General features: G+C 42.4%; 2 protein-coding genes and 1 pseudogene across 2 annotated transcripts; 1 reads left to right on the top strand and 2 right to left on the bottom strand.

Moving 5' to 3' along the window:
* Nucleotides 1-3,852, bottom strand: part of LOC115567172 (growth/differentiation factor 10-like) — a 6,183-nt pseudogene extending 2,331 nt beyond the window's left edge.
* A 22,959-nt stretch (nucleotides 3,853-26,811) lies between these two features.
* On the bottom strand, nucleotides 26,812-28,373 carry LOC115567171 (uncharacterized; the record flags this gene model as incomplete). Its single annotated transcript, XM_030393489.1, has 6 exons — nucleotides 26,812-26,925; nucleotides 27,209-27,481; nucleotides 27,573-27,673; nucleotides 27,852-27,915; nucleotides 28,051-28,149; nucleotides 28,293-28,373. Coding segments are annotated over 6 exons (732 nt in total), but the record flags the coding sequence as incomplete, so codon positions are not given.
* A 15,726-nt stretch (nucleotides 28,374-44,099) lies between these two features.
* On the top strand, nucleotides 44,100-52,022 carry LOC115567687 (protein ALP1-like). The gene is made up of 5 exons (XM_030394513.1): nucleotides 44,100-44,170; nucleotides 44,441-44,578; nucleotides 48,072-48,165; nucleotides 50,439-50,790; nucleotides 51,140-52,022. The coding sequence occupies exons 4-5, from the start codon at nucleotides 50,584-50,586 to the stop codon at nucleotides 51,944-51,946; spliced, it is 1,014 nt and encodes a 337-aa protein (XP_030250373.1). The 5' UTR covers nucleotides 44,100-44,170; nucleotides 44,441-44,578; nucleotides 48,072-48,165; nucleotides 50,439-50,583; the 3' UTR covers nucleotides 51,947-52,022.
* Nucleotides 52,023-69,525: the final 17,503 nt, after the last annotated feature.

Genomic DNA, 69,525 nt, shown 5'->3' with positions numbered 1-69,525 from the left:
TTTGAAGTTCTCTCACTCTGTCAGTTGGGCCCTCTCCACTCTGCTGCACGAACATTCCGCCCACACACATCATTGAAAAACCCAGAATTTTTCCAAAATCACTCACCGTCATTCAAGGATCACAGTTCAAAAACTACACATCATAGGAAAAAAGTTCAAATACAATTTAAATACTCAGTACTTGTGCCTACATTTTAAAGCTGGAATGGTGTTTCCACGTGAACGTATGCCCGAGCAGGAGATGTTTGAAAAACATCGCAGATTTGCGACTTTTTTGACCTCGTCCCATTCATTCCTTATGGGACATTTGTCGCAGTTTTTCGCGACGTATGTCGCGAAAAATTCATATTTTCCTGAGAAAAATAATAGCATACCGAGTCAGCCCGAGCCGCACGTTTTGATGTATTTTTTGTTGGTATTCGCTCAACGGTGCGGGGCGTGAAAAGTACCAAAAAAAGGACGGTAGAAGAAAAATAACTAGACAATTCCCCGCCGGGAAATCGCGAGAGTGGGCTGTGCGCTTTGCCCCGTGATGAAAAAGCAAACATGGCATCAGCAAAGTTTCCTCACCATCAAGCGGGAAAGGCCTTAAGGAACACACACATTAAGTTTTGTGGTCCTAGTTTCAGAAATGTGGTAATAGGAGCGAGTTAAAAAAGGCCGCAGTTTTGCAAATCCTCTTCCCGATTTACATTGGAGTGAATGGAGCAGTTGAGAGCTACTCTTGTCGGTTAGAGGCAGATCAATCCAAAACCATAAATCCTACCAATAAAGTAGACACATTGGGAGAAAGAAGACACGTGTGGCTAAAACTCTGGAAAATATCACTGTTTTTCAGCCTAATTTGTGGCCAGGATCATCACGGAAAGAGAAAATGTCTGAGCAAATTTTTGAAGTTCGCTCACTCTGTCAGTTGGCCCTCTCCACTCTGCTGCACGAACATTCCGCCATACACAATCATTGAAAACCCAGAATTTTTCCAAAATCACTCACCGTCATTCAAGGATCACAGTTCAAAAACTACACATCATAGGAAAAAAGTTCAAATACAATTTAAATACTCAGTACTTGTGCCTACATTTTAAAGCTGAAATGGTGTTTCTACGTGAACGTATGCCAGAGCAGGAGATGTTTGAAAAACGTTGCAGATATGCGACTTTTTTGACCTCCCCCCATTCATTCCTTATGGGAAACTTTATCGCAGTTTTCGCGACTTATGTCGCGAAAAATTTACATTTCGTAAAGCTGAATAATAGCAACCCGAGTCCGATCGAGCCGCACATTGAATGAGCAAAAAAATAATCATTAAATGTAGTTTAAATGTTGGGAAATATACTGTGTGTGCGTTTGTGTGCCTGTGAGTGCACGCTTAAGCATTGCTGTGTGTGTGTGTGTGTGTGTGTGTGTGTGTGTGTGTACATGTCTCTCTGTCTGTCTGTCTGTCTCATGTGTGTCTCCTGTCTGTCTGTCTGTCTGTCCCATGTGTGTCTCCTGTCTGTCTGTCTGTCTGTCTGTCTGATGTGTGTCTAGTGTCTGTCTGTCTGTCTGTCTGTCTGTCTGATGTGTGTCTAGTGTCTGTCTGTCTGTCACTCTCTCTCTTGGCCCAGCTGTTTTTGGTTGCTAGGTGACCGTTGGCAAGGGCCGTAGCAACGGCCTGTGAGGGAGCTGATTTGAGAGCAATTTCTGCCTCACATCTAGGACGTCAAACTAGTGCTATTTGGTCAAAATCTTACATGATATCAACAATTTTTTTTCACGATCGAGCCAGAAAGGCCTTAAAGAACACACTCATTAAGTTTTGCGGTCATAGCTTCAGAAATGTGGAAATGGCAGCGAGTTAAAAAAGCGTGCAGTTTTGGAAATCCCTCTCCCGATTTACATTGGAGTAAATGGAGCATTTCAGAGCTACTCTTGTCGGTTAGCGGTCGATAATTTGAAAAACCGTAAATCCTACCGATAAAGTAGACACATTGGGAGAAAGAAGACAAGTGTGGCTACAACTCTGGGAAATATCACTGTTTTTGAGCCCAATTTGTGGTCAGGATCGTCACGGAAAGAGAAAATTTCGGAGCAAATTTTTGAGTCTCTCTCACTCTGTCAGTTGGCCCTCTCCACGCTGCTGCACGAACATTCCGCCATACACAATCATTGAAAACCCTGAATTTTTCCAAAATCACTCACCTCCATTCAAGGATCACAGTTCAAAAACTACACAACATAGGAAAAAAGTTCAAATACAACTTGAATACTCAGGACTTGTGCCTACATTTTAAAGCTGGAATGGTGTTTCCACGTGAAAGTATGCCCGAGCAGGAGATGTTTGAAAAATGTCGCAGATTTGCGACTTTTTAGACCTCGCCCCATTCATTCCTTATGGGAAATTTATCGCAGTTTTTCGCGACTCACGTCGCGAAAAATTCATATTTTCCTGTCCATAGTGGGCTGTGCTCCGCACAGCCCACTATGGACACCTATAGCTCTGCTATGGAGGTGTCCATAGTGGGCTGGCGAGCACAGCCCACTAACTAGACAATTCCCCACCGGGAAATCGCGAGAGTGGGCTGTGCGCTTTGCCCCGTGAAGAAAAAGCAAACATGGCATCAGCAAAGTTTCCTCACCATCAAGCGGGAAAGGCCTTAAGGAACACACACATTAAGTTTTGTGGTCCTAGTTTCAGAAATGTGGTAATAGGAGCGAGTTAAAAAAGGCGCAGTTTTGCAAATCCTCTTCCGATTTACATTGGAGTGAATGGAGCAGTTGAGCACTACTCTTGTCGGTTAGAGGCAGATCAATCCAAAACCATAAATCCTACCGATAAAGTAGACACATTGGGAGAAAGACGACAAGTGTGGCTACAACTCTGGAAAGTATCACTGTTTTTGAGCCTAATTTGTGGCCAGGATCGTCACGGAAAGAGAAAATCTCTGAGCGAATTTTTGAATCTCGCTCACTCTGTCAGTTGGTCCTCTCCACTGTGCTGCACGAACATTCCGCCATACACACTCATTGAAAACCCTGAATTTCTCCAAAATCACTCACCGCCATTCAAGGGTCACAGTTCAAAAACTACACATCGTAGGAAAAAAGTTCAAATACAACAAAAATTCTCAGGACTTGTGCCTACATTTTAAAGCTGTAATGGTGTTTCTAGCTCAATGTATGCCAGAGCTGGAGATGTTTGAAAAACGTTGCAGATTTGCGATTTTTTTGACCTCGTCCCATTCATTCCTTATGGGAAATTTGTCGCAGTTTATCGCGACTCGCGTCGCGAAAAATTCATATTTTCCTTAGAAAAATAATAGCAGGACGAGTCCGCCCGAGCCGCACGTTTTGATATATTTTTTGTTTGTATGCGCTCAACGGTGCGGGGCGTGAAAACTGCTAAATATGGGAGGAGGATGAATAATAATAAGAAGAGACACGAGCAATAACAATAGTGGGCTGTGCTCCGCACAGCCCACTATGGACACCTATAGCTCTGCTATAGAGGTGTCCATAGTGGGCTGGCGAGCACAGCCCACTAACTAGACAATTCCCCGCCGGGAAATCGCGAGAGTGGGCTGTGCGCTTCGCCCCGTGACGAAAAAACTATGAAAGCTACAAAAGAGTCCAATCCCACGTTGATAATTTGGACTTTTATCTACATTTTAAATTTTGAATGGTGTGTCTCGGTCAAAGTATGCCAGAGATGTCAACCTCTGAAAAACAAAGATTCATTTTTTTCCCCTCAGCTCCATTCATTGTCAATGGGAAATGAGGATTGCCAATGCTATGATATGATACCACTATACTACAATGCAATGCTACAATGTATTCATTTCACCACCTACCATTCATTCTCAGCGTCTTCATCTATGGTCCTTGTTACAAAGGAAAACTAAACTTGTAACATAATTAATAATTCAACAGGCATACACTGACATTTTGTAACAGAGATAAAATTTATTTTTCTCCCCCCCCAAAAAAAAGGAAAAAAAAAAGGAAAAAAGCAGAGGAGGCCTTCTTCCTGGAGGTCTTCATCCTGAGTCTGTGAGTTGTTGTTCTTCCTAAAATATTAGAGACATTCATTTAGTCAGGTAGGTTGGAAGTGTTCTCTAAGCACTTAATCAATGAAGATACAATGTTAAATGTCCCTTACTTCTCTGCTGCTGGGTTGACGTATTCAGTGTTGAGTGAGCTGCTGCAGTCCTCTGGCAGTCTTCTTCCTGGATCACTGTTGCTGAATTTAAAGAGACATGTATTAGTTTAAAATCATCGCATAAACATTTGAAGAGAAAACAATATTACTTCCCTTATTTTGCTGCAGTCCTCTGGAGGTCTTCTTCCTGGATCACTGTTGCTAGATTTAAAGGACATTAATTAGTTACAGGTTCCAAAGATTGATGTAAACATTTGACAAGAACCTTTATACATTTTACAAAAATATTACTTCCCTTGTTGTTGCTGCAGTCTTCTGGAGGTCTTCTTCCTGTAGTCTGTATAAATGTTGCCAGATTTAAAAGACATAAATTAGTTACAGAGTTCAAAGACTGATGTAAACATTTAAATTGAAAGTTGAGAATTTAATGAAATATTACTTCCCTTATTTTCTTCTGGGTTGTTGTCTTCGTTGGAGAGAGATCTGCTGCAGTCCTCTGGGGGTCCTTCTCACTGGATCATCCGAGAAAGACAATGACATCATCATTAAGTTAAATCACTCATTGCAAGTGAATCACTTCAAAAAAAAAAAAAAAAAAAGAGACATACTTACTTTGTGATGCACCTGGTTTGACATGCTGAGATGCAGACCAAGCTGCATCTCAGCTGGATGTTCAGCTTCCTCCCTGACTCTCCTACACTATATTAGCCAAGATTAGCTTAACTAATGTATTGACAACAACCCAGCAGAAAAAAAACAAAAAAACAAAAAATAAAAAGCAATCAAAAAAGATTACAAATTACATGATACAAAATAAATAGTTAAAAAAATAAAAGTACATGTTTCATTAAACATGCATCCTTAAATTACATAATTACATGTTCGGTTATGTAAGCTTAGCTTATGTAATTACTTACATTAGCTTAGCTATTACATTGCAGCTTACACATGCCATTCTCATCTAAATAGATGAGAACAACATGAGTTAAGATATTACAAACAATGTCAATAAATACATAATAAATATTTTAAAATTGTTGAAAGGTATTTACAAAATTATTAATTACGCTACATTTAACACACTGGCCCAGTCGTTCTCATCATCTCAAGAGATGATAAGAAGGACATGACAAAAGTTGCTGACCCCATTGTAAAATAAATAAATACATAGACATTTACACAATACGATTCAACTATTCCAGCCAAGACATGCCACTGCAACAACATACATATGAAAAACAATTACATAAGACTAAACACACTAAACAAGACTAAATCCTGAAATAAATTACATCAATCACTAGTGAGCACAGTGAGCAAATCTCCGAGTGCAAATGATCATCTAAGCAAGCCCCCTGGTACCTGCCTAACTCCAAACTAAACCTAACTCTCTTCTGAGACGTGCCGGGCTCGAGGCTTCTTTAAAGCAAAACTAGGCCATGGCCAAGGCCAAGGCCCTGAAATGCTCGCCCCCACCAGAGAAACATGTCTCCACCCAGGATTACCTCGAAAATAAAAAAGGCAAAATAACAAATAGTACACCGATGGAAGGACAGATTGCTCTGCCCAGCTGGCACACTCCCTAACTAAACAGGGAGATCAATCACAACCTGAAATCAGAAACACTCGGATGCTATACTCACCAGGAGAAGACCACAGCTGCAGGTGCAGGAAGAGGAGAGTAGAGACTACACGTACACTGTAAAGCATGGCACAACAGGTCTTGGACATAACAGCTGGAGATAAGTCATTAGTCAGTCAAAATACAATAAACTGGACTGTGGTAACTGTAATACGTTTGGAGAACACCTGATTGAAGACATTTATCAGGATGTGAAATATAAATGTGGTCAATTAGTGTGTTCTTTTCTGTTGTCGAATTTGCTACTAATTGAGTGTAACCTCTGGATTGAAACAAATCTTTGATACTTTTTTTTCCTTTTGAAAGGAGGTCCTCATTAAAATCGCCACAAACAATGATGGGCTGGTGATTTAACATGTCGAACGAGTCCAAGAGGTTTTTCAAGTTTTGGAGAAAGACTCCCAGTTGAAAACTTGGCGGTTTGTACACAGTTGCTATTAGCACTTTGACTGGAGCCTCAATTTTAAGGACAACAAACTCCAAATCAGTGACCTGTTGCATGTACCTGCGAGGCTCTGCTTGAACAGTGTCTCTACAGTACATGGCAACTCCACCTCCCTCTTTTTTGGCCATGTTCACACAGCTGTTGTAAGACAGCTGTCTGCTACGTGTGAACATGGCGTACCCCTCCAACTGAAAACTTTCAGCTACAGAGGACCCCGACAAATGTGTCTCTGTAAGGCAAAGCACATCTGCTTGTTGGAGCTCGTGATGTGCTTTGAGGTCCACCATGTGACATGGCAAACCCTGCGTGTTGTGATGGACAATTGTCAAAACCTTTGGAGTTTGTTGTACAGATTTTAAAAGCGTTAACAATGGTCTACAGCTCTGGAAAGATGCATGAGGCATACTTTCCAGAGTTGTCTTGATTTTGGGGATAGCGTAAATTTTTTTCTCATCAAAGTCAAGGATGGTGAGACCTTGAAGTGAGGTTGTGCGGCTGAGTGCGACGTACGCCATACCAGATTCAAAAACACGCTTCAGACACACAACCGCCGACGGCATGGTCATTCCTTGAACTTTGTGGGCCGTACAAGCAAAAGCTAATTTCATGGGGAACTGCCGGCGAACAACCCCTTTCTTGTTACTTAGGTTCTCCTCAGATCTTTCGATGTACACCGAGTTATCTGAGGGACCTAACATTTTTTTGCGGAATCTCTGTCCTGCTATAGGATTGTCCAGCAGGAGTCCAATCATCTTCACGCCTCCTGGTTCTCCAATTACAATATTAGAAATGGTTCCAAATGTACCGTTCACAAGGCCATCTTCCACATCTAAATTTCGGATCAACATAACGCGTACTCCTTGAGCAGCCATTATGTTGTCGGGCAAATCTCGCTTGTGTCCTTTAATTTCCCCAGACACAAACGTCATGCAGCCAGTTCTGGGGTCTTTTCGAAAATCACGAGCTGCAATGCCAATCGCATCCTCGTAGCAAGCAGTTACGATGTCGGCGTTGTGACGGTCTACTTCTTTGTTTGTGGCGTAGATGTGTAGAGTCTGTGCTGGACAATGCTGACTATCAGCCACTGCCTGTGTAAGCAAGAGCCTGTCTTCATCTAACAAAGGATCTTCCTTTTGCTTCACCCTGAGACGGTTCAAGAGTTCAGCAAAAGCTCGATCGTCTTTCTGTCGCATGATCTCTGTCAGGGTGACCATTTTGAAGTTATCCTTCCAGAGATCAAACTCGGTCTCCTCGTACACACACAGTGGCTTGGCTTTACCAAGGGGCGGCAGTTGATAAAAGTCACCTACAGCAAGGACAGACATGCCTCCAAATGGCTTCCGATTACCCCTGATCTGCTGAAATCGCCAATGCACGTAGGCAAATAGCTCTTTAGAGACCATGGATATCTCATCGATGATGAGAATCTCAGCGTTGGCCAGTGTTGCTCTGACTTCGTCAAGTGCATTCCCAAGACCTTGATAAGGTGGCTTCAAGGACCTTGGTAATTTGAGAATAGAGTGCAACGTGTTGCCTGATATGTTAAATGCTGCTGTACCTGTGAATGCGGTCAGCAGCACTGCGGGTTGGGACATGTCTGCGTGGTCCCGAAATCTCGGGAGCTCACGCAGAATTCTCGTTGCCTCATGGTGAATGCACTTAATCACATGCGATTTGCCACATCCAGCCCCTCCCGACAGGAAGTAATAAAATGGTTCTGGATTGTGGCCCCAGACTAGTTCAAAGCACCACTGCCGAACACTGTAGAAAACGGAAGCCTGAGTTTCGTTCAGACTTTGGTACATTTTCCTAACAAAGTCTGGACTCAACTCTGGAGCATCTATTCTAGGCATAGAGCTCCCCTTATCCTTTTTAGTGCCGAATTCTGGGACATCTTCACCGTTTTGATCTTGGTCGTGAGGTTCGCATTCAGCCAGGCACTCCAGCCGGTCCACTTCAATTTCGGGCGCAAAAGAGTTCCAAGCATTCACGAGAGGACCGCACACCTGAAGCTGTTGAAACGCAGCTTCCATGTTTTTTCCTTGGCCCTCATAACGTTTTTTGTTGTGCCCCACTATTACCTCTACTCTTGTACCCCACTTCTCGCTACACCTATAAAACTCTTCATAAGTGGGGTACGCTTCATCTCTCAGATCGGCGTCGGATCGATGTGGGAGATAAAGTTTCAGCAATCTTCTATAAAACTTCTCTGGAGTTTTTTCCTCTGAGAAGCGAGTAAATCTAATGATTGCTGGTTTTCCTACAGTTCGTTTTTGAATAAATCCTTGATCATTTAACAATAAAATGGCATTTGGGCTTTCCCTTTGCTGGCCGTAGAGTACCCTGTAATCCGACGCGAACTCGGCCAGACACATACGATCAAACTCTCGAGTGAGTGGTCTGTTGACGTACTTTTCAGGCAACCCCGACATCCATACGTCCTCTGATCCAGGTTCCATTCCTACCAATCTACTCATAGGGTGACTCATTTTTAGACCTTCCTCGTCGGTCTGAATAAACAACACGGATCGGGAGCACTTCTTAAGGCGTAAGCTGCAGGTACGGGCTACAGCCTCTTGAGCGCTGACCTCTCTGTGTTTAGAGTAGGCCTGCATAATTTGTTTCATTTCGTCGCGCTTGTTAACATCAGATTTCTTAACATCTTTGATGACGTTCTTAAGGAATTCTGTCATCTCGTGCTCCGGTTTTGCTACATATGACATCATGTACATGATGCAGCTGTAGTCGTCTATGACGTACTGGATGTCCATGTTTGCGTTCCACGCTCTAAGCAAATCAGGATTGTAGGCATTAACCAAACATTCATTTGGATGGCGCCTCAGCATAACGACATGGTTGTTTGCCAGGCGCTGCACGGCGGAGAAGTATTGCTCGTAGGTTAAGTTGCACTGGCAAAGCAAGTCTGTCAAACTGCTGAACGAAGCGCCTGGATCCATAAGCAGATCTCTAACTGGTTGGAGCGTTTGCTTAGCCAATTTTTGATTTTCTGCGAGGGCCTTTTTCTGCTCCGCTATTTGCGCTTCGAAGTCTGCATCATCTTGATCCTCTTTTTGGTGGTAATTAATAGTGGGGGGCCTGGTGATGAATGTTTTATCCATCGGTAGTTTTGGAAAGCCGAACCTGCAGGCTACATTTCCCTTCTTACAGGACTTTGAATGCTTCCTGCTGTGCACCTGAACCTCTGACACTATTTTGTGAAGTTCCGGATCTGTGTCAGGGTCGGGCATTTTGCAACTAATGTATCTATCTATAAATTCCATGATGTGACTATCGGGGTCCTCTTCAAATTTAGGTGAATCTTTTATCCAAATTAGCATGTGGATGTGTGGACTTCCCCTGGCTTGGAACTCAACGCGATAAAAATAATCTTCTACTTCACCAATAGGTCGTGCAGGAGAGAGGATGAGGTTCGTCATGAGAGCCTCGACTCTCTTTTCAAACATGCGCATTACTGTGACGGGGTTACTTCTCAAAATGTCGCATTTTGTTTTCCAATCTAAATCTGAGACCAGCCCTTGTTCACCCTGCTGAGCTTTGATGACCTCTATGAACTCAGGCCATCTCATCTCAGCAGCGGAGAACGTGGCAAAAAATGTTGGTTTTCCAATTTGACGAACCATGGCGTGCACATCTTTAAGTGTTTTGTTCCAATAGGCTGGAGTGCCTCTAAGAGGCTGCATGAACCTGGTCGCATCTTGGTTCATAATGAGCTGTTCCACCTCATCCTTATCTTGGAGCATGACATTATTAATCCTACGGCCGTCTCTGGTTTTCGACTTTCCTTTGCGCATTTGTATAGACATACTATTCGTCGCGAGGTGAGTCTCTGTAACAAACTGCGCAAAGAAAAGATAACTCTGGTCACTTGCAAAACGCGTATCTGCAGCAAAGAGCCTAGAATTAAAGTAGAGGCTCGGGGACAGGGAGACGGTTCTAGCTTCATCTAATGTGTTCTCTCCAGTCGGAAATTGTACAGGAAAAGCCATGGCCTCCAACTTAGGTATGCCAAAAAAACCAACCGGCTTGTTGCCTTGCGCGGGTGCAACACTAAATACTCCGTCGCCATACGAAAGGATTTCCTGTGCAATGTCGGGGGGCTGCATGCAAGTGTCCAGGGAGAGGCCTGGTCTCAGCTCCTCCTGTTCTTCCTCATCTGCCTCTAACGGTCCCGGCTCGTTTTGGCTTTTAAAAATTTCTTCCAAATCTACATCCCTATCTTCCTCTGGGATGCTGGGTTCCTCTTCTTCGATGGGCTCCTCTTCTTCGAGCAGACAGTCAAAAGTGGCAGTCTTATCGATAAACACGTTTTTATATTCTGAATGCGTCTCTTTCAACGTAGCAAGGCCAGCTAGCACATTCTTCATATTAACGGTGTAAAAGTGTTGGTAACCTTTGTATTTGATGTGCCTTTTCAATTTCACTTGAAGCAGCTGCGCTTCTGCTCTGGGCCGTGGGAGACTGTTGACGGTCGCTTCCACCTCTGATGGAACGCACACAACAGCTCCGTGGACTGCTCTCTGTTGGCCTTTTGGCAGAGCAACAATTTTTGCAAACGGAAGGATTTTTGCAATCAGCTGCCTCTCAAGCATATTAAGTACAGCCAATTTTGGGGGGATGGGCGCCAACTCCAAATTGTTTATGACTGCCATGGGTGGTATGCGTCCTCTGATAAGGTGGCTGTCGCAGGTGTAGCATATCCACTCATGCAGTCTCTCTTGTGGCACAGAGCAAGGGGTAGAGCAGTCACTGTCACAAAAGTGAACATAGTTTCCTGTCAAGCATGCTGCTGCCACTTTTGCGTGTTTACTATATTTCTGTCTTTTGCATTCTTTGGCCTGATTAGGAAACAGGGTTCTGTTACAAACGGTACATATGTATGTGGGTCCATGTCTAATGGACTCACGAAAGACAGCTATGGCTGCTTCCATCAGTGGATTAATCAGGGGCTGGGGGCGGTGGGGCACAATTTGTCTGTATTTTTTCTTGAGTTTAAGCGCTCTCTGCATCTTGTAAAATATGCTAAAGGCAGCATTTGTGGCCAATTTGGTTGCTCTCTGCCGGTTACAACGTTGATTAAAACGACGTCTAAATTCTGAATCATTTTGATATCCAAGATTTAAATCTTCCTTTTTTTTTTGGCTATAGCTTTGATCTGTGTTGTACCTCCGAGACATGTCAAATTTTTGTCTGCTCCGAAACACTGGATCTTCTTTGTATCTATCTGTAATGTATTTTTTTTGTCTGGTGCGGAACGTGGCGTCTTCCTTGTATTTCTCTGTGATACAAGTCTTCTGTCGTCTCCTGAAAGTAGCATCTTCCCTGTATCTTCTGACGACTTCTTCCTTCTTCTCGTCTTGAACTTTTGCATTTTCATGGTAACGTTTGAAGGATCGCTGTTTCTGATGGAGAATGTCTTGGCCATATCTTCTCCTTTGTGCTTGGAGTTTTTTTCTCCTAAATTCTGGGCAGCTGCTGTACTTTTTCATTGGATTTTGGATTTTTTTCTTTTTTTGTTCACCAGACAATGTGTGTTGTTTTTGGCTGGCTTTCTGCATCGCTTTTCTTCGCTGTTGCTTTGGCAACTTTGTGAAATATTCTTTTGCTGGTGGTGCAGGAGCCGTCTTGACGACGCGCTCTGCTGCTGGTGGTGCAGGAGCCGTCTTGACGACGCGCTCTGCTGCTGGCGGTGCAGGAGCCGTCTTGACGACGCACTCTGCTGCTGGCGGTGCAGGAGCCGTCTTGACGACGCGCTCTGCTGCTGCTAGTGCAGGAGCCGTCTTGAGGACGCACTCTGCTGCTGGTGGTGCAGGAGCCGTCTTGAGGACGCACTTTGCTGCTGGTGGTGCAGGAGCCGTCTTGAGGACGCACTCTGCTGCTGGTGGGAGAGCTGTAATGGATACACTGTGTGCCAGAGATGCCTGAGGGCGTTCTCTGGAACCAATGGCTTCGAATGACACTGGCACAAACTCATAACTGGCAAAAGGTCTGCGATTTGCAAAGAGTTTGTGCAGGTGGTTAGCCAAGTCACTGATTTCTGAGAAGGTCTTCATAATTGCAGTTCCGTGGGGGTGAGGTAAGCCCACCGCGTTTCTTGAGTGTGAATCAAACACACCATACCTGCCTGATTGGTCACGGAAAACTGCAATACATTCTGGACTTACTATGATTAAAGCCAGATTAACTTCACCTGACAGACACTCCAACTGTGTGGCAAGGGGCAGACCCCAAGCCTGGCTTCCACTGGCTTTCACAGGTCCACACCTGATTTCAGGCCAGTGGAAGTGAAACATATCTGTGTCTGTCAGGACTTGTTTGGGCAGTTCTTCCACAGTGAGATGGTCACTGTGGAATCTTTTTTCCCGGATCAGCTGTCGTTTTACACCTACATAAAGTGAATCTCCCTTTGCCAGCACTCTATCGAGGGCAGCACTGTTCAACTGACGGCCCTCGTTCTGATAAGCCAGAAAAGTCAGGGACATGCAGGTACACTGGTGGTTCCTGGAGAACTTCCTGTACCTCATGTCACTCTGACTATGACTGGCCCTAATAATAGCACTAACCGGCACCTGAAACGTAAGATAAATTATTATAATAATCATCATCATCATCATCATCATCAAGGATTACTTATTAGCATAATCATTAGCCTAGTTAACATCATTTATATTAGTTGTGGTAATCAACTGTTCAGGGTTCTCCCCAGAAATTTTTAGTGTAGCGGCGCACCGTCTGTCCGGGGGGGGCAACGCTCGTCAACGTCAATCCGGAGGGGGGGAACATGGACAGACGGTCATCAACTCCGTCAACCGGGGACGCTCATCGCCGTCAGTCGGGAGCTCCTAGCCGTCAACCGGGGGACGGACGGACGGACGCTCGTCACTGTCACGCGCGGAGTATAGCGGCGCTTACCTAGTGGTATAGTGGCGCGGCGCCGCTGTTCCACCGTCTGGGGAGAACCCTGACTGTTTCATAAACTACAGTCATAGCATAGTGACAGTTTAAGCAAATGTGACTAAAAACATTTTATCTACTGCAGCTTTAATTAAATTAATAACTATCAACTATTTAATCATACAATCATTTTCACCAAATTTTCCCGATCAATTGGACATATATAAAAGAGCTGACACTTTTACACATACAAATTATTATGCTAATCATACTTGACTTGAACACATTACTGACAGATTATTCCATATTTCAAATTTAAATGTTTTGAGACCATCATAAACCTTTGTCACCCCTTGTCATCTTATCAAAGTTTGAAGGACGCTTTAAAAAGGACCTTTAACTCTCAAACATCCCTTGTACTTGTGTCACACTGTGAACACATGAAAACATGGATAAAATCATGTCAAACTAGTTTTGTTCATAATTTTGATTACTATTATTACTTTTATTATTGAAACATAAATTGTAATAATATATTAATTATTTCTCTCCTTCATAGTTTGTTTTTTTTTGCATTTCAGTTGAAAGTATACAAAACTTTCCCTCGAACAAACACTATATTAAACCCACCATAAACCCGAATGTTAATGTCCTTACCTCTTTAGAAGGGGAATGAGAGGTGGTGAGTCCGTCTTTGATGATCCAGGGCCAGCAGGTCGATGAGGGATCTGGTGTCCGGACAGTCTGTGATAAGTCATAACACCAGTTAATATTTAGACATGAGGCAACACAACACAGCAATTTGATACAAGAAAAGTTTTCTAAATTTCAATTACTCACTGACATTTGTTAACTGCAGAGAAAGATAATGGTATCAGAGATGTTAAATGAACCAGGTTAATGTAGTTACAGCTGATTCTACAGTAAACATTGTGTGTGTGTGTGTGTCAGTTGTGGAGTAAATACCTTAGCTGGGCGAGGAGAGTGACAGGCCGCAGCTTTAAGGGTCTGGGACGGTCCAGCCGGTGAAGGGGTCTGCATCCTGGCCACCTGAGAACAAATAATAACAATTCAGTAAAATGAAGTCTTTAATGACATTATGAACTTTATTTAATAGGAATGATATTTACCTTCGCAACTGGTGAACAGCAGGGGGTCGCCGGATCACCAAAACTACAGGACAACCTGACTGGAGGGGATCCAACCAGCTGTTGACACATGAGAACAAACATGTTAAACTTCACACATCTCAGTGAACACATTGTAGGTTCTGTGTAAGATTGTGTCTGTTGGGTCAGAGAGTAACATACATACATTGGTCACTGAAGTTTGGGTGCGGGGGGGTGATCCATCCGTGGTCCTGGACCAAGGAACCGGGCTGGAGGGGGCGTCGTCCTCCAGTCTCCGTGACAGCCTGGCTGGAGGGGATCCAACCAGCTGTTGACAGATGAGAACAAATATATTAAAATTCAGACAGAGTGGACAATGTAGTTACATCTCCATGAAGACACAGTTTCAACTGTAAACACTGACTGTGCATGTCAGTTGTGTAACATACGTTGTTCACAGGAGACTGGCTGCGAGGGGGGCGTCTCTCCGTGGTCCTACGCCGCCTGGCTACCGCTGGAGAGGCCACCTGCACCGTCAAATAAAACATAGCAACAGTAACTGTAGGGAACAAGGAGAAACTTTATAATACAGCTGGGAAGAGATGTCAGACAATTTACCTTGCGTGCTGGAGGAGACGGGACGTCAGACAGCTGAGAGGGAGACACTTCCTCCATAGCACGAAGGGCCGTGCTACTGAACCACATTGGGTTCAGTGGAAGGAAGGACTCCTTCTCCTGTGAAAGACAAAAAAACAAAATAAACACGAAGACAAATGAATATTTGTCTGGTCAAATACACAAAGTTTAAATACTAACCAGTTAACTTGTTGTGAAAAAAAGAAAAATCTCTCACCTGCTGCTGAGCCACGCTGGCCTGACTAGGAACCTGCGACTGGAAAAGCACATCACACATTTGATTATATAGGTGCTTTTTAGTTACGACTGTGAACCTGTTCACAAAAGGTACACAAACACATGTAAACACACATAATATAATAAAAAAAAACTACTAACCTTGCTGCTCTGACCAACGACCTTCCACTGGAAGGGGTCAGGAGACAGAGGAGCACGTACCTCTCCCTTCACAACCAGCTTAGGAGAAAACTTCCTAAGCGGCTGTGAAGGAGTAGGAGACACCGGGGAAGGGGGAGGAGGTGTCGCGAGGAACTGCTCCGTGGAGGTCCACAGCAGCTGGGTGAGGATCCCCATCCCCTCACGGTCGCTCAGGTGAACCTGCAGACATGACAATACAAATCCATTTACAAAGTTCAACTCTAAAAAAGTAGCTTGTGTTGACTGTTTCATATCAACACACAAGAAATTATAGCAAATTAGACTTTTTCTATCACACACAGATATTCTACTTACGCCGTCTGTGCTCCACAGATCCAAGCGCGTACGGGGGAAGTACTCCTCCGCAGAGAAGTACCTCAAACCTTAAAATACAGAAAGAAAAAAATAAGTCATTACAACAATCAAACATGTATTATGACTTTATGTTCATTACTATATCTTAAGACATTTTTAAGTACATTTCTTTTTTGTGTTTTTATTTACAAGATTTTTTTTAATTTTTTTTAAACGTACCCATACGAGCCGTCACGCGATGGTACTCGTGGCGAAGGGCCTTCTGGTGCTTCTCATCCTCGTTCAGGCGGGGGGGGAAGTCCAGCACAAAGACCTGTAGAGAACAAAATTTTAGAAACCACCAATTGACAATTTCATTCAAAATCACACACACACACACACACACACACACACACCACATCACATTAAGCTGACATTAAGCTCATACAATTAGTCCTATTAAGGGGCGTTCAGACCAAACGCGATAGACGCGAATACAATCGCTTCAGACGCTTAATTCGCGCCGCGCCACACGCTCCATTCGCGCCGCGTGATCATTTTGGACTATTCGCGTCATTCGCGTCATTCGCTTCATTCGCGCTTGCCCGCTTGCCCGCTCATTTTTGAACCGGTATTTCTCAACCCGCTGTCTTTCCACGTCTATCATGGCTGATATCACCACCGTTGCTGTACTGTACCTGCTGTACAAGTCCCAGAAACGCCAGAAAACCACCCGCCGTCGTGTCTGGGTTCATGAAGTCCTCCGAAGACACACAGAGCTGGGGGAATTTCACTGTCTCCTCCAGGAGCTCCGTCTGGATGACGACCGGTTCCAGCGGTAGCTCAGGCTGACTGGAGCCCAGTTCGAGGACCTGTTAGCTCGGGTCGGTGCCAGGATCTCCCGCCTGGACACCAACTACAGGCGCTGCATCTCAGCTGTGGAGCGCCTGTCCATCTGTCTGAGGTGAGCTACAACTAGCTTCTCCTCCACCGTTGCCCTGAGCAACCGTAAACAACCGTACGTGATGGAAGTGACGTCGTCGGCTTGAACTCGTCGCTGATTGGATGTCGCGGCGCGATGCCGCTCGAAAAGTTGGATATTTTCAACTTTATTCGCGCCGCGCTAGACGCTTCATTCGCGCCGCGCCAGACGCTCCAGACGCTTCAGACGCTCCAGACGCTTCATTCGCGCCGCGCCAGACGCTCCATTCGCGCCGCCGTCGCCTGAATCGCGTGTAATCGCGCCATTTACATTGATTTTCAATGTAGAGTAGCCGCTCCATTCGCGTCTATCGCGTTCGGTCTGAACGCCCCTTTAGAGTAATCAATGTACTTCTATTGTTGTTAAACTACTAAGAATACAGGACAAGCGAGACATGAAAAAAAAGCTTACCTTCGGCCAGCGGCTCCTCACAGCAGTGAGGCGTGGGCGCGCAGGTAGTCGAGTGGTTAAAACGCATGCCACATATGCAGCAGACCCTGGCTCGAATCCTGGCCAGCGGACCTTTGCTGCATGTGACACCCCCTCTTTCCCATTTCAAAAATCTATCCACTGTATAATTAAAAAGGTGTAGATGCCTAAAAAATAAATAAATAAAAGCTTACCTTGGGCCAGCGGCTCCTCACAGCAGTGAGGAATCGGGCGTAGTCAACGGCTGCCTCGTCCACGGTCCTGCTCGCTGTCAGGTTGTTGCTAGGGGCAAGAACACAAACAGCATCAGGGGAGCGAGGAACTTCAGCATGTAGGACCTCAGTCCGCAGCTGAGCGGCATGGGCCCCAGGGGTCGACATGAAACCAAAAGAAAACTTCCCTTCTGGCATCACGACGAAACCGTCCACGATGGACCGGAGATGGGAGTCCCCGACAATCAGAACAAACTGCAACAACAAAGAAAATTTCTTTAGCATGAAAATCATTAATCCCTCTCAAGAGCAATTACTTCCTTCATAAACTGGACAATAATAGCACCTTCTTGTCAGACTCCGGTGGGATGACCAGCTTGTGGCTCCGTCCAGTCCACTCCGAAGGTGGCCACCTCGTTGCCGGATGGCGGTAACCAGTACCCCAGCCTGTTTAGTAAAGGACAAAACAGATAAAAGGTAAAACTGATGAGGGAAAGCCCGCCAGGAAATATCAACAATCACTTGTAAAAAAAGTACAGGAAAACCAGTTTAAAGAGTTTAATATTGATGATGAATTAATTTATGGATCATTTAGGGATAAAACAAGTGGATACTTACGTGCACGAACTTCGGCATCACCCGGGCTCCAGAAAGGCTTGGCTGGGGGTGAAGAGCCAAATGCCTGATGACAGATTACAAACACATTAAACCTCAGACAATGTCTCATTGTATGTGTGTGTGTGTGTGTGTGTGTTGTGTGTACACGAGGTAGGAACATACGTTGCTGACTGGAGCTCGGGAGCAGGGGGGGTGGGTCTTCCAGCGCTCCTTCGCCGCCACAGACCGCCTCGACTTCTTAGGCATCCTGCTGACAAAAGTTGACAGGGGGGAAAAAAAAAAAGAGAAGTGCTTCTCAAAGGTTAATAGGTTAACCTGTCAAACTGACCTAAACCTAAACCTTAACTACCTAACGTAAAATAAAACTTATCTAAGACAACCTAATATAATCTTATATATAAAATGAAATTTGAGAAATAGATGAAGATGTGGTGATTGTGTGTGTGTGGGTGATGTGGTGATACTGCTCTGCGATGGTTGAAGGCAATGAATCCAAGATGATGGTCACTCTCAGCTGTCAGCGCACAGGAACCCTTTAATCTTATCAAAGACAATATGCAATAATAGGATAAATGTCTCAAATGTTACGAGTTAGCGTTAGCAACATAACAGACACACTTTAAACATCTGTACTTGTCATAATGTGTGTGTTTTTGGGCACAGTATTTTTTAAATAATTATATCTTATGATTACTAATTACTATAAATGATAATTATATTAATTTCATACTACACAGTATTAAGTTTATTCCTCAAAACAGAATTACTATGACAAAATAAATATACTACACAAGTAAAAATAACATTAACTTCATCAAATGTAACGTTAAGATTTTATCAACATCTGAATGCACATTTATTACCAAAAGCAAAAATAGTCATGTATGAATACGTTTCCTTTTCTATTTAGTCAAGGCAGGTTGTAAAAGTGTATAATACATTTAAGTATGATATTTTTACACTACATAACTGCATAAAAAAACCTTTAATCACATTTTATCAGACAATCAAACAAACATGAGGAGAAATGTGTTTTTAGGTGGACAGAGGGGAGTATTAAATACTAGTCACAAACTAAACAAGTAGATAGATATGAAATACAGCTTTCAGCTTGTGTTAAACAGAAAAACAAAAAAAACAAAAAACTTTTATTTTTAAATCCCAAAATCATGAGTGTAAAGATCTTTCGGTGTTAAGGATCTATGCAGGACAGTTCAGGGGAGAAAAATGGCTGCCGTTCGCGCCGCGAGCGAACAAAGGCCAGCCAACGCTTGCAGTTAGAATCTAGCTTGGCCTAATGTTGTAGCTTTTAACTCAGAGTTCTTATATACCAACACGTCGACCATACACAATCAGTCTTCCCAAAATCGCGAGACACTTATGTCTAGCTTCAGTAATCTCACTTTTGTTAACGGTGTACAGATGTTAGCACAGTTAACGCAGTTCGAAATCTGACCCCTGTTAAGGGGTGTTCAGACCGAACGCAATAGACGCGAATGGAGCGGCTACTCTACATTGAAAATCAATGTAAATGGCGCGATTACACGCGATTCAGGCGACGGCGGCGCGAATGGAGCGTCTGGCGCGGCGCGAATGAAGCGTCTGGAGCGTCTGGCGCGGCGCGAATGAAGCGTCTGGCGCGGCGCGAATAAAGTTGAAAATATCCAACTTTTCAAGCGGCATCGCGCCGCGACATCCAATCAGCGACGAGTTCAAGCCGACGACGTCACTTCCATCACGTACGGTTGTTTACGGTTGCTCAGGGCAACGGTGGAGGAGAAGCTAGTTGTAGCTCACCTCAGACAGATGGACAGGCGCTCCACAGCTGAGATGCAGCGCCTGTAGTTGGTGTCCAGGCGGGAGATCCTGGCACCGACCCGAGCTAACAGGTCCTCGAACTGGGCTCCAGTCAGCCTGAGCTACCGCTGGAACCGGTCGTCATCCAGACGGAGCTCCTGGAGGAGACAGTGAAATTCCCCCAGCTCTGTGTGTCTTCGGAGGACTTCATGAACCCAGACACGACGGCGGGTGGTTTTCCGGCGTTTCTGGGACTTGTACAGCAGGTACAGTACAGCAACGGTGGTGATATCAGCCATGATAGACGTGGAAAGACAGCGGGTTGAGAAATACCGGTTCAAAAATGAGCGGGCAAGCGCGAATGACGCGAATGACGCGAATAGTCCAAAATGATCATGCAGCGTGAATGGAGCGTCTGGCGCGGCGCGAATTAAGCGTCTGAAGCGATTGTATTCGCGTCTATCGCGTTTGGTCTGAACGCCCCTTTAAGGATCTATGCATGACAGGACAGTTCAGGGGAGAAAAATGGCTGCCGTTCGCGCCGCGAGAGAACAAAGGCCAGAGCTTGCGCAGTTAGAATCTAGCTTGGCCTAATGGTTTAGCTTTTAAATCAGAGTTCTTATATAGTAACAGGTCGACCATAAACAGTCAGTCTTCTCAAAATCACGAGACAGTAATGTCTAGTTTCAATAATCTCCCTTTTATTAAAGGTGTTCGGATGTTAGCACAGTTAGCATTTCACTCCGGTTAATATTTCTCTATAGAAAAAGCTAAGTCACTGCTGTTGGCTTAGAGCGCGGTCTAATGTTTTATATAGCAGAGCCGAGTAGCGCTGTTAGCTCGTCTAAATAATGTTGTATTGAAACAGACTGACGGAGCCCCGTTACTGTAGCTAGACAGACATATTATATATTTATGTAGCCCTACAGCTTTGCTAGACGCTGTTGGCCCGGAGCTACTGGGCTCCGAGTAGCCAAGCTAATATAGGCCCGTTAGACGTTAGCTTGTCCGGGCTAATAGCTTACGCTAGATGTTAGCTTGGCTACTCAGTAATCCGGAGCCAAGTAACGTTACCGGATTAATATTGGTGAAACAGACCGTCTATAAACAATTACATTCATTTCTCCGAACTAATGAGTAATCGTGATCATGGGAGAGACATAAATGTCTAGCTTCAATAAAATCCACTTTTATTAATAATTTCAGTATGCTAATGTAAGATATAACTGGTACTTACCTCTGATGAGGTCAAAAGGGTATCGAGCAGAGTTGGACCAGTGGTTTACATCACGGCCAAAAAAAATACACACACAATTGTCCAATCAGAGTCCTCTTGTGTTGTCTGTCATCTGTATCCGTGGTGATTTGTCAAATAAGATGGCTGATATCTGTGCACTTGACACAGACTCCGGACGATCATACTTTGCTGCAGTTCACTATTTATATTTATTTTTATAAATGTATTAGAATGTTATAAATTAAAAAACATAAATGTTAATTAGAACACTTAATCAATAATACTAATTGATTACAATTGAATTATTATATTATATATTATTAAATAAATATGTTATATATTTATTTATGTAATTACTGTATTATGATATAATACACTAATGAACATGTTATTATGAATCAATACATATTATTAGGGCGGCTGTAGCTCAGTGGGTAGAGCTGAGGACTAGTGAGCGGAAGGTCGCTGGTTCGAATCCCTGGCTCCCCAGGGCGGGACTGAGTTACAAGCCGAAGCATCCTTGAGCAAGATGCTGAACCCCAACCCCAACACTGCTCCTGATGTGCAGTTGGCACCTTCGTGGCAGCCACTGCCATCAGTAAGGGCCCTGCGATGAGCTGGCGACTCATCCAGGGAGTACCCTGGCCTTCGCCCATAGAGTCACTGGATTTGGCCCCAGTACCCCCGCTCCACCTTGAAAAAAGGTGGTATAAAAGCGGTAACATCACCCGCAACCCGCATGGATAAAGCGGAAGAAAACGGAACGGAACGGAACATATTATTAATAATAATTAATAATATTAAGTGATTTTCAACATGAATTTAAGCCAGAATTCCAGTTTGTTTTGTTTCAACTGATGGAGTATGAAGAGATGTTACAGTGAGAATGATAAATATTCTGAATCAGACTGAGAAATTCAATTCAATCTCAATATATCGATAATTTGAAACATTTTAATATTTAATTGGAGTTCCTGGCTTGAATGAATGAAAAGATAATCGTTAAATATAGTTTAACACAGGAAATATACTGTGTGTGTGTTTGTGTGCATGTGAGTGCATGCTAAAGCAGGAGGATTAATGATGATCATAATAATAATAATAAGAAGAGGCACGAGGAATAACAGCCTATTATTGTTATTTCTCACGTCTCTTCTTATTAGTGGTGCTGTGCTCCGCAGAGCTCACTATGGACACCTCTATAGCTTTGCTATGTGTCTGCATTTGTGTGTGTGTGTGTGTGTATTAAACTGACTCATTGATAAATCTCTCACTCTCCCTTCTTATTAGTGGTGCTGTGCTCCGCACAGCCCATGATGGTCCCATATTACTTTGCTATTGAGGGGTCCCATTCCATCATCCCATTCATTCCTTATAGGAAAATGTTCGCGACTTGCGTTGCGAAAAATTGATAGGTGAGAAAATTGCGAGAGTGGGCTGTGTGCTTTGCCCCGTGACAAAAAAAACAATGAAAGCTAAAACAAAGGTTGAATCCCACGTTGAGAATTTGGACTTGTATCTACATTTTAAAGTTTGAATGGTGTGTCTCGGTCAACGTATGCCAGAGATGTCGACCTTTGAAATCTTTTTTTCGATCTTTTCGCCTGGTCTCATTCATGTCTATGAAGAAGAGTAGAAGCACATCATACGTGTGACCGAGACGCACGTTTTAATGTATATTTTGTCTGGATGCGCTCAAAGGTGAGGTAGAAAAGTGCCAAAAGTTGTATTATGGAAAAATAGAGAGAGGCTACACAGACAGAGAGACAGAGAGAGAGACAGAGACCGAGAGAGAGAGGGAGAGAGAGCTTAAATTTGTGTAGAAAAGTGCTTTTAAACACAGAGCAGGAGATGCAAGTTTTTTGACCTCATCCCATTCATCCCTTATGGGAAGTGTCTCGCAACTGTTCACGTCTTACGACGCGAAACATTAATATTCTGGAAAACTGAATAATAGCATACAGAGTCCAATCAAGCCGCACATTGAATGAGTGAAAAAATAATCATTAAATATTGTTTAAATGTTGGGAAATATACCGTGTATGTGCGTTTGTGAGTGCACGCTTAAGCATGGCTGTGTGTGTGTGTGTGTGTGTGTGTGTACATTTCTCTTTGTCTGTCTGATGTGTGTCTCCTGTCTGTCTGTCTGTCTGATGTTTTTGTTACTTCCCTTATTGTTGCTGCAGTCTTCTGGAGGTCTTCTTCCTGTAGTCTCTATGAATGTTGCCAGATTTAAGACATAAGTTACAGATTTCAAAGACTGATGTAAACATTTGAAGTTAAAGTTGAGAATGAAATATTACTTCCCTTATTGTTGCTGCAGTCCTCTGACGTCTTCTTCCTGTAGTCTGTATAAATGTTGCCAGATTTAAAAGACATAAATTAGTTACAGAGTTCAAAGACTGATGTAAACATTTAAATTGAAAGTTGAGAATTTAATGAAATATTACTTCCCTTATTTTCTACTGGGTTGTTGTCTTCATTGGAGAGAGATCAGCTGCAGTCCTCTGGAGGTCCTTCTCACTGAATCATCCGAGAAAGACAATGACATCATCATTGAGTTAAATCACTCAATGCAAGTGAATCACTTAAAAAAAAAAAGAAAAAAAAAAAGAAAAAAAAAGAGACATACTTACTTTGTGATGCACCTGGGTTTGACATGCTGAGATGCAGACCAAGCTGCATCTCAGCTGGATGTTCAGCTTCCTCCCTGACTCTCCTATATATCCTATCCTATCCTATATTAGCCAAGATTAGCTTAACTAATATATTGACAACAACCCAGCAGAAAAAAAAAAAAAAAGCAAAAAAAAGATTACATGATACAAAATAATTGAAAAAATAAAAGTACATGATTAATTAAACATGCATCCTTAAATTACATAATTACATGACAAGCTTAGCTAATGTAATTTTTTACATTAGCTTAGCTATTACATTGCAGCTTACACATGCCATTCTCATCTAAATAGATGAGAACAACATGAGTTAAGATATTACAAACAATGTCAATAAATACATGATAAATAAATTAAATAAATAAATTTAAAAATTGTTGAAAAGTATTTACAAAATGATTACACTACATGTAACACACTGGCCCAGTCGTTCTCATCATCTCAAGAGATAATAAGAAGGACATGAAAAAAGTTGCTGACCCCATTGTAAAATAAATAAATACATAGACATTTACACAATACGATTAAACTATTTCCAGCCAAGACATGCCACTGCAACAACATATATATGAAAAACAATTACATAGGACTACACACACTAAACAAGACTAAAACCTGAAATAAATTACATCAATCACTAGTGAGCACAGTGAGCAAATCTCCGAGTGCAAATGATCATCCAAGCAAGCCCACTGGTACCTGCCTAACTCCAAACTAAACCTAACTACCTTCTGAGACGTGCCGGGCTCGAGGCTTCTTTAAAGCAAAACTTCAGTAAACCTCAGCCAAGTGACCAAGGCCCTGAAATGCTCGCCCCCACCAGAGAAACATGTCTCCACCCAGGATTACCTCGAAAATAAAAAAGGCAAAATAACAAATAGTACACCGATGGAAGGACAGATTGCTCTGCCCAGCTGGCACACTCCCTAACTAACCAGGGAGATCAATCACAACCTGAAATCAGAAACACTCGGATGCTATACTCACCAGGAGAAGACCGCAGCTGCAGGTGCAGGAGGAGGAGAGTAAGGACTCAAGGTACACTGTAAAGCATGGCACAACAGGTCTTGGACATAACAGCTGGAGATTAGTCATTAGTCAGTCAAAATACAATAAACTGGACTGTGGTAACTGTAATATGTTTGGAGAACACCTGATTGAAGACATTTATCAGGATGTGAAATATAAATGTGGTCAATTAGTGTGTTCTTTTCAGTTGTCGAATTTGCTACTAATTGAGTGTAACCTCTGGACTGAAACAAATCTTTGATACTTTTTTTTCCTTTTGAAAGGAGGTCCTCATTAAAATCGCCACAAACAATGATGGGCTGGTGATTTATCATGTCCAATGAGTCCAAGAGGTTTTTCAAGTTTTGGAGAAAGATTCCCAGTTGAAAACTTGGCGGTTTGTACACAGTCGCTAATAGCACTTTGACTGGAGCCTCAATTTTAAGGACAACAAACTCCAAATCAGTGACCTGTTGCATGTACCTGCGAGGCTCTGCTTGAACAGTGTCTCTACAGTACATGGCAACTCCACCTCCCTCTTTTTTGGCCATGTTCACACAGCTGTTGTAAGACAGCTGTCTGCTACGTGTGAACATGGTGTACCCCTCCAATTGAAACATTTCAGCTACAGAGTACCCCGACAAATGTGTCTCTGTAAGGCAAAGCACATCTGCTCGTTGGAGCTCGTGATGTGCTTTGAGGTCCACCATATGACATGGCAGACCCTGCGTGTTGTGGTGGACAATTGTCAAAACCTTTGGATTTTCTTGTACAGATTTTAAAAGCGTTAATAATGGTCTACAGCTCTGGAATGATGCATCAGGCATACTTTCCAGAGCCGTCTTGATCTTGGGGTCAGCGTAAATTTTCTTCTCATCAAAGTCAAGGATGGTGAGACCTTGAAGCGAGGTTGTACGGCTGAGCGCGACGTACGCCATACCAGGTTCAAAAACACGCTTCAGACACACAACCGCCGACGGCATGGTCATTCCTTGAACTTTGTGGGCCGTACAAGCAAAAGCTAATTTCATGGGGAACTGCCGGCGAACAACCCCTTTCTTGTTACTTAGGTTCTCCTCAGATCTTTCAATGTACACCGAGTTATCTGAGGGACCTAAGATTTTTTTGCGGAATCTCTGTCCTGCTGTAGGATTGTCCAGCAGGAGTCCAATCATCTTCACGCCTCCTGGTTCTCTGATTACAATGTTAGAAATTGTTCCAAATGTACCGTTCACAAGACCATCTTCCACATCTAAATTTCGGATCAACATAACGCGTACTCCTTGAGCAGCCATTATGTTGTCGGGCAAATCTCGCTTGTGTCCTTTAATTTCCCCAGACACAAACGTCATGCAGCCAGTTCTGGGGTCTTTTCGAAAATCACGAGCTGCAATGCCAATCGCATCATTGTAGGAAGCAGTTACGATGTCGGCGTTGTGACGGTCTACTTCTTTGTTTGTGGCGTAGATGTGTAGAGTCAGTGCCGGACAATGCCGACCATCAGCCACTGCCTGTGTAAGCAAGAGCCTGTCTTCATCTAACAAAGGATCTTCCTTTTGCTTGACCCTGAGACGGTTCAACAGTTCAGCAAAAGCTCGATCGTCTTTCTGTCGCATGATCTCTGTCAGGGTGACCATTTTGAAGTTATCCTTCCAGAGATCGAACTCCTCGTACACACACAGTGGCTTGGCTTTACCGAGGGGCGGCAGTTGATAAAAGTCACCTACAGCAAGGACAGACATGCCTCCAAATGGTTTCCGATTACCCCTGATCTGCTGAAATCGCCAATGCACGTATGCAAATAGCTCTTTAGAGACCATGGATATCTCATCGATGATGTGAATCTCAGCGTTGGCCAGTGTTGCTCTGACTTCGTCAAGTGCATTCCCAAGACCTTGATAAGGTGGCTTCAAGGACCTTGGTAATTTAAGAATGGAGTGCAACGTGTTGCCTGATATGTTAAATGCTGCTGTACCTGTGAATGCGGTCAGCAGCACTGCGGGTTGGGACATGTCTGCGTGGTCCCGAAATCTCGGGAGCTCACGCAGAATTCTCGTTGCCTCGTGGTGAATGCACTTAATCACATGCGATTTGCCACATCCAGCCCCTCTCGACAGGAAGTAATAAAATGGTTCTGGATTGTGGCCCCAGACTTGTTCAAAGCACCACTGTCGAACACTGTAGAAAACGGAAGCCTGAGTTTCGTTCAGACTTTGGTACATTTTCCTAACAAAGTCTGGACTCAACTCTGGAGCTTCTATTCTAGGCATAGAGCTCCCCTTATCCTTTTTAGTGCCGAATTCAGGGACATCTTCACCGTTTTGATCTTCATCGCGAGGTTCACATTCAGCCAGGCACTCCAGCCGGTCCACTTCAATTTCGGGCGCAAAAGAGTTCCAAGCGTTTACGAGAGGACCACACACCTGAAGCTGTTGAAACGCAGCTTCCATGGTTTTTCCTTGGCCCTCATAACGTTTTTTGTTGTGCCCCACGATTAACTCTACTCTCGTACCCCAATTCTCGCTACACCTATAAAACTCTTCATAAGTGGGGTGCGCTTCATCTCTCAGATCGGCGTCGGATCGATGTGGGAGATAAAGTTTCAGCAATCTTCTATAAAACAAAAAAACAACTATAAATAAATAAAAGCTTACCTTCGGCCAGCGGCTCCTCACAGCAGTGAGAAATCGGGCGTAGTCGACGGCTGCCTCATCCACGGTCCTGCTCGCCGTCAGGTTGTTGCTAGGGGCAAGAACACAAACAGCATCAGGGGAGCGAGGAACTTTAGCATGCAGGACCTCAGTCCGCAGCTGAGCGGCATGGGCCCCGGGGGTCGACATGAAACCAAAAGAAAACTTCCCTTCTGGCATCACGACGAAACCGTCCACGATGGACCGGAGATGGGAGTCCCCGACAATCAGAACAAACTGCAACAACAAAGAAAGTTTCTTTAGCATGAAAATCATTAATCCTTCTCAAGATTGATTACTTCCTTCATAAACTGGACAATAATAGCACCTTCTTGTCAGACTCCGGTGGGATGACCAGCTTGTGGCTCCGTCCAGTCCACTCCGAAGGTGGCCAGCTCGTCGCCGGATGGCGGTAACCGGTACCGCAGCCTGTTTAGTAAAGGACAAAACAGATAAAAGGTAAAACTGATGAGGGAAAGCCTACCAGGAAATATCAACAATCACTTGTAAAAAAAAAAAAAAGCACAGGAAAACCAGTTTAAAAAGTTTAATATTGATGATGAATTAATTTCTGGATCATTTAGGGATAAAACAGGTGAATACTTACGTGCACGAACTTCAGCATCAGCCAGGCTCCAGAAAGGCTTGGCAGGGGGTGAAGATCCAAATGCCTGATGACAGATTACAAACACATTAAACCTCAGACAATGTCCCATTGAGAGAGGGGGTGAGAGAGAGAGAGAGAGAGAGAGAGAGAGAGAGAGAGAGTGTGAGTGAGTGTGTGAGTGTGTGAGGTCGGAACATACGTTGCCGACTGGAGCTCGGGAGCAGGGGGGGCGGGTCTCCCTGGTCCTCTTGGTCCTTGACCCTCTGGAAGGCTCCTCTCCAGCCAGGGGGGACACCGTCTGATGACACATTAACATCAAAGACATGGCAGACATACAGAAATCAGCAGTTAATGAGAAAGCAATAGATGTAACATTTCTACAGCCATTTGCATGCAGATAGCTGTCACTGCGACACAGAAGCTTATTTACTGTGCAAGTACCTCCGGGGGGGGCGGGGGGGACCTCAGCTCCTCCAGGTCGAGCTTCCTCCACTCCGACTCCCAGCGCTTCCTCGCCGACACAGACCGTCTCGACTTCCTTGGCTTCCTGCTGACAGAAGTTGAAGACAGAAAAAAAACCAGAAATGCCTCTCAAAAGGTTAATAGGCTAACTTGTCAAACTGACCTAAACCTAAACTACCTAATGTAAAGTAATCTAATCTATGACAACCTAATGTAATATCTTATACATAAAATGAAATTTGAATTGATGAGGTTTGTGTGTGTGTGTGATGTGGTGATACTGCTCTGCGAAGGTTGAGGGCGATGAATCAACAATGATGGTCACTCTCAGCTGTCGAAGCACAGGAGCCCTTTAATCTTATCAAAGACATTATGCAATAAAAAGTTAAATGTCTCGCAAATGTTACGAGTCACTGTAAATTGTGTCAATTCTATATTATACTTGCTTTAAATGATAAATATAATACTATATTAATTTTATACTACACAGTATTATATTATAATAGTTTATTCTTCAAATCAAAGAATTACTATGACAAAATAAATATACAACACAAGTAACAAGTAAAAATGACATTAACTTCATCAAATGTACAGGATTTTATCAACATCTGAATGCACTTTATTATCAAAAGCAAATATAGCCATGTTTTAAAATGCTTCCTTTTCCATTTAATCAAGGCAGGTTGTAAAAGTGTATAATACATTTAAGTATGATATTTTTACACTACATAAAAAAAAACATTTAATCACATATTATCAGACAATCTAACAAACAAAAGGAGAAATGTGTTTTTAGGTGGACAGAAGGTAGTATTAAATACTAGTCACAAACGAAACAAGCAGATAGATAAATTTTAAATCCCCAAATCATGGAGTGTAAAAATCTGGATCTATGCAAGACAGTTCACAGAGAGAAAAATGGCTGCCGTTCGCGCCGCGAGAGAACAAAGGCCAACGCTTGCGCAGTTAGAATCTAGCTTGACCTAATGTTATAGCTTTTAACTCAGAGTTCTTATCTTGTAACAGGTCGACCATAAACAATCAGTCTTCCGAAAATCGCGAGACACTTATGTCTAGCTTCAGTAATCTCACTTTTGTTAACGGTGTACAGATGTTAGCACAGTTAACGCAGTTAGAAATCTGACCCCTGTTAAGGATCTATGCATGACGGGACAGTTCAGGGGAGAGAAAAATGGCTACCGTTCGCGCCGCGAGAGAACAAAGGCCAAGATTTGCGCAGTTAGCATCTATGTTGGCCTAATGTTTTAGCTTATAGCTCAGAGTTCTTATATAGCAACAGGCGGACCATAAACAATCAGTCTTCCCAAAATCACGAGACAGTAATGTCTATCTTCAATAATCTCACTTTTGTTGAAGGTGTACGGATGTTAGCACAGTTAGCTTTTCGCTGCGGTTAATATTTCCCTATAGAAAAAGCTAAGTCACCGCTGTTGGCTTAGAGCGCGGCCTAATGTTTTATATAGCAGAGCCGAGTAGCGCTGTTAGCTCGTCTAAATAATGTTGTATTGAAACAGACTGACGGAGCCCCGTTACTGTTAGCTAGACAGACATATTATATATTTATGGAGCCCTACAGCTTTGCTAGACGCTGTTGGCCCGGAGCTACTGGGCTCCGAGTAGCCGAGCTAATGTAGGCCCGTTAGACGTTAGCTTGTCCGGGCTAATAGCTAACGCTAGCTGTTAGCTTGGCTACTCGGGAATCCGGCGCCAAGTACCGGATTAATATCGCTGAAACAGACCGACCATAAACTATTACATTCATTTTTCCGAAATCATGAGTAATCGTGATCATGGGAGGGACAGAAATATCTAGCTTCAATAAAATCCACTTTTATTAATGATTTCAGTATGCTAATGTAAGATATAACAGGTACTTACCTCTGATGAGGTCAAAGGGTATCGTGCAGAGTAGTGATGGCTCGGTCGCGAACGAATCAGTTCGAACGAACGAGTCTTTAACGCGAACGAACTGACCTGATTCCCCGTTTCACTTCTCTCTCGTTCGTTCGTTCATTCTCACAGACCAGTCACTGTGTTGTTCACTGTTCAGTTATCAGAGTGGTGAGGAGGACTGAGAGCCAGCCAATCGTATGCTGGGTCTAGGACACTGTCGTCGAATTTTAGCCAATGAGAACCGTTTACATAAAAAAAACCCCATTTCATTTCGTTCGTAGCTCTCGTTGTCGTTCGGTTATGATTCCTCTCCTGTCATTCTCGTTCAGTTAGTCACTCGTTGTTGGCTAGCTGGCTTTAGCTGTTAGCTGCTAACTGTCGTGTTGTCCAAAAGTACACATAATCATTTAGTTGCAGCTATGTATTTGCCATGAACAGCTTGTTATGTTGACCGTTAGCATGATCGTTTGAGAACGAGGAGCTGAGAACTGTGCATTACAATCACTGCCGTTGTACCGGAAGTGCGACTGAACGAACGAACGAACGAACTACATGAACGAGTCATCCTGCCGAACTGACCGACGGGAACTGAATCTCGACATCGAACGATGAAATCCACCTCTAGTGCAGAGCCGGACCAGTGGTTTATATCAAGGCCAAAAAAAAAAATGCACACACAGCTGTCCAATCAGAGTCGTCTTGGGATGTCTGTCATCTGTATCCGAGGTGATTTGTCAAATGAGATGGCTGATATCTGTGCACTTGACACAGACTCCGGACGATCATACTTTGCTGCAGTTCACTATTTATATTTATTTTTATGAATGTATTAGAATGTTATACATTAAAAAACATCAGTGTTAATTAGAACACTTGATTAAATATATATAAAATAAAATATTAATTGATAACAATTTAATTATGATATATTATGAAATACAAATCGTATATATTTAATCATTTTTATATTTAATTAATGTATTATGATATAATACACTGATGAAAATGTTATTATGAATCAATAAATATTATTAATAATATTAAGTAATTTTCAATAAAAATTTAAGCCAGCATTCCAGTTTGTTTTGTTTCAGCTGATGGAGTATGAAGAGATGTTACAGTGAGAATGAGTCAAATATTTTGAGAGAAATTCAATTCAATCTCAATATATCGATGAGCTGAAACATTTACATATTTGACTGGAGTTCCTGGCTTGAATGAATGAAAAGATAATCGTTAAATATAGTTTTTATAATAACGTTGGGAAATATACTGTGTGTGTGTTTGTGTGCATGTGAGTGCATGCTAAAGCAGGAGGATGAATGATAATAATTAGTGATGGCTCAGTCGCGAACGAATCAGTTCGAACGAACGAGTCTTTAACGCGAACGAACTGACCTGATTCCCCGTTTCACTTCTCTCTCGTTCGTTCGTTCATTCTCACAGACCAGTCACTGTGTTGTTCACTGTTCAGTTATCAGAGTGGTGAGGAGGACTGAGAGCCAGCCAATCGTATGCTGGGTCTAGGACACTGTCGTCGAATTTTAGCCAATGAGAACCGTTTACATAAAAAAAACCCCCCATTTCATTTCGTTCGTAGCTCTCGTTCTCGTTCGGTTATGATTCCTCTCCTGTCATTCTCGTTCAGTTAGTCACTCGTTCTTGGCTAGCTGGCTTTAGCTGTTAGCTGCTAACTGTCGTGTTGTCCAAAAGTACACATAATCATGTAGTTGCAGCTATGTATTTGCCATTAACAGCTTGTTATGTTGACCGTTAGCATGATCGTTTGAGAACGAGGAGCTGAGAACTGTGCATTACAATCACCGCCGTTGTACCGGAAGTGCGACTGAACGAATGAACGAACGAACTACATGAACGAGTCATCCTGCCGAACTGACCGACGGAAACTGAATCTCGACATCGAACGATGAAATCCACCTCTAATAATAATAATAAGAAGAGGCACGAGGAATAACAGCCTATTATTGTTATTCCTCGCGTCTCTTCTTATTAGTGGTGCTGTGCTCTGCTCTCTGTGTGTATTAAACTGACTCATTGATAAATCTGGCACTCTCTCTTCCTGTGCTCTGCACAGCCCCCAATGGGCCCCGATTGCTTTGCCATTGAGGGGTCCCATTCCGTCATCCCATTAATTCCTTAGAAGAAAATTGTCGAGGTTTTTCGCGACTTGCGATATTTCCTAACAAATATAGTTTGTTAGGAAATATCCTCTGTGTGTGTCTATCTGTCTGTCTCATGTGTGTCTCCTGTCTGTCTGTCTATCTGTCTTTCGCTCTCTTTACATTGGAGTGAATGGAGCAGTTGAGAGCTACTCTTGTTGGTTTGAGGCAGGTAAATCCAAAACCATAAATCCTACCGATAAAGTAGACACATTGGGATAACGAAGACACGTGTGGCTACAACTCTAGAAAATGTCACTGTTTTTGAGTAAAGTTTGTGGCTCGGAGCGTCACTGAAAGAGAACATTTCTGAGAGTTTTTTAAAGTCTCTCACCTTTCAAAAATGATACATCTTAGGAAAAAAGTTTAAATGCAGCTCAAATACACAGGACTTCTGCCTACATTTTAAAGTTTGAATGGTGTTTCTAGGTGAATGCATGCCAGAGCAGGAGATGTTTGAAAAGCATCGCAGATTTGCGAGTTTTTTGACCTCATCCCATTCATTCCTTATGGGAAGTGTCTTGCAGCTGTTCGCGTCTTACGCCGTGAAACATTAATATTCTAGAAAACTGAATAATAGCATACAGAGTCCGATCAAGCCGCACATTGAATGAGTGAAAAAATAATCGTTTAATGTAGTTTAAATGTTGGGAAATATACTGTGTGTGCGTCTGTGTTTATGGGAGCCATGCTTTAGCATGGCTGTGTGTGTGTGTGTACATTTCTCTCTGTCTGTCTGTCTGTCTGTCTGATGTGTGTCTCCTGTCTGTCTGTCTGTCTGTCTGATGTGTGTCTCCTGTCTGTCTGTCTGTCTGTCTGATGTGTGTCTCCTGTCTGTCTGTCTGTCTGTCCGTCACTCTCTGTCTTGGCCCAGCTGTTTTTGGTCGCTAGGTGACCGTTGGCAAGGGCCGTAGCAACGGACTGTGAGGGAGCTGATTTGAGAGCAATTTCTGCCTCACATCTACGACGTCAAACTAGTGCTATTTGGTCAAAATCATACATGATATCGACAATTTTTTTTCACGATCGAGCCAGAAAGGCCTTAAAGAACACACTCATTAAGTTTTGTGGTCCTAGCTTCAGAAATGTGGAAATGGCAGCGAGTTAAAAAAGGGTGCATTTTTGGAAATCCTTCTCCCGATTTACATTGGAGTAAATGGAGCATTTCAGAGCTACTCTTGTCGGTTAGCGGTCGATAATTCAAAAACCGTGAATCCTACCGATAAAGTAGACACATTGGGAGAAAGAAGACAAGTGTGGCTACAACTCTGGGAAATATCACTGTTTTTGAGCCTAATTTGTGGCCAGGATCGTCATGGAAAGAGAAAATTCCTGAGTGAATTTTTGAGTCTCTCTCACTCTGTCAGTTGGCCCTCTCCACTCTGCTGCACGAACATTCCGCCATACACAATCATTGAAAACCCTGAATTTTTCCAAAATCACTCACCGTAATTCAAGGGTCACAGTTCAAAAACTACACATCATAGGAAAAAAGTTCAAATACAACAAAAATACTCAGGAATTGTGCCTACATTTTAAAGCTGGGATGGTGTTTCTAGCTGAATGTATGCCAGAGCAGGAGATGTTTGAAAAACGTCGCAGATTTGCTACTTTTTTGACCTTGCCCCATTCATTGCTTATGGGAAATTTATCGCAGTTTTTCGCGACTTATGTCCGATCGAGCCGCACATTGAATGAGCGAAAAAATAATCATTTATGTAGTTTAAATGTTGGGAAATATACTGTGTGTGTGCGTTTGCATGTATGTGAGTGCAAGCTTAAGCATGGCTGTGTGTGTGTGTGTGTACATGTCTCTCTGTCTGTCTGTCTGTCTCATGTGTGTCTCCTGTCTGTCTGTCTGTCCGATGTGTGTCTCCTGTCTGTCTGTCTGTCTCATGTGTGTCTCCTGTCTGTCTGTCTGTCCGATGTGTGTCTCCTGTCTGTCTGTCTGTCTCATGTGTGTCTCCTGTCTGTCTGTCTGTCCAATGTGTGTCTCCTATCTGTCTGTCTGTCTGTCTGATGTGTGTCTCCTGTCTGTATGTCTGTCACTCTCTCTCTTTGCCCAGCTGATTTTGGTTGCTAGGTGACAGTTGGCAGGGGCCGTAGCAACGGACTGTGAGGGAGTCAGTTGGCCCTCTCCACTCTGCTGCACGAACATTCCCCCATACACAATCATTGAAAACCCTGAATTTCTCCAAAATCACTCACCATCGTTCAAGGATCACAGTTCAAAAACTACACATCATAGGAAAAAAGTTCAAATACAACAAAAATACTCAAGACCTGTGCCTACATTTTAAAGCTGGAATGGTGTTTCTAGCTGAATGTATGCCAGAGCAGGAGATGTTTGAAAAACATTGCAGATTTGCGAGTTTTTTGACCTCATCCCATTCATTCCCTATGGGAAGTGTCTCGCAGCTGTTCGCGTCTTACGACGCGAAAGATTAATTTTCTAGAAAACTGAATTATAGCATACAGAGTCCGATCAAGCCGCACATTGAATGAGTGAAAAAATGATCGTTTAATGTAGTTTAAATGTTGGGAAATATACTGTGTGTGTGCGTCTGTGTGTATGTGAGAGCACGCTTAAGCAGCTCTGTGTGTGTGTGTCTACATGTCGCTCTGTCTGTCTGTCCATCTGTCTGTCTGATGTGTGTCTCCTGTCTGTCTGTCTGTCTGTCTGTCTGATGTGTGTCTCCTGTGTGTCTGTCTGTCTGTCTGTCTGATGTGTGTCTAGTGTCTGTCTGTCTGTCACTCTCTCTCTTGGCCCAGCTGTTTTTGGTTGCTAGGTGACCGTTGGCAAGGGCCGTAGCAACGGCCTGTGAGGGAGCTGATTTGAGAGCAATTTCTGCCTCACATCTAGGACGTCAAACTAGTGCTATTTGGTCAAAATCTTACATGATATCAACAATTTTTTTTCACGATCGAGCCAGAAAGGCCTTAAAGAACACACTCATTAAGTTTTGTGGTCCTAGCTTCAGAAATGTGGAAATGGCAGCGAGTTAAAAAAGCGTGCAGTTTTGGAAATCTTTCTCCCGATTTACATTGGAGTAAATGGAGCATTTCAGAGCTACTCTTGTTGGTTAGCGGTCGATAATTTAAAAACCGTAAATCCTACCGATAAAGTAGACACATTGGGAGAAAGAAGACAAGTGTGGCTACAACTCTGGGAAATATAACTGTTTTTGAGCCCAATTTGTGGTCAGGATCGTCACGGAAAGAGAAAATTTCGGAGCAAATTTTTGAGTCTCTCTCACTCTGTCAGTTGGCCCTCTCAACTCTGCTGCACGAACATTCCGCCATACACAATCATTGAAAACCCTGAATTTTTCAAAAATCACTCACCTTCATTCCAGGATCACAGTTCAAAAACTACACAACATAGGAAAAAAGTTCAAATACAACTTGAATACTCAGGACTTGTGCCTACATTTTAAAGCTGGAATGGTGTTTCCACGTGAACGTATGCCCGAGCAGGAGATGTTTGAAAAATGTCGCAGATTTGCGACTTTTTTGACCTCGTCCCATTCATTCCTTATGGGAAATTTGTCACAGTTTTTCGCGACATACGTCGCGAAAAATTAGTATTTTCGTGAGAAAAATAATAGCATACCGAGTCCGCTCGAGCCGCACGTTTTGATATATTTTTTGTTTGTATTCGCTCAACGGTGCGGGGCGAGTTAGAAACCGAAAAATGGTGGGAGGAAGAATAATAAGAAGAAGAGGCACGGTGAATAACAACAGCCCACTATGGACACCTATAGCTCTGCTATAGAGGTGTCCATAGTGGGCTGGCGAGCACAGCCCACTAATAAACGAGAAGAACAATAGTGTGAATGCTTGCAGCATTCACACTAATAATAAACTCCAGAAGAACAATAGTGTGAATGCTTGCAGCATTCACACTAATAAAAAGAGGCGCGAGCAATAACAATAGTTCACACTATTGTTCTTCTCGTTTATTAGTGGGCTGTGCTCGCCAGCCCACTATGGACACCTCTATAGCAGAGCTATAGGTGTCCATAGTGGGCTGTGCTCGCCAGCCCACTATGGACACCTATAGCTATGTGTCCCACTATGGACACCTATAGCTCTGCTATAGAGGTGTCCATAGTGGGCTGGCGAGCACAGCCCACTAATAAACGAGAAGAACAATAGTGTGAATGCTGCAAGCATTCACACTAATAAAAAGAGGCGCGAGCAATAACAATAGTGGGCTGTGCTCCGCACAGCCCACTATGGACACCTATAGCTCTGCTATAGAGGTGTCCATAGTGGGCTGGCGAGCACAGCCCACTAATAAACTTCGGAATAACAATAGTGTGAATGCTGCAAGCATTCACACTAATAACATTATGTGGGTTCAATAACAGGTTTACCTCTCCACGGTCCTCTCAGCCGGAGATAAACCAGAGCTGCTTCTCCTCTTCCTCCACAAGCAGGAGGATTAAAAAGGAAATCAGGAATTCCTGAAGCGCAAACAGATTTGACAGTCAAACTTTACTGTCACTTTCATGGACCTGGGCTGCAAAAATAGTGACGTAGGCTACGGGTAGGGGCGGGAACATCTGGTGACGCAACCAGGAAATGCTCCGAAGGGTAGACTTTCCCATTTAACAACAGGCTGAAGCTGCCTGCAGGGCGCACCGAAGTACACTCCTTCGGTGAGACCGCAAAGGGCGGGTCCTTGAAGTGTGCAGACCCTGAATTAGGACACAGCTACAGCCTATATAGCAGTCTGATTCCACCATGGCGCGCTCTCTCCTTTTGCTGTTGCGCTCGTCCTCGATAGTGGCTGTGGCCTGGCCAAGTTGATGTTGGCGTGGTGAAGCTCAGGTGGTGTGGCTCTGCTGGCATTCGAGCGTTGTTGGCGTGTCCGCCACAGAAACACGTTATCTCTTGCAGCGCACAGTGTGGTAGACCGCGGGTGCCGTGAGGCTGGATTGTCCCACTGGAAGCCCTTCTGGGTGTTGTAGTGATGTCTCCACATGAACATTCCTTCTGGCTCTCAATGATGCTATGCCGGTGAGGTCCAAAAACACTGAAGCCATCACCTCCTGGACCCACTGCTGTTTTGGCTCACTGGAGCTTTGTGGCTCCTCGGCTCTTTGGAGCTGCGTCAGAGCGGTCGTTTGACCTCACAGGCTCGTCGCGGAGCTGGCATCAGGGCTTAGATTGCTGCCCCGGGAATGTCGTTCAATAATTCATTTTTTTTCTTGTTACTGTGAATGGGACTTTTTTGTGTTAATTTAGTTAATTTCATTTAACCATTTACTTTGTGTGTGTGTGTGTTAAAACGGCTGTTACAGTGAGGCCTCTTTTATAGCCTACTTTCTCTTCTTTGTGGACAGGTGCCGTGGGCCAAGACGGCGATCCAATCCTTAGTGGTGGTCCTTTTCTTCACGAGTGTGTGTGTATGCGGTGCCACAAGTGCTTCTGTTACTGCTCCCTTGATTTGAGTTCGGCCGCCGTTGTTGCCTCCCTGTTCACCCTTTAATTCTGGCCCCAGTCTAAGCACCATATGAGTGGGCCAAAGATGATTTTATGTATTTCATTAATTAATTGTAAAATAAAATGAATTTTTCGAAAAACTAAAGTTTTTTCGAAAGTTCTGCAGCAACTGGCAGAGGAGCTGAGGCCAGAATACATGGAGGGGAAAAGGGCCGCGGCAGTGGGCACAGGGTGGGCAGCAGCGGAGCAACCAGAAGCAGACACGGAGCCAGTGCCGGTCCGAATGATGCAAACGGAACAAAACGTCGGACACTTAAATGCCACAAGCCCGAGTGTGGTAACTGTGAGGAGAGCGGAGGTAATCTGAGTACTTTTTCGATTATTGTTTTATCATATAATTTTTTTTTTTTATTATATAAAACAATAATGTTGGTGTTAAAATAAAATGTTTCATAATCAAATAAGTTACTTCTAATTGTTAATTTTCTTGTTCCGAGTTTTCTCTATTAAAATCTTATGTACTTATATGCAATAATTACGGTTTACTATGTGCGACGATATGAATATTGATAAATGTATAATTAAACTTGTTAAAGTACATTTTGGTGTTTCTCTTTTTCTTTCTTTTCTTTTTTTTTTTTTTTTAATATCATGACACAATCATGTCACTTTGACCGCCGTAAGCGGTCACTTTGACCGCCGCGGTCAAAGTGACCACTTACGGCGGTTTTAGAATTCCGGCTCTTCTGGAGTCCAACTGACACTTTGGTCCAATCAGAAACAACTAATTTGACGTAATCTAACTCTAACTGTTATGCCTTAACCAAGATATCGATTGTTAAGATTAACTGGATCAGAGCTGACTGGAATGAACCCACCACAGTGGATGGTAAACTGATTCACTTCACACGCATTAGTGAATTAGTGCTAATTTCACTCTCTCTCTCACAGTTACTCTTTTAGTAGTTCTTGGTGCTTCAGCAATATTGCTGTGGCATTCATGCCAATAAAGCGAATTTGAATGAATTAATAAACCTTTAGATTCTTGCCTGTAGACTGATAAGTGTTGTGTTTACAAATGAACAATAAATACAGATTTCTTCAGATTTTTATTGCTAATGGGAATTTAAATGTCAAGCGATGTTTTCCACACGATTTTTCTTTTTTTTTTTTTCAAGCTAGCCATCTCCCTCTGTCAACACACTATTCTGCGCTGCGCTGTTAACAGGTGTTTGGGGGAAAACCCTCTGACCTTACATTACTAAACTAATTTCTAAGTTTATCATTTGAATGTGGACTAGCACCTATAGGCTATATTAAAAATGAGATTGTATTAATTCTGAAACACATTAAAACGCAAATCAGCCCCAAATTCATTTTCTTCAGGTAAGACCACGGGGTTCTAACCAATTACTGCTGCAGAAATGTTAATTTTATCCTCACCTTTCTTGTCCACAATATTACATCATTATTTGTTAATTACAATTTATTTTGTTAATTTGAATCTGCACATTAATTCATTCAACTCTCAGAAAATTCTACCAGAAACAAACTTTTCCACTTCTAAAGGCTGGGATTAATATAAGCACTAAATCATAAAACTATGAGAAAACTATGAGAACTATGAGAACACATACAGTCCCATCTGTATGTGTTCATGCGCAAGATAAAATACATTTCTATTTGCATTTCACCCCTAAAATGTCAGACGCTGGAATAAAACCAATAGATATGACAGAAGTGGATACAAACCAGGTCCAACATGCTGTAGTTCAGATTAAAGTTTGAATAATCCAATTAATCACGACTCACCTGATGAAAACCACCTTGTTTTATATGATAAATAATCTTTGCCTTACTGGTTTGCCAAAACGGAAAACATGCTAAAACAAAGCTGAGAATATCTAGGCCAAGTCGAGAAGAAAGTACATTTCACTTTATTCATTTCTCACTTCTTTTGGTTAGATTTAATTACTGTTGAACATAACACACTTAACAAGCAATACATTTCAACAACTTAAATTGAACAATAACATGATTGTGACATTATGAAATTATACATATATTATGTAAAATCTGACCAACACAAGAAAATAACTAAACAAAATCAAGACATTTTAACCACCTCCTAATCTCATTTCCTCCTGTTGCACCCAGCCACCAAAAAAATCCAACAGGGAGGAGGTCATCATCGATGCCCAAACACTGTCTAAACCAGGGGCGTTGCTAGGCCTGCAGCTTTACAGGGGCACGGCAACGCCCCTGGTCTAAACTGACCCCATTTGAACAATTGGCACCAAAATTACACAGGGAAGAACGTACACAATAAGAGGCCACAGCCATTGGGCAATGAATCCCTGTACCAGATATATGTGGATGGATGGACAATATTTCTTCACAACCAGACACTGAGGTCACAGGTGACCTATGCAGAGATGTAGAGGCCCAGCTGCCCTCTAAGAATTTAACTAGTCGCATGTTTACCATTACAACTGAGTTTCTCTTCAAATGGCTCACAGTTCCCGCCCCCCCCTAATCTGGAAGACATAATTGTCTCACGTGAGCACATGTACGATGGCACTGTTCTCATCCTCCTCCACAGGCCCCGAGGATCTCTGCATGTTGATGACGTGTTTTGGTTTCTGTTGAAAGACAAACATATGGCTTGATATCAGCATTTTTCCAAAAACAACAAGTAACTGAGATGATATTCCTTGCCTGGATAGAAGAACATTTTAAGGAAAGGACTCCTTCCCTACTTTAATATTAAACATCATAAAAGGTACCAAAATACACTGTGTGTGTATGTGTGTATGTATGAATGTATATATATTCTCTCTATATTCACTATCTCTCACCCACACACTATCACACAGAAAACACACATAACTCAGTAATTGGTACATTTTATGTTCCTTTGCCAGTTTAAGCCTGTGTAAGCCTGTGTAAATCTTTCCTTGTATGTAGTTATCTTTAATCATCATCCACCTGTAAATGTCTCTCAAGGACTTTAATTTTGTATTTAAAGTATTCACTAATATAAATCTCATCATTGTCATTATCAGGCAAACTGTTGATTTCTAAAGGGCAATTACATAATTATTGTTTATCTCTAAAACAATGGTATCTTTTTTTTTTTTTTTAAATTGGGATCGTTACTGTAAGCTTCCGATACATACAGCCTCACCTAGAAGATTTTTAACCAACTGACACTGCTAGCACACCTATCCTCGTCATTGAAAGTATCCCAAGAATCAAACGTTGCTCCAAGTAAGCCATATGAACCACAGACACACAAACAAACAATCGCGTAGGCACGCACACACACACACGCACGCGCGCACACACACACTTACAAACGGTCAATCGCGTGCGCATTGCAGCGGCAGTATAACAACAAGCGTGTGCGAACCGTTATCACAATCCATCTACAGCCGTTTGCCAGTGACAACTGCCTGCTCTGATACCGTAATTATTTATTTTTATTTGCTAGTACATGCCTGTAAATTTTGTATTTCTTAATGTAAATAGTTCCTTTTTCTCCGCAAAATCTTTACTGACCATTCCTTTTACCAGATCGTCGTTCTCCTCGTTCCCAAAATTAATTTAGTATTCCGATCAATCAGTAAATAATTTAGCTAACGACAGCTAGCTTGATCCATTCATTCATTCATTCATTTATGAACACCGGGATTTCTTTGGTGAACTGAGAACAATTCAGCCAACAGTCCTTAATTCTCAGCAAAATTGTGTCAATAATATAGCCCACATCTACTTTACGTGAGGTGAAAACTAAATGGTGGTAGAAATTTACCGTTACTGGCAGTCAGATAATATGAGATCAACGCTAAACATATGCTGTGTTGCCGTTAACACACACACACACACACACACACACAAACGGTCAATCGCATGCGGATTGCAGCGGCAGTATAATAACATGCGCGTGCGAACCGTTATCACAATCCATCTACAGCCGTTTGCCAGTGACAACTGCCTGCTCTGACACCGTAATTATTTATTTTTATTTGCTAGTACATGCCTGTAAATTTTGTATTTCTTAATGTAAATAGTTCCTTTTTCTCCGCAAAATCTTTACTGACCATTCCTTTTACCAGATCGTCGTTCTCCTCGTTCCCAGAATTAATTTAGTATTCCGATCAATCGGTAAGTAATTTAGCTAACGACAGCTAGCTTGATCCATTCATTCATTCATTCATTTATGAACACCGGGATTTCTTTGGTGAACTGAGAACAATTCAGCTCAACTCCCTGTTAAATCACACACTCCTTAATTCTCAGCAAAATTGTGTCAATAATATAGCCCACATCTACTTTACGTGAGGTGAAAACTAAATGGTGGCAGAAATTTACCGTTACTGGCAGTTAGATAATATGATATCAACGCTAAACATAGGCTGAGTTGCCGTTAGCAGCCTATGATAGCAGGCTAAACTACAAGGTTTTCTCAGTTGGCTTTCACAATTTACTTCTATTACTAACGTTACATGATTCTTGTGGATTAGGACCTTTCAACGTTATACCATCAGTAACATGGGTTATTGCAGTCAAAAAGCTATATGGCAATATTACCGAAGACCTTTAACTTAAGTCTTGGCAGTAGGCTGATAGGTTTCCCGGTTCAACGAACCACACGATTGACCCTTGGGGTGGTGGCGGCGGGATATATATCAATTACCGTGACCTCTGCCGGACTTTTTTATTCACAATGCCTGAAGCGCTCTGTGTCATCTATATGACGCCTGAAGAGAGGAGCAAACAGGAAAAAAAACTTAAGCACAACTTCGGGTCAAACTGCATAATTATTTTTAATTTACGCATAGTCCATCACACAACAACACACAGTTAATCAATTAAACTATCGACTTATTTAGCTTTCTTGCTCCGGTCTAACGCCTAGCTTAACGTCTGCACAACTCGCATTACAGAGCCTCGAAAAGATCGTTGCAAAATACAAATACTGAATTTATTTCGGGGAAATAAAAACTGTAACATGCCATCGAATCACGCTTCTATACAATGCATGTTGAAAAGCATACCTGTGAAAGTCATTTTATCGGACGAAAGTCCGTTCTGTAGGGAGCTCGACTGAGACGCATAACAATGATCTCCACGCTGCACGGAGACACCAGGAAGTCTTAAAACAACAGGGTGCAAACACGGAACGAAGGCGTTGGTTCCGGTGTCGCACCAAATTCTGTGACCGTCCGTGACCCCTATTTTATTATTCATTTCATGTATATTATTCATTATTCATTAAAATTACAATGTGTTGGGGACGATAAATACAAAAAAAAAAAAAGAAGCTGGAATCCTTCATCAGGTCACTCTGACCTGTTACAGGTTCCAATTGTGTCTTAAGTATCTCACAAGATTAAACCTTGAAATTACATTTTGTTGCTCTGATTCAATTGTTTATATTATTTCTCAATGTTTTTACCCTTTACCTTTACTTTAAAGTAATATGTAACATTACCAAAACTGTCAACGTAAAGTAATAAATGACTAACTACGTTACTTTTTATATAGAAGCTAGCTATCTAGCTATATGGACAGACAAACAAACAGACAGACAGAGCCTTCCATTTTCAGTTGGGCTTTTGACACTTAAAAAACACTTATGTCTGTGTGTGTTTTTGTTTTTTCTCGTTTCAGAATGGCTCTTAAAAATCTCCTGGGAACAAGACAGAGCAGTCCCTATTTCAGGCCACCGCCGATTAAAATAAGTATTTTAAGCATCGTGGACTCGCCAAATGTTATTTCTTGGGACTTTGGCAATACAACTGTTCGCCCAGCTGTCATAAAAAACAATAAAGTGGCAGTTATGACTGATGGCGAAACCTGTTCGAAATTTACCATCTATGAGCAAATTGCCAATAAAATCATGACCGGTAGAATATACATAGTAAGGGGCCACGAGCTCAGGGGCAGTGAGCCCCCATACTTCTTCAATGTGACAACAAGCACGATGTTCTTTCGGACAACTGATATGGACATCGCACAAGAACTGCACCAAGAAGCAGAGGCCATGCTGCATCCCCAGGCACCTGTCACCCACTTGAGTGAATGCACCTCCAGACAGGGCCTCGTGACGGTAGAGGGCCAGGTTGCGGAGGCAAGTTTTTTTTCATGGTTTCTAGTATTAAGATGGTAAAGTGGCAGTGAGCATAAGTGAACAATTTTAAATGTGATATTGAATTTATCTATTTTGTCATTCAGGTGTCACCCGTGAAAAAGATATCATCCGGGAAAGGCTTCATCCCCCTCAGAAAAATCACATTACAGCAGGTAAGCTTTAAAGACATAGGTATGGTTCATGGGAAAGTAGAGATGGGGAAGAGAAAGAGGCAGAGGGACTAAAGAACATGAACAATAGAGAAGAAGGGCAAATAGAGGGAGGCTGAATGAAATAGGGACGATGAAAAGAAAGAGGTAGGACATGGACATCAGCTGGATCCAGAGGTGGAGATGAGGAAAAGGAGGAAAAACTGCAGGAGGAGGAGAAGGAGGAGGTACTATATAAGTGTTATTGTTAAAGTATTTCCCTATGTTTAACAGGGCTCTGATAAAATTGAAGTGTGCCTCTGGAGGGAGGCAGCGGTCCCCTCTGTCAGCATTGGAGACCACATAACCATAACGCACGTCAAGGCTCAACTTAATTCGAGTCTCCACTCGACGGTGCACAGCACCTTCCAGGTACTGCCTTGATTCTGTTTATTTGTTCAACTCAGTTTTAAAACATGTTTTTTTCCCCCCTATTTTTCATTTTAATGACTTTGAACCATCCAAGAAATAGAAACATTTTATTTAAGTTTTCATAAAAAAAAGTGTGTTGAAATAAACCTGACCCCAGATAAAGATTAAAGCTCATTTAAGTAAAAATGCTTTACCCAGAATGCAGAGGCTGGAGGCATTAGAACACGTCAGAGGTATTTAATTGCAATAGCTGGGACATTGAGAGAGATGTAGCACAGAAGTAGTTAAGAGACCGGGTTGATCTAGCAGGAGTTGATAAGCTGATGACATGCAGATCTCCTTAAAAAGGGGCCTATTAAATCACTTGTCACATCTGAGGGAACCGTCATCGTCAAATTAGACATTGTTCAAACGGAGGAATAGGTAATTGAAGTAACATTTGAATCAGTTTTAAAATGTTCTGTTAGTTTTTTAATGATATATCTATTAATATATTCAATGTTAATGTTGTCTTTTTAAATATTGTTCTGGTGTTTATATTTGTTCATATTTGTTGACTTGAGTTGAGTTAATAAATATATTCTCAAACGTTCCAAGCATTCTACATTTTTATGAAGTCACTGGTACTCAGCTATGGTTTATTGTCAGTGCTTAATTGTCTTTATTGTTTATGTAGGGTGTTGCACCTACCATACTTACCAGGCAAAACCCCTGGAGTCGCTCAATGTCCTCTATATCCAAGAAAGGAAACAACAAATTACAAATCAGGACTACATACTTCTCCATCTCAGCTCTGTGTATACTTGAATATGTATGATTTTGTTGGTATTAGGGTGACACAGCTTCTCCCTTCTGTTTGGGTTGGAGTTCCACAAACACGCACATTTTCACTGGGTAAATGGCAAAAGTGGATGTGCATAGTGTCATAATTGAGAGTTTCTGAAATTAATTGAAACACTCAATTTATTATGACACCATAATAATGTAATGTTTGTTTGGGTGTCATAATAAATTGAGAGTTTCACTTAAATTCAGAAAATATATAAATCATGTTTTAATCTAAACCAGATTAAACAGTTTGAGATATTAAACTGTGCAGTTGCTCTCCAGGTACTGCGCGAGTCTAGACCCCACCTTGATGACGTCAGGACTTTGCCCTAATTGGCTTTTATCTACGTTGACGTTTATGACGTGTGTTTCGATGAATTTCCATAAGCGCCTGTGCCTCTTTTCTACTCAAATAGCCGTATGGCCGCACCTATGGGATAGTGGGACCATGAATAAATATATAAAATCCTTCATGTGACGCAACAACCCTGAAAGATGTCGTCAATAAATTGCTCATTTCTGTCACCTTTCTTGAGGGGCCGGTTGTTCAAAACATTTAATCTAGATTCAGATGATCCGGATTTGGAAATCACATTTTTTGCTGATCAGGCAGTCCGTCTTACTTTTATGCCGGTTTTTCAAAGCAACATTGTACTGGATCACCCTGATCCAGAAATACAGTTTTCAAGATATCAGAATCCGGATTACCAGTGCTCTAAACCAACCGACCGGATGGCATGATATTATATCTTACCATGGCTGATGACTCCTTTTCTTGCAGCAGCCACACCTGCGTGGGCACGCTTCAACACTGCTCATTGCAAAACAAGATGTGCAATTGAGCGTTAAAATGGAGTTCTGAAGAGATGTTTTGCATGCCTTTACTTGCGAGTGGTGTTGAGTCTATTGGCAGCTTGATGAAGGGATCACCTTCACCTGGAGGGACACGTCAATCCCGGTGTTCCCCAGCAATTAAAGCTGAGCTGGGGACACGCGCCAGGTGCGCTCCAGAGACTCAAGAAACATTTTGTTCCCCTTCCCTTTCCCCAAAGTTTTAAATTTGTTAATAGTCAATAAATGAAAGTATTTTTGAAACGAAAGAAGCGCATATGAATTTCCCAGCACCTTACAATCGGAACCACAGAGTGCATGCAATATAAACTCTTATTAACGCTTTCTGTTCGCATTTAATCGTATACGTAGTAATGGCGCAACGCTACCGCGTAGCGTTGCATCGCGGGAGACCCGGTTTCGATTCCCGGGATTGATACTTTTTTCATTGGTTGGAGATTGTCTGATGAGCAGCTGCCCTTTAAGTCACTTTGACAGAATATAAAAACTTATTAGGACTACCGTAATCGAGATAAATAGAAAACATTCATAGTGTTTTCCTCGCAAGAAAGCAAACGCCGCAAGCTCAGCGATGTTTCGTCACGTCTACGGGTAGTAGATAAAGTAGTAGATTCAGGGTCTACACACTTCGGAGTGCGCGTTTGTGCAATTACATGACAACGCCACGCGAAAGCTGTCCCAATTCAAAGGCTCCTCCAAATGCACCCCACAAATGCGTGGGTTCTAATACAACATATAGGCCTATATATATATATATATATATATACATATATATATATATATATATATATATATATATAATTTAAGCAACAGAGCTTCATCAGTGTCCGAGGTTATAACCAACATTTGTTCACAGAAACTCAAGAAACATTTTGTTCCCCTTCCCCCAAAGTTTTAAATGTGTTAATAGTCAATAAATGAAAGTATTTTTGAAATGAAAGAACCACCTATGGATTTCCCAGCACCTTACAATCGGAACCACAGAGAGCATGCAACATAAACTATCATTTGTCATTCCTGGTCAACTTCAGCTGTATTTGCAGAAATGGTGCGGCGCTATCGCGTAGCGCTGCAATGCGGAAGACCGGGTATCGAGACTCGGTGTAAACTTTTTATTTTTATTTTTTATTGGTTGGAGATTGTCCGATGTTATTATTTAGACTTCATCACCTCCTGCATGGACTACTGCAATGGAGTCCTGTCCGGGCTCCCTTCCAAAACCCTGGATAGGCTCCAGTATGTGTAGAACTCTGCTGCCAGGGTCCTCACCCGCACCAAGTCCTGGCAACACAACACCCCCACTCTCATCCGCCTTCACTGGCTCCCTGTTAAATCACACATCACCTACAAAATTCTCCTCCTGACCTATAAATCTCTCCATTCTCTCGCCCCCCAATATCTGTCTGACCTCCTCCATCCCTACACCCAGTCCCGGACGCTGCGCTCATCAGGCACACACCCAGCTCTCCATCCCCCACACCATACTACAAACCTTTGGTGACAGAGCCTTCTGTGTGACAGCCCCCACTCTCTGGAACACTCTCCCAGCTGAAATCCGCAAACAGACTTCTCTGGAGACTTTCAAAAGAGACTTAAAAACCCATCTGTATGATTTTTGTTTGTTATTGAAATCTGTTTGGGATGACTGTTAACCAAAATCCGATCAGATTACCTTTGAACATCTGGCCCGTGGTGATGATAGAGAAGTGTTTAACTGCTGTGTCTTGCATGCAGACATCACATTTTGAAGTCGTGTTATCTGTATCATAAACTTTTATTAGTCCTTTCTGTTTGTATTAACTTGTATTCGCAGAAATGGCGACGCGCTGGCGCGTACAACTGCAACACGGAAGACCCAGTATCGGAACTCGAGGTTGACGTTTTTTTTCCGGTTTTCAAAATAAGACGTGAGTGTTAAATGTATTAAGATTTTATTTTGTAAATAAAATATGAGAGCTACATTAAAAATTCATAAGAATTATAAGAGCAAGTAAAATGCAATAGAGCAGGTGCGCATCATACAGCAAGCCCAAATCTGCTGTCCTACACTGATTCTGAGCCAATAGGTCACATGACCTAGGAGTTATAGATAGATAGATAGATAGATAGATAGATAGATAGATAACTTTATTTATCCCCGAGGGGAAATTAGGTCATCGTAGCAGCGGTACAATACAATCAGAAATACAAAATACAATAACAATTTTAAGTACAATTTAGAACACTATATACAATATACAATAAGATGCTTCGCAGTTCCAGATAAATATTAAATAATATTAAATACTGAGCAAAATGGAACTTAGTGGATTAGAAGGTGCAAGATAAAGAGAGAAAGGTGCATTTTTAATTACAATGGTAAGATTTAAATAATAAGTCACTTAAATTATGTGAGCGTATTTCTTGGGCATTGCTGTGAAGCGTGGTAAAGTTATTTAAGGCAGCGAGGTTGAATGAGTCTGTTGCTGAAGCTGCTCTTAAGCTTGTCCAGAGTTTCGTGGAGGGGATGAGAGACATTGTCCATGATCACCAGCAGTTTTGCCAGCATCCTGTGCTCCACCACCTCCTCCAGGGTGACAAGCTGAGAGCCAACAACAGACCCTGCCTTCTTTATGAGTTTGTTTAGTCTGTTTGCGTCTTTTGCTTTGATGCACGCACCCCAGGACACCACAGCGAAGAAAATGGTGCTCGCAACAACAGACTGATAAAATATCTGGAGCATCCTGTTGCAGACATTAAAGGACCTGAGTCTCCTCAGGAAGTAAAGCCGGCTCAGACCCTTCTTGTAGACTGCATCCGTATTTGCGGTCCACTCCAGTTTATCGTCCAGCACCACACCCAATTACTTGTAAGAGTCCACAATGTTGATGTCTGTGCCACCAATGCAGACTGGAGCTATAATGCTCATATTTACATTATGACAGGTATCAAAAATTCATTAAAAATATTAAATGTGTTCGAATGCAATAAAAAACAGGTGTGTGTCATAGAGCAGGATTAGATCTACTGTCCTACACTGATTCTGAGCCAATAGGTCACATGACCTAGGAGTTATTGAGCTATAATGCTCATATCTACAGTATAAAATATATCATAAATTCATAAGAAATATCAAATGTGTATCTTTCTTTATTTTTATTTGTTTACATCGGTGACACATTAAATGTCCTATTGCATTTGAATGCACCACTCAGTTCATATGACCTCTTATGTGTGTTGGTAGGGTGTGTGGGAGAGGATGCCGGAGGGGCGAGGGGAGGAGGGGGGAGGGGGGGTTCCTAGCCTTCAACAGCCAATCAGGGGCTACGCAGGTCACGTTCAGCCTGTCAGCTCAGAGGTGAAGTGCGGCGTGTTATTCTTCTGGTCCTTTCTGATCTCAGCCACGGGAGTGAGGACAGCTATCTGCTAAGAGGACGGAAAAAGAAGAAAAATCACGAGCTAAACTCTGATAAAAGAAAGATAAAGCCAGCGGACTTACCTACTGGAAGTCTGGAGCCGAGTGACTAAACGAAGGAGACGAGTTACGTCGGTAAGACAAGTCATTTATTGGATAAAAAAAATGCTAGCTGATACTTACCGCCATCGTCCGTGTTAATGCTAGCTCTGTGTCTCAAGGCCCCCACACACCGCCCAGACGTCCAACTGCCTTATCCGACCACTCTCCGACACTCTGTTGCCTCTCGTCTGACCCGTTCGGCAGAAAAGTGGCATTGAACACACCGCTTCGACGTGCTGCCTACTCCGCTGTCGCGTGTACGTTCTGCGCATGCGCAAGATGCAATAAACCTCCTTAACAGCGGGTGGCGCTAGTCTCGTGTCAGTAATCCAAAACACGAAAACAGGAAATGACGGAACAAAATGAGGAACGGAGTGCATAAAGCGCACACAGTATTGATTCAGTATTCGTCCGACCTGAGAAGACGTTTGTGGACTAAATATTTGATATACGAGAAAGATGGCCATGGTTAGGCTGACACTCGCGTTGTGTGCTCTCGGGCTCCTAATGATACGAAGACGTCGTCTCAGGAGGGAAAGAGAAATCAGGAGAAACCGCACTAAATGGGTGAAGTCCTGGATCCAACAGCGACAGGCACAAGGAGTGTATCCGAATTTGTGTCGGGAACTGGAGATGAACGAACCTGCTGATTTCCGCAATTTTGCACGTATGTTCCCTGCCCAGTTCCAGATGTTGGAGGAATTGGTCAGACCCATTATTCAGCGCAAAAATACGAACTACCGGGATTCAATATCTGGCGGAGAGCGTCTGATGGTCACCCTGCGCTTCCTTGCAACAGGTAATCAAACCTCAGTTTACGTGGTTTGTAATGTCAATAAATTTACTGAGGAATCATTTGCCTTTGTGGCTTGTGCATGAAGAATTGTACAAACTAACCGAGATGTTCGTTTCTTTTGCAGGGGAAAGCTTCCAGAGCCTTTCCTACCAGTTCAGAATGGGAGTATCCACAATTCGGCAGTTTGTTCCTGAGACCTGTCAAGCCATCTACCAAGTGTTGAAGGACAAATATGTAAAGGTATGCATATACGCATTATTTCATGACGTTAACGTAATGTGTTATTAGACTACATTTATTTAAGTTATTACATGCACGTATGCCGCTGTTTATGGCTGGTATTCAAACTTCCGCCTTAATGTATCATCCAAACCTATTATGTCTCTGTTTTATTCTGTTTATTTTATGATATGTATATAAAAGTCACTGTTTGTTTATTGTCTTTAATGCATGCACCTTATTCTCCAAGAGAAATTGCTAATTGGTGTAAAACTGTTCCTGGGAATAAATCTGTTTATGATTCTGATTCTGGTAGTGACCTTTAATTTTAATTGGCCTTTTGTTCACTTTTGTTTTCTTTGTTTTTCAGTGCCCAGACACAGCACTCGAGTGGCAGCAGGTGGCCACTGGATTCTTGTCGCAGTGGAACTTCCCAAACTGCATTGGAGCTCTTGACGGAAAACACATAAACATTCGCCCTCCACCAGGATCTGGATCAACATTCTACAACTATAAGCACCACTTTTCCATAGTCTTGATGGCAATGGTGGACAGCTACTACAGGTTCCTGTATGTAGATGTTGGGTGCCAAGGAAGGGTGTCCGATGGTGGGGTGTTTGCTGGGTGCACCTTAGCAGATGCCCTGGAGAACCGAACCACAAACATACCTGACCCTGCCCCACTTCCTGGTTCTGACCAGCTCTCGCCGTATTGCATTGTTGCAGATGAGGCATTTCCTTTGAAGGAGTACCTCATGAAACCATATCCACACCGCGGGCTCCCCCCAGCACAGCGTGTGTTCAACTACAGGCTTTCAAGAGCTCGGAGGGTAGTTGAAAATGCCTTTGGCATCCTGGCCAGCCGGTTCAGAGTTTTGCAAACCACGATCAACATTCAGGACACTGCCAAAGTGGAGAACATTGTTTTGGCTTGCTGTGCTTTGCACAACTTTCTAAGAACTGAAAGCTGTGAGGTGTATATGGCGGACATGGTGGATCGAGAAGGACCAGATGATGCCATTTTAGCTGGAAGATGGCGAGAAGACCCTGCACTACAGCAGGCCTCCCTGCCACGGGCGACTAATGCAACTACAAGAGCCAAACTAACTAGGGATAACCTGTGTCAGTATTTCATGTCTGACTGTGGGGCTGTGCCTTTTCAGTGGGGCAAAGATTAGGATGTATTGACTGTGCTGTGCATGACAGGAATATGTGTGCTTGAAACAAATGGCCAATAAAGAGGGCAAAATTCGATGATGTTGTCTTTATTTTTTCTCTCACTTCACACTAGTGCCACAGATGCAGTGAACATGAGAAAAACAATGAGAGCTATATAGCTCTTTTATATGAGACAAAGAGACCGCAGTTACTACTTACTAACGGCAGACAGACAGATGTAGCCAATGTTCATATTTAGCATACACATTCACCTGTACAGGAAGACAATGACAAGGATTGCTATTTCAGAAAAGGACCAGACAGTGTTCACCTCATTGAAATGTAAGCAGCACATTACACAGACAACACCAAGTGTCCTTCATTCAGATGCCAAATGAGAGCTATATAGCCCTTTTATATGAGACAAAGAGACCGCAGTTACTTTGCAGGGAAGACAGATGTAGCCAATGTTCATATTTAGCATACACATTAGCACCTGTACAGGAAGACAATGACAAGGATTGCTTTTTCAGAAAAGGACCAGACAGTGTTCACCTCATTGAAATGTAAACAGCACATTACACAGACAACACCAAGTGTCCTTCATTCAGATGCCAAATGAGAGCTATATAGCCCTTTTATATGAGACAAAGAGACCGCAGTTACTTTGCAGGGAAGACAGATGTAGCCAATGTTCATATTTAGCATACACATTAGCACCTGTACAGGAAGACAATGACAAGGATTTGCTTTTTCAGAAAAGGACCAGACAGCCATTCCGCTAATTGTTCACCTCATTGAAATGTAAACATACCACATTACACAGACAACACCAATTGTCCTTCATTCAGATGCCAAATGAGAGCTATATAGCCCTTTTATATGAGACAAAGAGACCGCAGTTACTTTGCAATGGCAGACAGATGTAGCCGATGTTCATTTTTAGCAATGTAGTATTTATCACCACTGTCTGTGTCAACCCAGATGAAGCTTTATTCAGATGCTAAGTGTAGCCTGAAAAGACTATCTCCATTAAGCAAGTTAATAAGAGTGTACCCAGCGATTAATATTCATCAGATAAACAATTTTGGCATCAAATGTAACTTCCAACATATCAAAATAAAACAACATCACCTATGTGTACAAGTGTGCACCCCAGGGCCATTTAATTGTAATGGTTATTATTAGACATGTTCTAAATGTCTTTTTCAAACATCAGTGAAATATATCTTACCCTGACCACCAAATTCATAGTTTTCCCACATCTTATTTTACCGCTACACCCCTGCATATAACCCATGTATAAATGTAGAACAAAGGAGCCAAGAAGACAGCAGCTTATCACAAAAAAGTATTTATTCGTCCAAGTGTCGTACCATGTGTACAAGAGCAGTGAATAAATAAAAAGTGTATAAATGTAAAGGGAAAAGGCACAATTACAGGACTTACGTCCTTTCACAAACAGGATTTGCTTTCACAAGCAGGACTTATGTCCTTTCACAAACAGGATTTGCTTTCACAAGCAGGACTTATGTCCTTTTAGTCAGTGTTCATCTGTGAATGTTTGTAGAGCAGGCTGTCGACATCGAACTCAAACTGGATGAGTCGATGCGGCAGGAGCATGCGCATCCGGTTCTCTATGCGCTTGCAGCACACTGAAATATGGTCTTCACCTTGTGTTTCAACTATTTTCCCGAGAGTTTCTCGGATCTGTTGCATGAGCCCATCTTCTGCTGCGGGCACACCCTGACCCTTCTTTCTTCTTTTTGCTGGTGGACACTGGCTTTGGCTAGTACTACTGGCACTCGAAGTGGACCTCAAAACATCTGTGAACATGCTCTCACAGATGGTCGACTCTGCAACTGGGGAGCAAGCCAGTGAGCTGTCCAACTCTGGCTCCAAAGATGTACCGGTCAACATGCCGACCCCCTCAGGTGACTCAGGTGTCGACGGCAGTGCAGCATCAAACAATTCCTAAACAAGGGAACAAGGATGGATTTAATACCACGTTATCCTCATATTAATTCAAAGGTGTTTATTGTCATATACACGGTGGAAACATAGTTTGCTCCGGGCAATGAAATTCATTATTCAATTTTCAAGACCATATTTTCGCATAGGCAGAGATGATAAATTACCTGGTGAGTGAGGTTGGACGTGCTCTCCTTCCTCTTGGTGTGTGGCTCTATGAAGTGAAGCCGACTGAGGATCCATTGCTGTCTCGCCGTCCTTGGTGCCCCGGAGCTTCCCGATGGAGCCATTTTTTTGTACCTATTGTAGGTGGTACGGAGGTTGTCCCACTTCCTCCGAATGTCCTTGGCTGAAAAAAGGCACCAAGAAACAGTTTACATGACATGTCCCTTTTCACATGTCCGATGGTCAAGCAAGTAGACTAGCAAAATCAAACTGAATGTCAACAACAAAACACCCGTATGTTGTGTACATAGCACTGACTACCTATCTTTTTTATCGACTATTTTCCGACAATTTCTTATCTGCTATCGCTGTCTTGTCTTGTCCTGCTAATAAATTGATTGCAAGTTGTGCAGAAGTAGGAGACATACCTGATAAACGGAGCTCGCTTTCGATCTCACGCCACAGTTGATCTTTTTTATTCGGGTTTGAGTAGCACTGTAGCGTGATATTGTACAGAGGTGGTCTCTCCTCCACCAGTGTAATGAGCTGCTCCTCCGTCTCTTCGGTCCAAGTGGCCATCGCTTCCAGAAATGTTTAGGAATAGTAAAGAGAAAATGCGATACAACGAAGAAGTGTAGTCCGTACTCTCCGCCATGTCTGTTTATGTGGTTTGTTTACCATCGTCACTTCCGCCCCTCCCACACACCGCGCCGATTTGCTAGCACACCGCCAATCAGAGGATCCAATGGCTCAGACGTCCGACGGCCCTCCTCCTCAGACTTCGCATGCTCAGTCGGATCCGACAACGTCCGCGCGGCTCCGAAAGCTTCCGACAGAGCCGAACACACCAAACAGAAATGTTCCCGACCTCGTCCGAGCCTCTCCAAACGCTTCAGACGTCCAACGGTTGGGCCGGTGTGTTCCTGCCTTCACAGGCTAACGCCACTTACCCTCCATTCAGTGAGCATGGCAAGGTCCGACATCAAGGTGCTCGGCTTTGAAATACAGAGCAACGGTGAGAATATTGTCTCCTTGAGTGCACTGGTGCGATTTTTCTGTTGTTCCTCAGTGTGGTAAGGAAAGCATGGGGGTATTGAAATCAATGAAAGTGAACTGAGGTGAACAGTGGTGCAATGTTTGTACATGTGTATATTTTGTATATTTTATACCGATGTAGATATTCAAATGGAAGTCTGTTTTGTTTTCTTATTGCAAATGTAAAAAGCAACTTGATATATCATATGAGAGCACAATTATATTTTACTTTGTAAATGCAGATTATTGAAGGAATTTATTTCACTTCAACTGTGAGTTTAAAGCAAATTGGACGGAAATTTTTGATGCAGTTTCTCTGGCACTCGTAGGCCTATGGTGTACGAGTAATTAAGCACACTTCTTTAACACCTCTGAAACAAACAAACTCCATTTTGACACTGTTTATTTGCACATGTTATCCTGGTTTTTATATGGTTATGTAAGGGATAATGCCCGACGAGGTGTCCATAATCAGGAGTTAAGTTAATGGACGATGCGGTACTCCCAAACCCCTGCGATTTTTGAAAAAACTGTAATGGTTATCACCAAAATATTTATATATTATGAATGTATGAAAAAGTTGAAAATGCACTAAGATGAATATTTGAAAGAGCTGGTAGGGCAGGAAGGCTTAAAGGTAATAGGTTTAATGGTCTAACAAAGTTGAACATTTTGATAGCTGAACAGTTTCTCCAGCTGAACATGAAGTTGAATGTTTAAAGGAGTTGAAAAGGCAGAAAGATGAATATCTAAAAGGCTAAAAAGCTGTAGAGTAAGAGGGCTGAAAGAGCTTGAAGAGGTGAGAAAAGTTAAAGGCAGAAAAAGAGTTGAAAAAGTTGTGATAATAACTAGAAACTATTTTTCTAGTTAACCCATCAGCCCCCCGCTGCTCTTCAATCCATCCCTGCCACCTTTAGACTGCTGCTGTACCTGTTTTGTCTGTTTGTCTGTAACAGTGTCATCTATTCCACACTCCACCATTGCTTCTGTTCTCCGTTGTACTGTCTCCCGCTTGTCCATCCTGACTGTCTTTGCCCTTTTTGTGTTTTTTTAATGAGTCTAATTTACATCTTTCTGCCTTTCAGTTCCTTAAAACAGTCAGCTTTATGTTCAGCTATCAAAATGTTCACCATTTTAAGCTATTTCAGCCTGCTTTTTAACTTTTTAAAATATTCATCCTTCTGGCTTTTCAGCTTTTTCCATACATTCAGTTATATGAGCAGCTAAAGAAACTGTTCAGCTATCAAAATGTTTATCTTTAACTTTTTATGCTCCCCCGGCCCTCTTACTCTCCAGTCTTTTCAAATATTCATCTGTCTGCCTGTTCAGCTCCTTCAAACATTCAGCTTTATATTCAGCTAGAGAAACTATTCGGCTATCAAAAGTTCACCTTTTTAAGCTCTCTCAGCCCTCCTACTTTCCAGCTTTTGAGCCTTTTCAGCTTATTCAATATTCAACTTTCAGGCCTTTTCAACCCTTTCAAATATTCATCCTTTTTTAGCCTTTTTTGACCATTTTAACCTCTTCCAGCCCTCTTTCTTCACAGCTTTTCATATGTTATCACCTTTTTAACCTCTTCCAGCCCTTTTACTCTACAGCTTTTCATGTTTTCACCTTTTTTTTTGTGACAAACTTTTTATTAATTATTTTGAACATTACATCACAAACATAGTGCCATTGCCTTATAACTAAAGATTTTAAATAAAAAGCTAATGATATATATGCATACACACACACATACATATATCTACATACATACACACTTACTCATGCGCATGTACACTTACACATTGTGTACACAAGTAAATAACTGTAACAGTAACAAGTATCGGACAGAAGATAAGCTGACCTACAGAGATAAAGCAAGTAAAATAAGAGAAAAGAAAAGGAAAAAAAGGAAGGAAAAACAAAAACAAAACCCTTATATACGAGCGAGCAATGTTATGTCAGAAAGAGATCCGATAAGAGCATCCCAGGCCTGCATAGTAAATGCTCGCGCTTTGTGTATGACTGCCAATGACCTTTCTAAAAGAGCAATGTCTCTGAAATGATTTAACCATTCTTTTGTCGATGGGATATCCGGGGAAAACCATGAATGTATTATAGTCTTCTTAGCGGCAGTCAATCCTGCAAATATAATTTTCCTCTGTGCAAATCTGGTATTGCCACTAAGAGCGGAGTCATCATTAAATAAAAGTAGGGGGGGATGCATAGGAATAGGAAATCCTAAAATATTTTCAAGGCAATTAAGCACCTTGGACCAAAGGCCAAACACGGAGGGACACTCCCACCAAATATGAAGGTATGTGCCAACAGTGTTCTGATCACATTTCGTACAATTGGGGTCATCTGTCAGTTTCATTGTAAAGCGTCTGTGTGGCGTGACATAAAATTTGTGTACAAACTTGTAATGAATAAGTTGGTGTGCTGGATTCCTGGATGAAAAGGTTATGTTAGTCCAAATCTTGTCCCAGTCCAGGTCATAACCCTGACCCTCAAGTTCACAATTCCAAGAATGAATCACTCCCAAAGGTTTAACACATTTAGAGAGCAGTTCATTGTAAATAGCGGACACTAATCCAGTAGAGGGCGTTCGAGAGGAAATCCAAATGTCCAACGGATGAGAGGGTAAAGGTATATCCCATGGAACTCCATGGGCACGGATTGCAGATCTCAGTTGGAGATACAAAAACCAAGGAAACCCAGGGAGGGAATAACGTTCTTTAAGCTCTTGGAGTGAAATCAAGCCATTTCTGTCATACAGATCCTGGAGAGTGTGAATTCCTCCAGAAGCCCAATTGTCATTAAAATAGGGACCAGAATGCTGTAATAAATTGTAGTTATACCAAACAGGAGAGCGGTCACAGAGCTTTATGTTACAACCCATATGTTTCTGGACAGCAGACCAAATTTTCAAGGAGTTGCCTATGATTGGCCCAAACTTTCTACATACAGACCTAGGTTTCACCCCACAAAATAGTATATCCGTTATCCTATGTGGTTTTACCATCTCTTTCTCTATCCGTCGCCACGGTGTGACAACATTCTCATTGCACCAAATTGCCAATTGTTTTATTTGAAATGACCAGTAGTATAATTTAAAGTCAGGTACTGCCAAGCCTCCAGAGTGTTTTGGTCGCTGTAACGTGCGTAAGCGAATACGAGCTCTTTTATCATTCCATATGAATTTTGTGGTCAGGGACTGTAGTTCCTCAAAGTAATTAGGTGGTGGAGGTAAAGGGATCATAGAGAACAGGAAATTCAGTCGACCGAGTACATTCATTTTCAGTATTGCAATTCTGCCTTGCAGTGACATCTTGAGCAAAGACCACCTCTGAATGTCCGATGCAATCTCTGATTTAAGTTTATTATAATTTGCATGCGAAATATCCGAGAAATTGGTTACAATTATGCCTAGATATGTAAATGTGGAGTTATGCCATTGAATATGTTGAATAGCTGGTAAAGTAAGGTGCTTTGCAGGGGCATTTAAAGGAATAAGGAGGGATTTATCCCAGTTAATTTTATAACCAGAAAATAGGCTGAACTGTGTGAAGACTTTCAGTATTTGAGGTAGAGACTTAGAAATGTCAGTAAAAAAAGTAATACATCGTCCGCGTAAAGCGAAATTTTATGTTGTGTATCTTGTATACTGATGGGCGAGATGTGCGGGTCTAATCTAATTGTCTGGGCTAGCGGTTCAAGTGACAAAGCAAAGAGGAGCGGGGACAGGGGGCAGCCTTGCCGAGTTCCACGCTGCAGAGGGAATGTTTTGGACAGAATATTATTTGTTTGTACTACTGCACAAGGGTTGGTGTATAGTGTTTTGATCATTGATATAAATTTTTTGCCAAATCCGAAAATTCTCCAAAACCTGCCACAGATATACCCAGCTGACTCGATCGAAGGCTTTTAGCGCATCCAGGCTGAATATAGCTGCAGGGCATGTATCCGATTCTGACGAATGTAATATATGGAAAAGGCGTCGGATATTATCTGATGCAAGTCTTCCCTTTAAAAAACCTGTTTGGTCACAATGAATTAATTTACCTACACATGGCTCCAGTCTTCTGACTAGCACTTTGGCAAAGAGCTTCCGTTCTGTTGTGATGAGTGATATCGGCCTGTAACTGCCGCATCTCAAAGGTGGTTTATCTTTCTTAAGCAGTACTGATATGAGAGATGTATTTTGATCACGATGAAAGGAACCAGTGTCTAAAGCATATTCAAGAGAGTTTAAAAGCAATGGCCCAACGATATCCCACAATTCCAACAACAGCTCTGGAGGCAGCCCGTCAAGGCCAGGCGATTTCCCTTTTTGCATTGAGCTCAATGCCTCTTTAAGTTCTAAAAGAGTGAGTGGCGTTTCAAGGCATTCTGCCTCATTGTCAGTCAATGATGGTAATTTAAGTTCTGACAAATACAATTTAAGGGCAGCCAAGTCAGGAGCAGGATCCGCTGTATAGAGATGAGAATAAAATTCTGCAAAAGTATTATTTATTTCACCTTGGTCATAGGTGACGGGTCCAGCTGATGTTTGGATTGCACCAATAGTGGAAAAGGATTCATTTTGTTTCAACCTGGCAGCTAAAAGCTTACTTGATCTTTCGCTCTGATCATAATATGTGAGTCTTGTACGATGAATTATAAATTCAGCTTTATCTTTAAGCAAATTATTCAGTTCGAATTTCAAGGCCGAGAGAGTTGAATGGTTTTGTTCAGAAAACTGCTGTTTTAAGTCAGATTCCAAAGTTCGTATCTCATCTTCCAATTGCGTAACCCTGTGCCTTCTGGCCGCCTTCAAATAAGAGGCAAATGACAAGGCCTCTCCCCTTATAAAACATTTAGTTGTTTCCCAAAGTATTTGGGGTGAGGCTGCTGTCTCTAAGTTAATTTCTAAAAATATTTTAAGATTATTTCTCAGTTTTTTCAAAAAATCTGCATTCTGGAGTAATGTTGTATTGAAACGCCACCTGCGTGTACCTTTACTGTGGGTCGGTAGAAACTTAAAGTTATATAACACAGGGGCATGATCTGATATTACAATGGGGAGGATATCAGTGGAATTAATACAGTGATTCAGGGGGGCAGAAGTGAGGATGTAATCAATTCTTGAGTATGTCTTGTGCCTGGCCGAGAAAAAAGTATAATTCTGAACTAAAGGGTTCCTTAAGCGCCATGGATCAATAACATTAAGCTCAGAAATAAAGGTGTTAATCCCTCGAGGGGAGTCCGGGGCTGAAATTGCATTTACAGATTTGTCTAAATTTTTGTCACACACCTGGTTAAAATCACCCCCAACTATAAGCTGATGACCTGGAAAGTCTAAGAGAGAATTAGAGATTGTCCTCAAGAAGTTTGGATCGTGGGTGTTTGGGCCATATACTGATGCAAGACAAATTTTAGTGTTGTTAATTGTAACACAGACGTAAGTCAGTCTGCCAGTGCCATCGTTGCCCGATTTTTCCACCTTCACCCCCAACTTCCTACTGAATAGAATAGCCACTCCCTTTGTCCTATTTGTCGCAGAGGAATGGGCAACACACTTATAGAATCTATTCTGAAACCTATGAACATCAGTTGTTTTCAGATGCGTTTCTTGGATCAGAGCAATGGAAACCTCTTTACGTTTAAGGAATTCTAAGCATTTGGTGCGTTTTACTGGGGAATTTAGGCCCCGGACATTCCACGACATTACATTACAGGAGTTATTCATATTCAAGTTTGAGCCATCTTATCAACTGGAGGATATCACATGTAGGTCTCCACAAAATGGTGCTCCTCAAATATAAGGCATGCAAATCAGAAAAAAAGATATAACAGTCTCTATATAAATAGCAAGGCTCTGGCAAAAAACACAGAACAATTATAACAAAACATTCCATCCGCAAGAGATGATAAATGGTCTCTTAGGATGGAGAACTAAAGAAAAATAACAAAAGGGGCTTTCTTATTGACCAACTGTGGCTTCAGCAGTGACACACGTCTCCTGTCCGAGTCCGTATGGGTATCAGAAACAATAACTCAATAACTATCTGCTTGTAAGGCAAAATTGGGCTCTAATCAGGTTATCTCCTCAAAATCAGTCTGCATCAACCTGAATTGAATACTTAAAGTGACTTGTACCAAATTCCCACTAGTCAGAACTAACGTTTATCACAGTGTCAGCAGTGGCCTGTAATGGCATTTATAAACCATCAAAAATATCAGTGATAAAGCCATAAACCTGTAAAATAAAGTACAATACAGTACTACACTCATTACCTCTTTCATGCAAATGTGGGTCAAACACTCGATACAGTCGAGAGGAGAGGAAGCAGCATGAAACCTCAAGCAATCCGCTACTTTTGGGACAAGTTGAAACAGTGTCCGCCAAGGGTCCCTCGTCCTCCGGTATGGCGGAGAAAGACACGCGGGGGGTGCCGTTTTCACTGGATGTTGAACGAGGGCTCCGGTCGAGCCTGGCCATAAATGTCTCTGCGTCCGCCACACTTTCGAAAAAGTGCGGCGAACCGTTGTGTTTAACCTTCAGTGTCGCTGGATATCTCAGGAACGGCCGCAGACCTCTGTTGGCAAGCTGTTTTCTCACCGAATCGAAGGCTTTCCTCCTCTGTGCAGTATCGTTGCTGTAGTCAGGGAAAAACAGCAGCCTGGATGTCGATGTCCGCCCATCGCTGGATGTCTGGTATGTAGGCACGGACGAGAGGGCTCTGGCTCCATTGAGAATTTTCTCCCTGTCCTGGTAACGAAGTAGCCGGAAGATGAGTGTCCGCGGGCGGCTGGTCCTGTCCTGGGTGGTGAATATACGATGGGCCCGTTGAATTTCAATCTTCTCCCCGGCCAGGGAGGGGATCCACACGGGTAGGTTATCTTGTAAAAATTGGATGGCATTTTCACCCTCTGCTGACTCTGGCAGGCCGACAAGTCCCAGGTTAGACCTCCGTGATCTGTCCTCCATCTCAGCGACTTTCTGACGGAGATTTAGTAGCTCTTTCTGGAGGTCACCCACATCGTGTTTCACCGCTCTGATATTAGCCGATGTAGCGTCCAGCCTCCCCTGCAGCTTTCTACCAACCTCGGCTTGCTGTGCGATATCCCCACTGAGTTTGCTCACTGCCGAGTTGGAGGCTTCAATCATGGCTTTCAGGGCTTGAATTTCACCGGCAAGCATTTCCTCGGCTGCCTCTCGCACAGCCAATTTCACTTTCCCGGTTAGCCTTTCTTCTTGTTCGCGCAAGGCTAATAAGATGGCGGCATTTGAGATGTCCTCCAGTTCTTGGCCCGAAACTTTCTTTTTGCCCATTGTCTCGTCCGCAGACGATTTATTCTTCGCTCCTCTGCCGCTTGACATTTTGCAGCGATACTTATACGTAGTTTAAACTAGAATAGTTTCTGAATTGTAGGATATTTCGTGTATTATCTGACTTTTGAGACGGAGCTCAGAACTACACGCGCATCACGCCCGGGCAGCCACCGGAAGTCATGTTTTCACCTTTTGAACCTCTTCCAGCCCTCTTACTCCACAGCTTTTCATCCTTTATTCACCTTTTTAACCTCTTTCAGCCCTCTTACTCTACAGCTTTTCATGTTTTCACCTTTTGAACCTCTTCCAGCCCTCTTACTCGAAAGCTTTTCACATGTTTTCACCTTTTTAACATCTTCCAGCCCTCTTACTGTACAGCTTTTCATATGTTATCACCTTTTTAACCTCTTCCAGCCCTTTTACTCTACAGCTTTTCATGTTTTCACCTTTTGAACCTCTTCCAGCCCTCTTACTCTAAAGCTTTTCACATGTTTTCACCTTTTTAACCTCTTCCAGCCCTCTTACTCCACAGCTTTTCATCCTTTATTCACCTTTTTAACCTCTTCCAGCCCTCTTACTCTACAGCTTTTCATCCTTTATTCACCTTGTCAACCTCTCCCAGCCCTCTTACTTTACAGGTTTTCATATGTTTTCACCTTTTGAACCTCTTCCGGCCCTCTTACTCTACAGCTTTTCATCGTTTTTAACCTTTTTAAACTTTTTCGGTCCTCGTCAGCCTTTAACTTTTCGCCTTTTTTGCCTTCTTTCACCTTTTTAAGCTCTTTCAGCTGTGTTACTCTACAGCTTTTTAGCCTTTCAGACATACATTTTTCTGTATTTTCAGCTCCTTCAAACATTCAACTTCATGTTCAGCAATTAAAATGTTCAACTTTTTTAACTCGTTTAGCCCCCTTAAGTTTTTCTGCCCTGTCAGCTTTTTAAAATATTCTTCTTTCTGCCTTTTCAACTCCTTCAAACATTCCGCTTCATGTTCAGCTATGAAAATGTTAAACTTTATGAACTCTTTTAGCCCTGCTAAGCTTTTTGCCTTTTCTGCTTTTTAAAATATTTATCTTTCTTTTGAGCGACAGACACCATTCCAACTTTATAATATATAAATATTTGGTGATAACGGTTACAGTTTCTTCAAAAATACCAGGGGTTTAGGAGGCATTTTCCCATTCATTCTAATGGGGACATTTTAATCTTTGGCTCTGCTCCTGCTCCACCATGTGTGCAGCTATTTAAAGCTTTTTCTGCCTTTAACTTTTCTCCTTTTCAACCTTTTTTCACCCCTTCAAGCTCTTTCATCCCTCTTTCACTACAGCTTTTTAGCCTTTTCAGCCTTTATTCACCTGTTTAAGCTCTTTCAGCCCTCTTACTCCACAGCTTTTCAGCCTTTTTAGATAGTTATCTTTCTGCCTTTTCAACTCTTTTCACATTCATATCCTGTAAAAAAACATACCTCTTTTACCAAGCCTATGACCTCCCCTACCCATAAACACCTTCATCCCTGCCCTCTGCCCTTGACCTGCCCCTCTACACTCTCCTTCTACTCTCCTAACCCATCAGCCCCCACCGCTCTTCAATCCATGCCTGCCACCTTTAGACTGCTGCTGTACCTGTTTTGTCTGTTTGTCTGTAACAGTGTCATCTATTCCACACTCCACCATTGCTTCTGTTCTCCGTTGTACTGTCTCCCGCTTGTCCATCCTGACTGTCTTTGCCCTTTTTGTGTTTTTTTAATGAATCTAATTTACATCTTTCTGACTTTCAGTTCCTTAAAACAGTCAGCTTTATGTTCAGCTATCAAAATGTTCACCATTTTAAGCTATTTCAGCCTGCTTTTTAACTTTTTAAAATATTCATCCTTCTGGCTTTTCAGCTTTTTCCATACATTCAGTTATATGAGCAGCTAAAGAAACTGTTCAGCTATCAAAATGTTTATCTTTAACTTTTTATGCTCCCCCGGCCCTCTTACTCTCCAGTCTTTTCAAATATTCATCTGTCTGCCTGTTCAGCTCCTTCAAACATTCAGCTTTATATTCAGCTAGAGAAACTATTCGGCTATCAAAAGTTCACCTTTTTAAGCTCTCTCAGCCCTCCTACTTTCCAGCTTTTGAGCCTTTTCAGCTTATTCAATATTCAACTTTCAGGCCTTTTCAACCCTTTCAAATATTCAGATTTATGTTCAACTCTAGAAATGTTCAACTTTTAAAGCCTATTCTGCCAATTACTTTTCAGCCTTTCCAGCTTTTTCAAATATTCTTCTTACTGCATTTTTAGCTTTTTCATACATTCAGCTTTATATTCATCTAGATCAACTGTTCAGCTATCAAAATGTTCACCTTTGTTAGCCCATTCAACCCATTACTTTTAAGCCTTTCTGCCTTTTCAGCTTTTGAAAATTCAGCTTTTTCTGCAAATTCCCAACCATTCAACTTATAGTTTTATGCATTTTCGACAGGACATTCAGCAAATTTCCGAAATCACTTCAGCTTTTAGCATTCACACTGTATTTTCGTAGGAAATACAAATGTTTCTAGTTATTCCTGATTCCGTACTTTTTCGGCACGTTTCAACTCCTTCAAACTTTGACCGATTCAAACCATTCAAATATCAAAATGTTCAGCTTTTCAAGGACATTACTGCTGTTTCTTTTGGCTTTTCTAACTATTATACTTTTGGAAATATTCAGCTTTTAATGCAACATTTTCCCCATTCATCCTTATGGGGATTTTTTCAAATTTCATTCTGCTATAACTTCAGCATACGTTCAGCTATTCAAACCATTCAAATATTCAAATGTTCAGCTTTTCCAGCTCTTTCAACCCTCTTCTTTTCAACTTTTCAACTTTTCAACTTTTTTAGTTATTCACCTTTTTCCAAAAATAATTTAACATTGCAGCAGATGGGAAAAGCTTCAAATCCTCTTCAAAACTCATCGACTTTCAACCTCTTCTTGTTCCTCATACGTTGAGCGAGAGACACCATTCAAACTTTAAATGAATCACAAAACCTTGAACTATTGACCTTGTATTCAGTTATTAAAAATCTTGTACGGTTTTGAAATGGTCGCAGTTTTAGTTTTAAGGATTTTAAGCCCGTCTTCTGAGTTTATAATGGGTGTGTATTGCGTGAGCTAGAGTGCGTGACATCATCAACTGCCGCACCCCAGAGTGAGGAGCAGCTCCGAAAATGGGATTTTTTTTTGCTTCAGCTTGATTTGGATCCCACATCTTGTACTTGACATAGACAATATAGGCATATAAATGTAGGAAATCTTGTTGGGTTTCAGCTGATGTTCTCATTTCAGCTGTAGGACTTACGGTTCTGGATTTAGAAGCCCGAGAGCGACAAGCACACCTGAATGTTCCCCATAAGCGGCAATATTAATTTTGAGCCCAAATTTCTGGAGGATCGCAGACGGTACATGTTTTGTCTCTCGCTCCTGTGCCCTCATTATGCACTCTACAGAAATAAAAATAACATGGGTGCGTTCAGCAATGTCTCCTGTTACTCAACATATTGCATGTTTTGGCGATAACTATAACAGTTTTCTCAAGAATCGCAGGAGTTTGGCAGGCATTCTCCCATTCAATCCTTATGGGGACATTTTCTTCTGTGTTTCTGCTCCTGCTGCAGCATGTCTGCAGCCATTTTAAGCTCTTTCTGCCTTTAACTTCTCACCTGTCAGCCTTTTTTCACCTTTTTAACCTCTTTCTGCCTTCTTAGTCTACAACTTTTTGGCCTTTTCAGTCTTTTTTTCACCTTTTTAAGCTCATTCCGCCCTCTTATGCTACAGCTGTTCATATGTTTTCACCTTTTAACCTCTTCCAGGCCTCTTACTCTACTGCTTGTCATCGTTTATTCACATTTTTAACCTCTTCAAACTCTCTTACTCTACATAGTCCAGTTGGTTAGCGCACAAATTACAAAATACCGTTACCGAGGTGATAAAAGCACCAAATTTTACATGAAGCTTCTTTAGGACCTCCTGAATGATTTCAGCCTAGGAGCCCAGCTGAAATATTGAAATTTAGTGTCAAATCACTCACAAAACAATATCCAAGAAAAAAGTTTTTTTGTTTTTTCCTCTCGAGTAAAACTTTAATGGTAATGGCCATTTAAGACCACTAAAAAAGCTTCCTTTTGTTAATTTGTGCTCTGGCCAGTAGATCTTCTAAATTATAAGTGTAAAATAGAATACCAAGACATCTTAGACCCCAAAAAACCTCAAAAGCCCTGTATAATATAGGCGAAATTATAGAAAAAAGGCAGCAAAAATTGCTTAAATGTTAAGAGATCTTGGGTTTTCTCTTTTATTTTTTAATTCAACTTTAGGTTATTAATTTAGCCATCTACTGAGTTCATAGTTTGGCCATTAGTTCTGCATCACATCACATTAAATCCTATTTGTGTGTGACAGTACATAGCTAGACGCACTGCTGTTGAATCTGGAAGGGGAAAGCCGATGTAATGATGAAATGCAACGACTGGATATTCACAAGTGTTTCTTCTGTGAGGGTGGCATAGATCAAGGTGCTCTCCATGAAGTATCAACATTTGATGCCGACAGGAATATCCAACATTTTCAAAATTCAAAATGGCAGTTCAAACCATATTTCAACTCCCAGTTTTGATTAATTTTGAGTCAATTTAGATGTTTTAGAGGACACTGAATCAATAAAAATAAATTGCAGGATATTTATGAACACAATTATCCAAATGATGCAGAATATGTACATTTTAATTCACATAACATTACACTCTGAGGTGACATTGGAGGTAACAAAGGCAAGTACCATATCAAACTATGACTATGGCTAAATAATACAGAGAAAGGAGTATAATACAAGTTACAGTTAGAACACATAAGTCCTGGAACAGATTTTAAAACAGAAGTATACCCAAAATTATCACAGCAGAAAACTAGAAAACTTTCATCAAGCAATAGCACCTTGTACTTCTGCTACTCTGCACTATATAACCATATATTCATCATCAACATCTTCTTCTTCAACTACATTTTTGTCGTCTTGCTCTTCTTGCTGTGAGTGTGTGAGCTGGGTGCAACATGTACTGTCATAACCATTGCAGAAGCAGTAGCTGGTACAGGGGGCTTGCATCCAGGACAGGCATGATGATTTCCTTCCTTCTCACCTTCCTTCTTGTTCCATCCAAACTTGGTGATGTCCACAGCTGGTGGATCAGGGCGGACTGCTGGTTTCCAAAGCAGCATCTGTAGATGGGCACGCCGTCCATAGAGGTGCACGTTGTGCTCTGTAGGAGGCAGTGTCTTCAGTGCTGGGGGGGTTTTGCACTTTCGGTATAAGTCATATCTGGCGACATTCAGAGATGCAGACTTCCTGCGGCTGTACAGAGCCAGGAAAAAAGACCCTCACTGTCTCTGTGATTTGCAAATCAGTCGCTCCCTCCTCTCCAATGAAGTGACGCAGGTCACCAGGTACTACTCTCATGGCCTTGAGCGCAGACACCTGCCCTTTGCCAACGGGATAGGAGGTGGTGTCACACCCTAGGGAGCATGCATAGCCACCTCTCCATCTGTAGGTGACATGTGATACCCACCCTCCAGCACCAACAGACCATGAGCACAAACACATCAGTGTCGCTGAGAATGTGGACAGTTTTAGCACCACGTCTGGCTGCTTTGTCATGAGTGACAATACTGTCTGACCATCTTGATGTGATCTCCTATGTTGTGTGCAAAGGAGCTCGCCTACCCTCCACTCAATTGTCTTGTCCTTCTTCACTTTATTGCGGCTAGGTAGGGGGGTTTTCAGTGACAGTTGTACTCTATTGAGCTCCCCCCAGCCCCTGCCTCTCGTGGTCTTTGGCAGAGACTTGCTCATACCGGTCTAAGATAACAAATGTTTGGGTGATGTAGTGATCAAGCCAGTGTCCCATTCTGGCTGCGAAATCAGCCACAGTGCCTTACAATGGCCACACCACGCGATAGATTAGCTGCGATGCATCAACGAGTACAACGTCTGGTGGGTGGAGATTGGGAACAAGGATTTCAAGACGCTGAACAATCACAGACTTGTTACTGTTTCTGAGGCATCCATACTTACCGATGATGGATGCAGGGACCAGGCTGAGCTCGTAGATAAAGAGGGTAGAGAGCTCCATTCTTCTCTTGTTCCCCACCACCACATGCCTTTCACTCCCTTCCCTTGCTTAATGCATGTCTGCTCCCCAAACATATCTCCACTCAGCGCAGCTGCACCATCTGAGTGGCAGCACACATGGCTTCCGGCGAGGAGGTCATCCTTGGCAGTAGCAGGAAGGTGCTGCATGTCGCGCAGATGCCATGTGATCCATCTTGATTAGTTGTGATGACCAGCGGCAAAGAAATAGGGCAGCATCTCTTCAAGGTATGTTGTTGTTGCAGTAGCCAGTCACCCTCTCTTTCTGCTCGCCAGAACTTGTGCGCTATTAGGTTTGGGGTGATGAAGCAAAGTAGTCTAACTTCTTTTGGTAGCTGTGGTAACATTAAGGTCAGTGTAAAGCAGAAATAAATGTGTGTTATGAGTTTGTCATACCACAGAAACATGTGTCATTGACCACTGAGCCAAATTTGAAAGATTAAAACAATTGCCAAGTATATAAAATTAGGTCTGAAAATCATGGAAAAACAAGCACTTCTCTCTGCTGTGAAACGCTGGGGGCGTGTCAGTTAGAGGCGCTGGAACCACGCGCGGGAGGGGATCCTCCTCCGTGTACTGTACAAGTACGTAACCTACAGTAACAATGGAAGCTAGCAGCATCATCGGAAGGACCCAGCCCGACCTGTTTGAGCCATCCGAGCCAGAAACTGACTCTGAGTCAGACACTGATGGTGCTCAGCCTCGTTCCTCACAGTCCATGTTTTACATTACACACCAACATAAAACCCTATATTGGTGCACATAAAATATTACCTGTAGATTATCACTGTGCTGTCAGATGGACTCTGCTCAGGGAATGAGGCCAAATCATGTCATGATTAAATGCAATAACATTTGCTAACATTACATGGGCATGACAGGATGCCCGATGTAACATCACTTTCAGGATTTGCACCTTCAGCAAAATGCTTTTAGTTGCCCAAATGTACAATAT

The sequence above is a fragment of the Sparus aurata genome, chromosome 17 (genome assembly GCF_900880675.1).
Source record: "Sparus aurata chromosome 17, fSpaAur1.1, whole genome shotgun sequence".
In the NCBI taxonomy this organism is placed as follows: domain Eukaryota; kingdom Metazoa; phylum Chordata; class Actinopteri; order Spariformes; family Sparidae; genus Sparus; species Sparus aurata.
The sequence above is the reverse complement of the archived record's forward strand: the minus strand, read 5'-3'. Positions and strand labels throughout refer to the sequence as shown.

What these genes read in the sequence shown, in the direction of transcription:
- LOC115567687 (XM_030394513.1), top strand. Translation starts at nt 50,584, where the DNA reads ATGTCAATAAATTTACTGAGGAATCATTTGCCTTTGTGGCTTGTGCAT. An exon ending in TGAAGGACAAATATGTAAAG is followed by an intron (nt 50,791 to 51,139) that starts GTATGCATATAC and finishes TTTGTTTTTCAG; the next exon opens with TGCCCAGACACAGCACTCGA.